Here is a 71713-nt window from a genome sequence, read left to right as displayed (position 1 = left end):
AGGTGTCCTGCTGTCCCGTAGGGATAGACGGAGGACTTCACGTGGGGCCCAAGTACACACTAGAGGCAGAGGTGTCTCCTGGGAATCAAGCCGGGCACCACTCAGAGCAGGCATTAGCTGCCCAGGTCCTGGAGAATCAGGCACAGACTTCATGGACGTCAGAAGCCAAAGGTGCGTTGGAAGGGTCAGCTGGGTAACTGGGCAGGGCTGCCTCTTTGCCAAATAGGTGAGTTGATCTGAGGTCAACAATAAGCCAGCTTCAGCCCAGTGTTTCTTTTGCACCTACTGAGTATCTGCGCACCCCCAGAGGAGCCTTCCTTCCTCCCTTTCAGAATATATGTGTCCCGTGTACTCTGAAAAGGAAGGCAACCCGAGCTGAGACGAAAGATGCTCCTCTTACTCAAAACACGACAGAACTGCTGGCTTAAAAATAGAAAAACAAATCAGCTCACAATCGTAAATTCATAGCCTAACTTGAGACTGAGAAGAGAAAACCCCAAATTGAAAGAAAGAAAAAACGAGAGGGAATCTCAAAAATGGTAAGTGAGAGTTAAAACTGAAAAGTGTTACAGGAGAATTGGAACCTGTTAGAAGCCTTAACAGCTGGGGCTAGGGATTGATGCCCACACAGAGAAAGAAATGTAGCCAGCAGTCTCATGTGGGTGGGCAGTTGGAACGGAGTGGCCTGAAATTATTCTGCAGCCCCAAGCATCACAACTGGTAAGAAAGTCACTGCCTACCTAATCCAAGAAAGCTGTCATGAAACTTCCTATTCACCTTGACCCATGGACAAAAATAGACGCACCCGCAGGTAATCAGAACATGATGAGGGATCCAAATTTAAGCCACCGGAATAGTTCAGGACCCCAAATAAATGAACATAAACATTAGTCCAGGATGCTTAAATCCATAAAGTCCCAGCAGATGCAAAAAAGAAACTGTCACCTAAAGGAAGTTACATAAGTTTTTCACGGAAAATATCTTCACTGCCAACTAGCTCATAGCCAAAATTATAAAGCCTATGTGAAAATGAATGATCAGGAAGACAAGGCAAGGGGAAAAACAAAGAATCCTAGGGATAAGAGAATAATATTTAAAAGAGTGTAAAATAAGTATTTTTAAATGTTTGCAGAAATAGAAGAGTAAAATAGAAATCACAGTGTAAGGAAAGGATAATATGAGAAAAATAAATCCTAGAAATGTAAGTCGATTACAAACAGAAAACCTATGACAGTCCAAATATGGAGATTTTGTATTCTTTTCAAGCTCACAAGAACCATTTCTATAATCGAAATATGTATTAGGACACAAGTGACCAAAATGTCAGTAAAACTAAACAAAAACTTTTTTTTAATTCAGATGTGGAGATTTTCATTTCAACATGTAAAGGACTTGGAAAAAATGGGTGGCTCAGTCCGTTGAGTGTCTAGCTCTTGATTTTGGCTCAGATCATGATCCCAGGTTTGTGGAATCAAGCCCCACATCCCGCTCTGCATGGAGCATGGAGACTGCTTAAGATTCTCTCTCTCCCTCTGCCCGTCTGGCCCACTCATGCATATTCTCTCTCTCTTTCTAAAACAAAAACAAACAAAAAAAAGAAATAAAATATATATATATATATATATATATATATATATATATATATATATATGAAGAACTTGGAAATTTTCACTCCTGTGTTCACAATAAGAAAAAGCTGAAAAGCTGAAATGAAAATCAACAACCTTTTGTATATCAGAGAACTGAGCTCGCAGAAGCAGAAGCCGAAACCACAGGTAGAGCCTGGTAGGAACCTTTAAAGTTGAATTGACTCATATCTGGAAATGAAGTGAGGGCTAGTTTGAGTGGTTAAAAACTTCTGGGGCCTAGCCTTAGGAGGGCTCCTTGACTTACAGGAGTAAGACTTAATCATCTACATAATCATGTAGAATTTTTCTCCTTTCCCAGCATCTTATTACAACATTAACCAAGTTCCTTATTAAGAGGTGATTAGAACCAGAAGAAATGCAAACCTCAGGCCTCTTTGAAAAAGCAGTGTCTGGGAAAACACAAGGATAACAAGAAAGACAAAACAAGGCACTAGAAGAAATTTCTGCCTCCGGCACCAGAACTACGGAAACAACAATACAGCTTAACTCCTAGCCAGATAAATACAAAACGTCACACCTCAGTTTCTTTTATCTGATAGATATATCATGTAGGGTTTCAATAACAAATGATAAAAGATGTTAAAAAGCAAAATATGAAGAAGGAGGAGGAGGAGGAGAAGAACAGGGGCGCCTGGGTGGCTCAGTGGGTTAAGCATCTGACTTCGGCTCAGGTCATGATCTCACGGTCCCTGGGTTTGAGCCTCATGTTGGGCTGTGTGCTGACAGCTCAGAGCCTGGAGCCTGCTTCGGATTCTATGTCTCCCTCTTTCTCTGCCGCTCATGCTCTCTCTCTCTCTCTCTCAAAAGTGAATAAACATTCAAACAAAATTAAGAAGAACAACAGCAAGGAGGAGGAGGGGAGGAGAAGGAAGGAAGGCAGGAAGGAAGGGGGAAGGGAAATAGGAAAAAAAATAATAAAATCATGGTATGAAGAGACAAGGCAAATATCAAAGCCAAACTCACACATGGTACAGATTTTGGAATTATCAGACCTGGAATTTAAAGTAACTATGATTAATATGCTACAGGTTATAATGTAAAAAGTGGACAAAACAGATTGGAAACCCTGAGAAATAATAAAAAAGGAAATGCTAGCAATCACAAACATTGCAAAGAATGTCTTCCAGGGATCCACCAGTAGACTGGGCGGGTCCGAGAAAACAGCGAGCTTGAAGATAACGTTAATAGAAACTTTTTTTTAAATGTTTTATTTATTTCTGAGAGAGAGAGAGACAGTGTGAGCAGAGGAGGGTCAGAGAGAGAGAGAGAGAGAGAGAGAATCTGAAACAGGCTCTAGGCTCTGAGCTAGCTGTCAGTACAGAGACCGACACGGGGCTTGAACCCACGAACTGTGAGATCATGACCTGGGCCGAAGTTGGACGCTTAACCGACTGAGCCACCCAGGTGCCTGATAGAAACTTCTTAAACTGAAAATTTTTAAACCTAAAAGCTATACTCCTAATGGCTGTGAAAGAAGGCCAAAGAGAAGTTATAAATATTTAGTGCCTAATAACAAAGAAAGCTTTACATAGTATAACATTTAGGTTACTCATGTATCACAATTTCTGGGAGATGGCTAAAGCAGCAATTAGGTGATAATTTGTATTGTTAAATTCATTTACTCACAAATAAAAAGATATAGAATAAAAGTGAGTTGAGTTTTCTAGTTAAGAAACTAAAAAAAGCAAAAGCAGAATGCATCTCAAAAAATCAAAAATAAGTGGTAATAAAGATGAGAGTTAAAATGGAATATAGGAATTATAGAGAATGATATGATTGACTCAATTCTTAATATCAGAGATAAAATAAAAGAAACAAATACGGAAATTCATTCATGATAATCATTAAAAGCCAAAAGTTTTTTTGGTCTAACAAAATATACAAACCCTTAGCATGATTTTAAAAATGAGAGAAAATGAATAATGTCAAGTACATTAAAAATAAAAAGATCCTATGTCGAGTTCTGTAATTACTAAAACGGTAAAAATATTAAAAATGCATAATACTGTGTGGCAAAATTTTAGGTTAATAAATTTGAAATTTCGATATAACCATTTTCTTGAGAAATATAAATTACCAAAATTGACTCGAGGAAATTAGAAATCCTGAACAAATCAATCTCATTCAGGAAACTGAATAGATAATTAAAACATGCACCTTCTTTGGGGAACATCACATTTTAAAATTTTCACAAGTGAGGGTTTCAAGAAACAGATAATTATTGTTTATTTTAAACACACACACACACACACACACACACACACACACACACACGCACACACAGCATTTGTGAGAACAAAGAGAACTACCTGAGTGATTTTTCTGAAGCTATTGTAATTTTACTACCCAAACAAGGGTAGTAAGAAAAATAAATAAATAAACACTTTACCAATTTCATTTGTAAACACAAATGCAAAAATCTACATAAAATACAACTGTTTCAACTCAGACGTTTACAGTAGAGTTTCTCATAAATTTTAAAAATAGTTTAACAACAGAAGATCCACCAACAGCATTTTAGACACACCTTTAATATCACATTAAAGACATTAAAAAGGAAGCCTGTATAAGTTGTAGAAAAATAAATAGGTAGAATTTAGCATCATATATGACGATAAAGACCCTTAACAAATTTTGAATAGGGGAAAACATTCTTAATTTTATAAAAGCAGCTACCAATAACTTATTGAATTACTACAATTAATTATAAAATTCTGAAAGTATTCCCAATGAACTCAGACATGAGACAAGGATGACCCAGATCTGCATCATTATTTAACATCGCCCTAAAGTCTTAGCCTATGCAATAATACAAGAAGAAGAAATTAATAGATAAAGATTCGAAAGACCTAGTCATAGCTATCCTTGTCTGTAACTGTTATGAATATCCCTATGAAGAGTTGACACCTTTTATCTGTAAAGGAGCAGATAATAAATACTTTGGACATTTTGGGCCGTATGATCTCTGTTGCAACTACTCAATTCTGCCATTAAAGCAAAAAAAAAAAAAAAAACAAAAAAAACCCTACAGAAAACACATAAATAATGTGACTGTGTACCCAAATTTGGGGTGGACCAGATTTGATTCATATGCTATAGTTTGCCAACCACTAACCCAAGTTTAAAAAATTAAGACAAATACTTAAAATTAATTTAAAAAATCATCAGGGTATATATTCTCAAGTCCATATCAAAGAGAAAAATCCAAAGGTAGCCAAAAATTTCTTTAAAAATCAGGGGAAAGTAGACACATTATCTACCAGCTACCAAGATGCACCATAAAAATAGATTGATCACAACAATGTATTATATGTTGAGAATATAATTTTAACTCTTAAATCAATAACAAAATAATATGCAAACATTTTAAATGGCACAACAGATAATGTTGCAAAGGATATGAACATATATTTTACAGAAGAGAAAATCTGAAAAATCAATAAACATACAAAAAAATGCTCAATCTCATTAGTAAACAAGATGATGTCAATGAAACCAATAAAATTACATTTTACATATAAAAAAGATAGAAACTGACAATAGAAATGTTGGGAAATACATAGAGAGGTAAACACACATCTATTGATACTGTGAGTATTAAAATAGTAGAACCATTTTGAAGAGGAATTTGTGAATATCTGGTAAAACTGAACATGTACATAATCTACATAATTATATACTTATCATGATGGATAGTTCTAAAAATCCATACTGTTAAATAAAGAAAGATGAGAACCAGGAGCACTTGAGTGGCTCAAGTTGGTTGAGTGTCTGGCTCCTAATTTTGGCTCAGGTCATGATCTCACAGTCATGGGGTCGAGGCTCTGTGCTTGAGATTCTCTCCCTCCCTCTCCTTCTGCCCCTGGTCTGCCTGCACACTCTCTCTCTCAAGAAAAAAAAAAGTGAGAACTAGAATTCCATATGATGGCCTTTATGAAGTCTTTAAAACCATACAATATAATACCATATATTAAATGTACATACTTATTTAGAAAACTTTTAGAAATATAAACGAAAATATTCCCAATGACTTCATACTAGTGGTTGTCTCTGGGTGGGGAGACTGGGATTAGATAAAGTTATACTGTCATAAAAAACAACTCCAAAATCTCAGCCTCAGTGGCTTAACCAATAGGATGTATTTATGTCTCACACTAAATGTTCATGATGCATTGGTGGTAGAGGCGGGGTGGCTTCTAAGTGTCATCCTTTCTCCAGGCCCTACTATGATGAACATTGCATTTTCAACAGGAGGGATAAAAGTTTTTGGAGAGTCTCACCTTGCAGTTGAGTGTCCAAACCCTGAATGGACTTATATCTGCCCACAAACCATTGGCCAGAACTAGTGACAAGACCCTGCAAAGGAGACAGGTAAGTGTAGCCCCCGAGCATCCAGAGAGAGAGAATAACCAGAAGTGACCTAACATTAGAAGTTTCTATTACCTATGGGAACATTTAATCATCAGTCATTAATATTAAAATTCCATTATTAATGTTCTATTATGAATCATTAATATCTTATTATTTAATAGAAAAAATGGAGCACAAATAACAAGATGTTATTCTAGGTGATGGGAACATGGATATTTGTCACTTTATCCTTTGTATACATATTCCCCAGCAAAGGATAAGCACTTCTCAATCATCACTCTTTAGTGTGGGTTTAAGTATCTATGCTTGGATCAGAACAAAAGACAGGATACAAAGGAAATGGATGCATGCTGAAATTAAACTTGAGCTATTGAAGATTCCCATTCACTTTCTACAACTAGTATTAGTTTCTGAGAGTATCAGAAAGTCTCTCTGTAATGACCGCTGTCTAAATCTATTCTCTCTTCAGTCATATTTATTTAACCAAGGAATTCATAATGTTCCAGATAAATCAACATCACAGTTCATCCGTTGTTATTTCTAACTTTCCTTTTTTCTTCCCCTACATCAGCCTTTCTCAGCCTTTCACAACTTTTCCTGGAAACCCTTCTTACAACGAGGTTGAGTTCCTGTCCCCAGATTCCTTAAAATGTTTCTCACATTCTAATTTCTAATGTATTTTCATGTCTGTTTCCCACCTGGGCAGTGAATTCACAAGAGTATCCTTTCTTGTGTCCCTCTCATCTACCAGAGTAGCCGGCATGGGGGAGATGCTAAATAAATTGTTAAATATGCTAAAAATCGTACATGCGTCCTGAACGTCAGTGATATTGGTAGGAGAAAAGTAAGGGCCAAGGAAAACCTGATCACCCGCAGGAAATCAGCATCGCATTACCATGCGTGCCATTTTGGTGATAAACAAAAGCAAAATAGGCTGCTGTATTTCTGCTGCTACATGAAATAATGATTTTTTTTTTTTTTTTGGCTTTTCACATCTGTCATTTTATTTGAAACTCTCAACACTTCTCTAGGGAAGGTAGGGCAGGCATTTATTATCCATGGTGAACAAATGAAAACATTGGAACAAGGTAAGTTTACTGACCTGCTGCAGATCTTAGAACAAATCAAGGAGATTTTTTCCTAGAACCCAAGATGAAGGACAGCAAGCTTTTCCCACCAGATCATGATGCCTGTTTAGAATGACTGTTTTCACTCTTGTCCCCAGAGCTGGCCTGGGACTTTCACTACCTAGGCTCATCCCTCTTAGGGACAAGACCCAGCACTGTCCAATAAAATAGTTTTAGAGTTTATAAGCAATCACGGGGGTACCTGGATAATGTATGTGCAGAAGATTAGTATCCTAAATATGCAAGAAGCTGAAAACTTTAGGGCTCACATCAGAAGGGGTGGTGGTGAAGATTTGTTCAGCGTCAGGGAGAGAAAAAAACACTAGCCTACAACCACTACACCATGTTTTATTTTTTTTTTTATTTTTTATTTTTTTACAAATAGTTTATTGTCAAATTAGTTTCCACATAACACCCAGTGCTCATCCCCACAAGTGCCCTCATCCATGCCCACCCCCCTCCCCCCACATCCGTCAGTCCTCAGTTTTTGTCAGCATTCAAGAGTCTCTCATGGTTTGCCTCTCTCCCTTTCCCCCACCATTTCCGCCCTTCTTCTCCCCCTTGTTCCCCCGTCAAATTCCTCCTAATCCTCCTATACGTGCAAACATATGATATTTGTCCTTCTCTGCCTGACTTATTTCGCTCAGCATAACACCCTCAAGGTCCATCCATGTTGCTACACATGGCCAGAGTTCATTCTTTCTCATTGCCATCACTACACCATGTTTTAAACCCCAGCTCTGCCATGTACTTACCATATGACCTTGGGAAATCACTTTCCCTTTCTGGGTCTCAGTTTTTCTATCTGTCAAATGAACAAATTGAATTAGATTATTTGTAAGGCCCCTTCTGCTCGGAGATTCTTTTAAGACGTTGAAATGCCTAAATGTGTGTCATAAAAAATAGTGTTCTTTTTATTTCTTAAAAAAACAAAAGCCCGTATTAAAAAGATTCATGAAAGCCTTGGGTATAGAGGAAATGTGGAAATCAGAAAACCAATTGCATTTATGGACAACAACATAAAAATCATCCTATTTTCAAAAATCTCCCACTTCCTCCCCATTAACAGATGGGAAGCAGTTTGATGGAGTTTATTGGATGAAGGGGCTGCTGTCTGAGCAGTCACGCCACATGAGTGACGCTAATGAGACAGGTGAAATATTCAAGAGCCCAAGACGGTCCCCAAGAAATCACTGAAGCTCTTCCAGGACTGTGCTGGGCATGCTTGTGGATTAGTCTTCAACTCTAAGAATAGACTCTGTAAATAGTATTTCTTTTAATGATGATGATTATTATTTATAGCTTGCCCCAGCCTCCCAGGCAAATGTCCCGGGAAGAACAAAAAGACGCTTAGTATAATTAAAACAAAGAAAATGTAGAGGTGTTGGCACATGAGGAGAGGAAGCGTTTCAACATCGGAAGCCGAGAACTATTTGTTGGATTTGGTTAATAATCACTAATGTGGATTTTATTTTAAGATCACACAGCTAGAAAAGCACATTGTAGAATTTTTGTTTTATTCTGCAAAAAATAAATAATAATAATAAGCACTCTTCTGTTAAAAAGATGTTACTTTTCCAGAGCTAACTTGAAAGTACAGATTTTCTCATCTCTAGATCTTGAGGGAATTAGTTTAACTCAGATCAACCAGGTGGATATTCAAATGGACATTAGATGTCAAGCACTGGGAACACAGATGTTAAATATATATATATGTATACATATGTATAAAATATGTACATATGTACACCGATGGGGTATACTTATATTTTACATGTTTATGCATATGTATATATGTATACACATGAGGTATATGAGATATATATACATATATGCATGTACATGTATATATACATATACTTTCTACATTTCAGGGGCCTAAGTGGTGCTCAGAAAGAAAACACCAGGAGATAAGGTGCGTATAAATCAGTGGGCTGGGCAGGCTGAAGATCAGGATAAAAGGGGATGTTCTTTCACCTGGAAAGAGAACTTGGAGACTGTCTATTTGATTACAGACACTGGGCATTCAAAGGAGAGGAAGGAGCAGCCATGGAGAGAAGAGTGATATAATATTCTGAGTTAAAGAGTTGAAGGAAATGCATCAGGAAGAATAAGCGAGGGGAAACTAGAAACAGCCGTGTGAGTTCTACAAAGATGTAAGACTATGTCCTGGGACTGCCGCCCACACATACATCTCCCAGGGAGAACGCTGGAGCTTCCGATGGACAGTGGATGGGGTGGACTGAATATGAAGGCAGAGGACCAATCAGAAAGCTGTGCTAGTAAATCAAAGAGCTGATGAGGGGTTGATCTGAGCAGTGGCTCAAGGGAAAATAAAAAAGATTATGAGTTCTAAACACCACATCAAGTATTTTTTTTTCAAGTGATTAAAGAGTCAAAAGGCAAACACAATAGGTTGAAAACCATCAATATGGCTATTTATGGGAATGTCACATATAGTACTTATGTGCATGTAAGCACGGAACATTCGTACATTACTAGCAGGGGTTTTAAAGAAGTTCAGAAAAGTAAACTATTCTATTTGGTGACAATTTTAATATCATCTTAGTACCCGGTTGTGTTTTCAGCTCCCCAAATTGGACACAATCTCTGATACCGAGAGAGAGAAAGAATCCAGGCTTATGTACAAATTAACCTGTCTGCTTGCTCATTGATAAACTTCTTGTAAAGCCAAGAAACTATTTGTAAGGAAAAGGAAGAAGATCTGGCTGTCCAGGGAGTTCAGTGCTTGGTTCTAAGTTGTGAACCATGACACTGTGTTTTATTTTCTTCGTTTGTGGCTAGGACTCAACTGGTGACTTGAATGAGTTACATCAAGCCTTAATTTCCCTGGCTATAAAATGGGTATAGTCAGAAGTGAACCCCACTTACCTGTTTGTGATGCTACATAAATGACTAGGCAATGCCTATAAAATGCTCTCAGTCTTCACTCAAAAGTCCCCATGTATGTGTCATTACTTTGTTGATGGTGATTTTGGAGTTGGTGTGAGCTTTGTGGGTGGGAGGCAGAGTCCCCTAGACAGTCTGACTCACCTCTGTCAAAGCTGCCAAAAATCAATGCAATCAGCGATTTCTGGATTTACCTGGCTAGCTGAATATTGAGAACAACCGACTATGAAAAACTATCAGAGGGGTTGGACGCAGAAGAGACTCGATGTCTTACATTGAAACCTTGCAAATCAGAGAAAGAAGGAGAGAGAGAATGGAAGCAGCAATACCTTAGTGGTGTGGGAACTAATAAAAGTCACTTTTTAAATTTGGTAGCTAAGTTCCTTCAAGCACTGTGTTGGGTACTAATTAATTATCTGCATATTTGTTATCGCATTCACATTTCTGTCTGGTGCACGGTGGAGTCGATAAATGTCAACCTTGTATGGTACATCCTATTAACCCTGCTTTATAGATGGGATTACCAAAGAAACAGGAAGTTGAGAAACCTGCCCAAAGTCATGCTGCTGTAAGTGGGGGAGAGGAGCCCAGATTTAAATCTTGACCTCACTGCAAAGCTCCCACAAAGTTTCCGTGACTTCCCTGCTTCTAGCCATCCACTTTCCTTCCTTCTCACCACACTGTACTTGACTGCTAGTGTCCCCTTGCAGTTCCTGAGCTTTGTATTCTTTCTCCATTGTTGGCCATCATTTGACTCTATTTTTCCAGATCCTAGGAATTTATTGGTTCCTCTTCTCTTTGGCAGGGCATGAGTGGAGGCTGCTGTTTATCATGTTTTTACCCATCTTGGAAGCCAATATGAATATTCTCCACATTTGTCACATGAGAGGCGTCTATTTCATACATAAGAGCTCCTTACTCTCAAAGGCGGCGCTCTTTTCAAATAACGGCAAAGAATCAAGTTAGGCATTCACAGGGGGGAAGAACAGGAGGCATTTTGCTGCTTTATTAATATAAATTTATAAACTGTTGGGGGAAGTTGCTAAAGAAAAGCAAGACTGGATCGGATGGTTCACTCGTTCAGGTGGCATTAATGGAGTGCCAGGTCTCATTGTATCAGTTGCTCTTCAAGGTGCTGGAAAGGTACAGACGGAGATAGAACTCAGATACTGGCTGCAAAGAGTTCACAGTCTAGACAGGAGGCACATATAGTCTATGCTCATTATTTGCAGATTCTGTGTTTGTGAATCTGCCCACTGACTGAAGTGTATTTGTAACCTCAAAATCAATACTCTGGGTGCCTTTCCAATGTGTCATTTTCCAATGTGCGCCAAGCAGTGAGAAACCCAAGTCATCAACACACGTGTTCCTAGCCGAGGTTGACTGAGGCGAAATTCTGTCTTCTTGTTTCAGCTCTCATACTGGGAATTAGCGCCCTTTCCATGGTCTACTAAGTGCCATGTTTTTCGTATTTTTGTGCTTTATGTTGGTGATTTCACTGTTTCAAATGGCCCCCAAGCATAGTGCCCAAGTGCTATCTGTGCTCTAAAGCATGCAAAGGCTGTGATATGTCTTACGAGAAAACACATGTTAGACAAGCTTCGTTCAAGCGTGAGTTACAGTTCTCTTGGCTGTGAGTTCAATGTTAATGAATCAAACCATATAAGGTGTACATTAAATAAGGTGTTTTAAACAGAAATACATGTAAGACACAGCCTGGTGAATGCTACGGTAAAGGTGTGAACGCCACACAATGCACACACACAAGAAGGAACAATGGACTCCACCCAGGAGAGTTGAAGGAGGCATTATAGAGGGGTTGCTTATGAGCTGGGGTTAAAAAAAAACCCTAAGTAGAAACTCAATGAATGGACCAGGACGGAAGGTCATTCAAGGCAGATTGGAACCATGTGCAAAGGAAGGGAGATCTGAAAGAGCCTGACATGCTCAGTGATTTAAAAAGTGATTAAAGTCAGATATTTTAAGTCACAAGCTCCAATTCATCCACATGCAGAATTTTCAGCCTTTACCAAGTTTCTCTACATAGTTTGGACTGTGATTTTTTTTTTTTTTTTTGTAACAAGGAAGTGTGCGGTATGTCAGCTGTGAAAATTGGCTCAATATTCATAATCAAATCTATTATGCTCCCTCTGAAGCTTGGGCCATGTTTCCGTAGAAACCCCTCGTTACATAAAGGAACCCTGGCCTGTAATTGGCAAGAACATCCACCACCTTTGGAAGCCATTATAGTAACGCCAGAGGGAACGCAAGTGTTATGTTATTCCTGCCGGAGAAAAGTAAGCTGGGAGGGCAAAAATAAAGATTCCTTCCTGTAGAGTCGCAAGCAGAGAGCACTGCAGGGCTTCAGGACATGGGATCATTTATCTTCCTCTTCACGTCCACATCTATGAATCAACCCAGTAACCAACTCATCTGCAGTGAACAGTGAACATTTACTGTATGCCCCGCATTATTCGAAGGACGAGGAGGCAACACACACACACACACACACACACACACACACACACGCTCTTTCCTTCACAGCTACACAGCAGTTTACATTAGCCTTCACATCCACATTCTGAGGTAGGTTTTATTACTTCCATTTTATAGAAGAGAAAACCACTCCAAAGGCTTAGGTAACTTAAGTTCACACAGCTAGTGAGTGAACTGGATCAGGATTTATGCTCAACTTTGATTTCAAACCAAGTGAGGTTTTATCTGTGTCTCGGAAAAGGTCTTTTTCCTCAAGAAACTTGTGCATGTGATGAATCAGAAGAGTAAGTGGCTCAGATTGGGAGTTTCAGAGGAATTCAGAAGAAAGAAGCGTGGGCACAAAAGTGCCACCACTGTCCCCCAGACATCATGAGCATCAGAACATGTGGTCTTTGATAACTGAAGATGGGAGAGGAAGTCATCCAAAGTGTACAGGGAAGCAAAGTTTTGGAAGCAGAAATCTTTTGGATGAATGAGGGGAGAAAGCAAAACAGAATTTGTCCGGGGGTTAGAGGGAATGTTCTACCAGCGCTAAAATGGATGGATCTTGGCAGATCATGAGGAGCCTTAAGTGGGATCAGTCCTCGTGACTCTGCCTCCAGAGAGGATGCCCATCTTTCATGACCCTGCCATTCATTCAGTAAATATTAGCAGGCGTCAAGTTTGTGCCAAGCATTGTTCTCAGCAGTGGGGATGTTTTAGAGAATGTGTTTTCAAATGTGAGAGCAGAGCCTGGTCTGCAGCCGGGGCGGCGGGGGGGGGGGGGGGAAGAGGGGGGAGCCGACACGCCCCCAGTGATGATGGTAGTTTTCACCGACCATTCTCACTGCTGCCTCTTCTTTCTCCACCCCAATCCCCAAGAGCTTCACCTGGCCTCAGCCTCTTTATCTGACACTCAAGTCAAGGTCATCCAGTTCCCTTGAGCTCCGAGGGTCAAAGGCAGCCTTCTTAGGCTCATGTTCTGGTTCTTCACCTTCAGCCCACTTTGTGTCATCCCTCAGGTACTGCAGCCATACTGAACTCCTTCCCACCAGGGCATCCCTTTAGTTCCTCTTATTGGAGTGCCCTTGGCCTCACCGCCAGCCTCCTGAAGACTAACTCATCCCTCAGGGTTCAGCTTAAAAGAATCTGCTTCCCAGGCGTCTGGCTGGCTCAGCCAGTTAAGCATCCGACTTTGGGTCAGGTCATGATCTCACAGTTTGTGAGTCCCAGCCCTGCATCATGCTCTGTGCTGACAGCTCAGAGCCCTGAGCCTAGTTCAGATTCTGCGTCTCCCTTTCTCTGCCCCTCCCCTGCTCATGCTCATGCTCATGCTCATGCTCTGTCTCTGAAATAAATAAACATTAAAAAAAAAAAAAAAAGAATCTGCTTCCAAATTCCCCCAATCGCAATGAATTCCTTCTTGTCCTGGACCCAGACAGCAAATACCTCTATTTTAGCCTACTTTCTATTCTGCCTTGTCATAAACCAGGGCTGGCAACCTGTCTGAGGACTCCTTAGGACCAGGGACATGCATCTTTATGCCATCATTTAGCACAGCGCCTGGCCCTTTGTCAAAGCTTGAGAAATCTCTTTTAAAAAATAAATACCCGAAGAGGATGCCCTTGAAATTAGAACAGTTCAGCTTAAAGTTAATTTAATTAAGACATTAAGGTTCATTTTTGCAAACTTATATTGTGAATGAAAACCATCTGAAATGTAATCTTAACCTACCTGCCCCTTCAATGACAGTTTAATTTCACTGTAATCTTTATTATAGTAACTTCTAAACCTGTTATTAGTATTACTAATGAAGTTGAAAGACCATTTCATCTGATTATTGTGTCTTAGGAAACATTTAATTATTAAATTCCACACTGATAATTAGAAACCCTATTATTTCATAATGGGCTAGGCAATACTATACAGGTATCCCTCAATTACTGAAACAGAAGCTGTCTTTTAAGTGTGTGGAAGTGAAATCTCATACATCAAATAGTCTCTTCTCACCAACCTGAGCTATATTATTAGAAACAGACAGGTGTAAAGTAAGGAGTATCCCCATGCCCCGAAATGGTAGCATTTTATGGCGTGAATGGCATCAGTGGCTGGTTTGCTCTTGTCCCTCCCAGAGCCTAGCAAGGTCTAAGATGGAGAGAATAAGCCAGAAGTTTTGGTGTGTGTATGTATGGGGGTGGAGTAGGAAGGCTTTTCTAATAGAGCTACCCAAAGATAAAATGGATTACCTTTGCAGGGATTGACAACAGAGGCTGGGCCAGGCAGGGTTTGGGGGGATGGGGGGGTGGAGGGGAGGGAGTGTGCTTGGCCACCAAAAGAAGAAGGGGAATGTGTTCATTCTAAGGGCCCTTCCATCTGGGATACTGTTTTATTCTAACTAGATTGTGCTCTCTTGGGCCTTATCCAAATTCTTACCAAATCCCAGGGCAGGAGCCATGCTAGGCAGCTCAAGGAAGGTTTCCAGAATCTGAAGGAGGCTGGGATGGCATCAAGTTCCTCATGGAGACAGTGGAACCCAGAAGGGAGATGGGGTTGACCAAAGTCTCCTGAACCTCCCCATACTCTGGATCGGGCACCTTAAGGTCCCAGCCTGCCCACCCCCGGAAACTGACATGGCTCCCAGCACATGGCCGGGTCCATTGTAGGGGTTTAGTAAATGTTTCACGAGGCTCTGGCTGACTGGGAGAGGAAGCAGGAGAAGCCTGCCCTCCCACCCCCAAGAGGAGCTCTGACTCACAACCTGTTTGGCACCGTGCACCTCTCTGGTTTCCTGATCTCTCTCTCTAACGCATAAAGCCTCCATGGCAGATGTTTTAAAACAATGATCACGACAATGACACTGTAATCCCCTACACTCCCCTTGCATCATAGAATTGTTCAAAGTGTTTTTGCAGCCTTACTCTTTAGGGTAGTTTGCGTTATTTGGACTGAGAATTTGCAAGACTTTTTTGGTGGCCCCACCAGATAACCGCAGCCCCGGGGGCTGGGAATCTGTTCGGGGTCTGAGCAAGGAAGGACACGGAGGAAGGCTGGGTTCAGAACTCAAAGTAATTTGAGAGTGTGGGTCGAGGTTAGGGCGGTCTGGCTGGGGGCGTTGGCACTAAAATGAGGGTGGGCGTGCGCATCTAACTAGGGATTGATGGCAGGGCCTTTTTTTTTTTTTTTTTTTTTTGGTTTTCTTGGAAGGAATAACGGCTATGGAGGAATTCCGTGTGTAGAAGCAAAAAGGGCTGGTCCAAGCTTCTTCTTGGGGGGCAAAGCCAAACGACCAAGGCCGAAAGAAGGGCAGGGGCTACCTTGCGTGGCGATGGGCAGCACCAGCCCCGGGCCTCGGAAGGGGTCGCCGCGCCGCCGTGGGGCGAGGCTGGGGCCGGCGGGGGTGGGGAGCCCCAGGGGCCGGGGCGGGGCCGGGCTGGGGGCGGGCCGGGGCGGGGCTCCGGGGCCGTCTCGCAGGCTGCGGCGGCCGCGGGAGAGGCGTCCACAGCGGCGGCGGCTGGGGCAGCGGCGGACGCGCGGCCGAGCAGGGCGGCGGCGAGCCCGGGTGAGCGCGGCGCGGACGCGGCGGGGAGCGCGGGTGGGGGGCGGCAGGGAAGGGGGCTCGGGAGGCGCCGCCGGGCGACCCATGCCACCCTTCCCTGGTCCCTGATGCCTCTGCAGCCTTCAGGGGCGGGAGGGAGGGACGGGCGGAGAGCCGAGAACCCAGTCCTTCAGCCCTTCCCCTGCGATCGCCGTCCAGATGTCCGTCTGTGCGCCCGTTGCCCGGCTTGCTCTCCAGGACTGCCTCCTGATTGTGTTCGGGATCACCCCCCTCACCCCTCCACCAATCAGTCTCCCGCCCCCAGCCAGGTGTCTTCAGCTCCAGAGCCATTCTTCCAGGGGACCCCATCTTCTGCTTCCCCCTTCCCACCACCAGAGGCCCGGGCTCCGCACCTCTCTCTACAGCCCGAGAGGCGAGAATGACCCCCTTCCCCAGTGCCTGCATACCCGGACCTTTCTGCGGCCACCTGCCCCAGGTGTTCTGAGTCAGCCAGCACACTGCTGTGCCTGGGACCCAGGCTTCCGCTCCAGATCACCTTCCTTCTCCCCCGAATCCCAGACTGGCAAAAGGGACTTTACAGATCCTGAGCTTTGAGAGCAATTTGACCCACTTCCCGAAAGGCTGGTCCCAGGCCAGCCATGCTATTTGGTGGAGACACCTGTCTTGCCTGCCAGCTGAGGGACCCGGAAGCCTCTGTCATCATGGGCCCAGTGGGCTCCCGGGTCCTTCTCCAAGCTGGTCTTGACTTGCTGACTGGTGTCCCCAGAGACCAGAGCCAAGACCTTTGTCATTTAAGACCTTCAGAGGTATTTGCCGACCCCACCCCCAGATCCTCCGAGTTCCCTTCAGCCACTGTGTTGGGTGTGCAGGGTCTGGCACTGCCAAGGCCACTGGTTTGAGCTCGGTCTCCTCACCCATGTCCTGGTTTCCCTGCTTGCTACCCAGGGACTCCAGGGCAGAGCAATGGGGCAGGTGTTTCAGGCCCTGGTAGCCCCACAGCTCTGTGGCCGGCCTGCCTTACTCTGTTGGAAACTTTTCAGATCTTTCCCCATCACCATCCCTCTGGGTAGGGCCTGGGCCATCTGCATATCATTGAGTCCCCAGGGCACAGCGATCTGGGCTGGGACTGAGAAGGGCTGGGACACTGTACTGCACGAAGGCCAGCCGGAGGAGGAGGGCAGCTAGCCAGGTCAGGCCGGGCATCTGGGCCCCGGGGGCTCTGGCTTTAGGGTGGGTCTTGGGCTTTCCCTGAGCTCTGAATGGGGTCCCAGGCTGGCTCTGCTGTGAAGAGAGGAGGCAGAACAGGGGCTGTTTTTCCTGCGTGCTTCTGACTGTCTTGTGTTGCTATGGTGACAGTTTTGCCTCTCTTCCTCCTTCTGACTCTTCTGGGAGCTGGTTTTTATTGGTCTGTTGTCCTGTCTTTTATGGCTCTAATTTCTCCTTTCTACTTGTTCTGAAATAAACAGTCATAAACATGGGCACTGGGCCCAGGCTGGGGGCTGGCAGAACGTCACCTCCTTCTGGCCCTGGGCTCCGGTGAGAGGAGAGAGGTGGGGACCCATTTGTCCACACTCCCTCCTGGCTGCCTCTCCGGGGAGCGGGCAGCAGCGCCCAGCTCTCAGGCACACAGTGGGTGGCATACTGCCTCGGTGCTAACACTGCGCCGCAGGGGCTGCCCCCACTTTGCAGATGAGGAAACTAAGCTCCAGTGAGCTACTGCCCTCAGGTCACGCTGGTTTTAGCACATAGTCAGCATGCAGTTTTTTTTCATTGAATGCAACAGGGCTGGAGCCGGTGTCCTAAAGCCCACTTGCCTGACTTCCCACTCTGTGGGCTCTCTGGGCCCGCTCTGCACCACCCCCCTGCCCCGGGGGACAGCAGAGCTCTCCAAACCCCATGCTCTGGAGGTGCTGCTGACTCCCACGTTGGCGAGCTGCCAGGGAGCTCCCTGTCAGGTCCTTTGTGCACCCTTGACCCCAACTGTTGGAGACCCAAGTTGAGAGGGGAGAGAAGCCACTTGTGACTTCCTGTTTTTGACTCAGCACCAAGAATCATTCGGTTTACTTTTGCTCTCAGATCCTAGATGCAACTGGGTAAGTCAGGGGCATCGAGAGCCAAGTCAATCCCACACTCCCCACCCAGCCAGCTCTGGATGGAGTTCATAGTTCTCCAGGGCCATAGGGTCACTGACTGTCAGCTGTCAGTGACACTCTCCAGAGAAACTGCCCTGTCTCTTCCTCCCTTCCCTTTTATTTTCCCTTCCTTTCTCACTCCCTTCTCCACTTTCTCCTTTCACTTTGCCTGTCCTCCAGGCCTGTTAATAATACTTGGAAGAAGCATTATGGTAACAGGAGAAGACTAGGGAATCAGCAGCCTCATTGTCGAATGTTGGCTCTGGAGAAGCCAGTTCGCTCCTGTGGGCCTCAGTTTCAGTCTTTAAAATGGGGTTTACGGCCTCTACCCCAATGACCACGTTTGCCTGCTCCTGAAGGGTGGCACAGAGTAGCCTATAGGGGGTGCTTTGAACAGTCGAAAGCCTGAAGCACCTGTAATGTCTGTATCCCACTGGGAAATCTCAGTGTTGGACACTCCAAACTACTGCCCAGAGATTAGAACTGATCTCGGAATAATTAAGCTGTGAAATCTCAGGGTTGGAGGCATTCCCTAAAGCCATCTTGTCCGCTCTTGATGTTGCATTCACTTCATTCATATACTTGACATGCACTAAGCATCTACTCGGTACCAAATACAGTTTTGGGAACTGGGGATTTTAAAAAATATGTACATTATTCCTTTTTTCATTCTTTTCAAAGAATGTAGTCAGACATGGAAAGAAATCTTTAGGATACAGTCAGAGAGGTGGTGTGACAAAGTCATGGCGATGCAGGGCCCAGAGATGACAGTTTGACTAGGTCACCATGAAGGTTGAATCGGGCATCCTGTGCTGGGTTCCTATTTCATCCTGGTTGAAACTCTTTCTCAGAGGCTGCATCAGTGGCCTCACAGGGCAGCGTGGTGATTGGAAGGAAGTGGATTTTGGAGTCAGCTGTGAATCCAAACTCCGTGGCTGTAGAATCCTGGACTAGCTAACCACACCGAATCTCAGTTCTTGTATCTGTAAAATGGTAACACTACTACTTGCCTTTTGAGATGTAAACGATGTTAATGTCTTTATGAGGTCTGGCATGGTGCCCACCTCACAGTAGACTTGCCGGTATTTAGTCTTATTGATTAGGAAAGAGTTCTCAGTTACTAGGCCTCTGAGTCCTCTTAGCAGAGGTGGGGAGCTCTTTGGACTAATTCGGGCCTTCGGAGATCCATTCATTATCTGGGAAGGTTACAAATTGCCCACACTCAGGTTCCTCAGCTGCTGGTTAATCTTTGAGTTCTCTCTCACCAGATAAACGATCCTCTACCGCACGGGACTCTATGCAAATCCCCGACACTTTTGTTTTCTCAAAAGGGAATCTATTAGAAATGGCAAATAACACTCTGGGTTTAAAGAACATGCTACTCTCTGTGACAGTACTTTAATTTGACAAAGCCCGACGGGTTTATTTTTACTTTGTTGCCTTTGATTTTGGTGTCAAATCCAAAACTTCATTGCCAAGACCAGTGTCGGAGAGTTTATCGCCTGTATTTTTTAGGAATTTTATCGATTCAGGTCTGTCTTTGAAGTTTTTCATCCATTTTGAGCTTCTTTGTGTCTATGGTGTAAGAAAGGGGTCCAGTTTCATTCCTTTGAATGTGGCCATCCAGTTTTCCCAGCACCTTGTGTTGACAAGACCATCTTTTCCCCGTTGTGTATCCCCGTTCCTCCTTTGTCTGAGGATACTTACAAGTGAATGCTTCACTTCATACTTTTTTATTCTGGGCGTGTGTAGCGTCCTTATTTTTTTATTTTTTTCAAGTTACCACATATACATTTTCTCAAATCCTCACCAGGATTCTGTGACATCAGTATTATCGGTCCCTTTTCACAGTTAAGGAAACTGGGAAGGCAAGGTAACCGCACTGCATCAGCTAGTAAGTGACGGGGCCGGAATTTAAACCTGGGTCCTGCTCACTCGGTGTTTCTGTGTTGGTATACAGTCTTGTCATTTCCTTGGCTGCTGTGTCAGTGACCTAAAATAGTTGTGTTTGGAGACCAAGAGCAGACTTTAACAGGGATGGACCTGGTCAGTAACTTAGACTCATAGTAAATATTTAGAGACTTTATTAGAGTTTTCTCAGAGTAGCATTAACAGAGCTCTCCGCACTTGGCCGAGCCTTCATTCTGGGAGGTGTTGAATGGTAGAGGAGTCTGACATGTCCGAATTAAGAGAAGATGTTTGCCGGTGCTAGAAGTAGTGTCCTCTGCACAAGAATGGATTACGGGTTTGTCATTGAAATAAACTGAACTGATTTTATAACTGAACATACGAATGGAAAACATGACAGGTGCATCCCAAGGATATAAGGACAGAAACAACAAGGTCAGAAAATGTGAGTGGATGGCTGTTAAATGTGAGGGCGATTTGGATTTAGGCTGTCATTAGAACCCATATCTAGGAATAGGAAAGTGTTGAAAAGCAATTGCGGAATTGCTCACCGCTAGCCTTTCAGTAATTCAGAAGCCTGATTTCCCTGGTTTAAGGACCCGTTGCCCCAGTGAATCAGGTGCTGAAAAGGGGTTCAGCTGGTTCACCAGCAATGTGCTTACCTGGTCCAGCTTAGCGCTGCAGACCGATGAGTTCTTATTTGCAGTTATCTCAGGGCCTGAGTCTGGTGTCTGCTTATTTAATGACTTCACTTTCTAATAAAAATTCTGTGTGGTGTAGATAATTAGATCTTTAAAATGAAACTGGGGAAATGGTGTGCCCCCAAAGAATTTAATTGCAGTTTGATGATGGATCGAGCATAAAAATAAGATCATTCATTCACTTATTTAACAAACATGTGCAGAGCAGGTTCTTGCCCTGTGACGGTATAGGCAGCTCGTAGTGATTAGTATGGCATCATCCCTGCCCACAGCCAGCTCTCACTCCATGGATAAGCGGAGCAGGAGACCCATTTTTAAATGCAGCTCGGCATACGTCATATAGAGTGCAGAGCGCAGGAGAAGGAGAGAAATGTAATTGCTTTGGCTCTTACTGCAACGCAATCCATTTCCGTCCACAAGTTACTGTTTGTGGAGCACCTGAAATTCACCCGGCGTGTTGCAAGTTGAGGCGGCTTGGGATAGGAGAGCACAAGGCCTGGACAGCTGATGACCCGGGCGTGGCTCTCAGCTCTGCTCCTCACTGCTGTGGTCAGTCTCTCTCGGTGAAACGGGAAGGTTGGAGTTGATGACTTACTGGGACCCTGCCGTGTCTAGCCTAATGATCCTAATAAGCCCCTGGGCTCCTTTTCATGAGTGACGGGCAAAGAAGCAAAGCTGGCAGCCTTCGTCAGCAGGGCTGCCGAGGCAGGGCTATTGTGCTTTCAAATCATCCTCTCAAGGAGCGAGAAAGCAGAGAAAGGGAACCACGTTCTAACTGAGCATCAGGTAAATGAGTCAAGGCCAGTGACGACAAGGAGAGACAAAAGGGGTACAGGAGCTCAGCAGAGGCGGGGAGCAGAGTCACCAGCTCACACCCATGTGCCAGGGTCTCTGCTGACATGGGTATGGGGGGCTTGGCTTCACAGATGCCTTGGTTACCGCAGTTGTTTTAAGTTAATGTCCTTTAAAAAAAATAATTTGGCTTGATGATTCCCAGGCTTTAGAATAAATGAAAATGCACAATCATTTTAGGATGGTGAGGAACAATGGGAAACACACAACTTCCTCAGTGCTCCATCAAGTTCTGTCTTTCCCATTGACCAAACATAGGCCCTTGCAGGGACAGCCACAGGACTGGGTCCCAGCAGCCCAGAAGAGGGTGGCAGCCTGCTGTGGCTGGGGGACGAGCTAACAGGGAGTCAGAGATGACCCGGGGTCTTCCACCCGCTGGAAGTGGGCACCATGCTGCCCGCTCCCACACAGCCTAAATTCTCATCTGTCCGAGTCTTGTGGTCCCTCTGGTAAAACGTGGGCACCTTCTGAACCATGTAGGGTATTGTCAGCAGGAATCTGACAATGATTAACGAGCATTTAATATCACTTTTAGTCATCCTTTGATGAGCTTCTGAAACAGCCCCGTTCTGGACAGGGAAATTGAAATGGAGAGGTGCTAAAGAGCTTGCAGGATGCTACTTCATTCAGGAAGGTTGCGGGCTGGTGTCTAAACCTACATCTGCGTGCCTGTAAACCTGGTCTGTCTACCACCCACATGAGAAATGAGAGCTGTGCACATGTGAGGAGTGTGGAATTAATAACCATGTGTCTTGCGGAAAATCCTCATCTCAGAGAGCTAAATGTGCCTCCCTCCATACCTTGAAATTGAAAAAAGAAAGGAAGGAAGGAAGGAAGGAAGGAAGGAAGGAAGGAAGGAAGGAAAGAAGGAAGGAAAGAAAATATGGCTGTGTTTTCAGTGCTTCCCTGTGACCGGCATCTTGGCATTGGCCTGACGTCCTTGGAGGGTGTCCTTTGCTTAGCCCGCTTCATCAGAGAATGCCATCCAGCAGTAATGAGCTGAGCCTCTGAGGTGTGCAGCATATGGCCTTGCTGAGCTGTGGAGCCCACCCAATTGAGGCAGGTTGTGTATAACTTATTTTTTCAAATCTCTCCCTAAGACAGCTGGAGGTCACGGGAGCACAAGAAAACCATCTCAGCTTACAGATTGATAGACTTGCATGTTGTCAAAACAAGAATGACACCTTTGGTCTACTTCCTCTATTTTATAAACACTGAGGTCAAGAGAAAGACATAGATAGATAGATAGATAGATAGATAGATAGATAGGGAGCCCATATCAGAGGCTTTTCCAAGGCTGGGACCAGAATTCCGCCTTGCAAAAGCTCCAATCAGACTACAGCTGTCTGAGTTGTCTGGAAGTGAAATGTACACATAGAAGTTCTGTGTGAATATCCCCAAGGCTATAGCGCAGAGTGTGGACCTGGAAACGAACAAACCTGGGTGGAAATCCTGGCTCTTCCTCTAGGCAAATTCCTTAGGCTTGGTAAATTTTGTAATTTACAAACTGATGTGATGATACTTGTGTCTCAGGAATACTGGAAAGAAGAAACTAATTAGCCATATGTCAGGCTCTCTTTTCTGTCTGATCTTTGAAGAAGACTTGAAAAATTTTCGCTACTTCCTTTAGCTTCCTTTCTCTGACGGACACATCCCTGAATTGCCCCAGATCTGCTCCTCAGCTTATATTTCTAGCTGTGAGCCTTCATTCTATACTTGAATTGAGCCTGGCTGTATTGTTTGCTGGAGCGTAATGAGTGTTGCACTTAATCTATTATCGGTCTCCCCACCCTTAGTCTTTTTCTTATCTTGTAAGTGTGCCTATGTGTGTTTTCTTTCTGAAGTGTTGAGGTTTCAACTCTGGGCCCTTGGGCACCTTCAGATATAATGAATAAGGTTGTAAGCTGCTTTCTGACTTTCCCTTATTTGCAAGTCCAGAATCCAAAATGCTCTGTAAAGTTAAAGTGTTGTTTTTCATAACTCATTTGAAGTCAAAAGCTGTCCTGATCATACATGAGACTCTTCATAGGTTTCATTTGTACCACTCTAGGTGAGTAAGTTTTTCATCAGAAAGATGAGTGCTCTCAACCCTGTCAGGGTATACACAACATAGTACGTGCACTATATTATTGTTCTGAAATCTGAAAGGCTCTGAATTTACAAGTACGTCTGAGGCAAGAATGTCCAAGAAGGGTTTGGGGACCTCTTCTTCAAAAGCCCAAAAGAACACATAGCTTCCCTGAGGGGAGAGACAGAGACAGACAGAGAAAATGAGGGAGGGAGGGGGACAGGCAAAGGAGAGACGGAGAGAGAGAATCCCAAGCAGGCTCCACACTGTAAGTGCAGAGCCTGATGTGGGGCTTGATCTCATGAACGGTGAGATCATGCCCAGCGCCAAAATCAAGTGGGAAACTTAACCGACTGAGCCACCCAAGTGTCCCTCAAGTGTCCTACCTTTGATACCAGATGGTATGGTGACATGGTTCATCAGTGCTCATCAAAAGCCTTAATGCCTATTTTGTCTGTGATATATATTATATACTGTATTCCTACAAGAGAGTAAGCTAGAGAAAATAAAATATTAAGAAAAGTCATAAGGAAGAGAAAATAGATTTACAGTTCTGCACTGCATTTATGGAAAAAATCTGCATGTAAGTGGACTGGCATGCTTCAAACCTGTGTTTTTCAAGGGTCAACTGTAATAGGAAGTAAATGGCCATCTTGCCCAAACACAAAACAACAACAGCAGCCACAAAAACAAAAATTTTAAAGAGTAGGTTCCAAAGTTTCAATGGGACAAAGTCAATTTTTTAAAAAATTCCATAGAACTAAAAATAAGCTGGGAATTTTTGGTCTAGTGCAGCCTCTAGTCAAGTTTCATCATTGGCCGTTGGAGGAAGGTAGAAGGGAGTTTTTAAATCTTACTCATCATTTTAGCCGTATGAGGGGGAACCGGGGCCTGACCAGTGAGCATGGGGAAGTGAAATCGCTAACAAGAGCGTGAGAAGGTCTTGCTTCTTATCTTGGGTCTGCTTTTGACTTGTTGAGTCAGCTTGGGCATGTTGCTTCCCTTCTCTGGGCACTAGGAACTCTGTTTCTAAGTAAATTAAGTCTTTCTTCCTCTCTCTCTGAGTGGCTAGGGTAGAGTTGGGGGCCCCGGCCAGAGGGAAAAGCGCTGAGTGGCTTGCTGGCTGTGTTCTTGAAGCTTCCATCCTCCATAGGGCCTCTGTGGAGGGTGGAGGGGGATGAAGAGTCTTCCCCACACTGTGCATTGGTTTCCTTGAGCTGTTCCTTTACTTCTCTCAACTCTGATCCTCCGATGTCTTGGGGGAGGGGGGCGGTTGCTGGTTTGTGTGGGATCCACCTGCACTGATGCCCAGTGAGGGCTCCCTGAATGCTTGAGCAAGCGTTGTGGGTGACCCATGCACGGCTGGAGGTGGCCATCCCAGCAGTTGCTCTCATGACTAGGGTGGTAGTGAAGGCCATGGCGAGGCATTGTTGAAGAGGGGTCAGGAAAGAGAGTGAAAATTCCCTGTTGTGGAGCATGGGACCGGGAAGGTCTACCCAAGGAACTAAAATAGTGTGTACCTTTGTGGGCTAAGTATGGATCATAGAACATGGAGGTAAAGGGCTGTGGAGCCAACCTCATTCTCTCTCTCTCCTCTGTTTCTTTGCCCTTTAAGTTCACACCTACTGTATCACACTTCTGGCTTTTGCCAGGTTGAAAGTCCACCATGTCCTCCTGGGTCTCACAATGTGTGGGAAGTTGGTAGCTCTGCCCCTCTCTGAGCATGCACCCCAATCATCCAGGACATTCTCACTTGCCAGTAGCTCATGATAGGAACCAGGGGCCTGACTGTGGACAGGGGGTTTCCACGATGGAGAAGCGACCTTGAATTTTAGGATCCTGAGGCCCTTCAGTTTGCACAGACCGTGGGAGCCACTGGGGAGCGATGGAGATGGCTGACACCGGGGCGCACTGGTACGGAAGTTCCCCCAGGGTACTTCCTGGCTGGCTGGTCCTTGTAAATTAGAGAGGCCTGGGCTCGCGCGCGCGCTTGTGTGTGTGCATTTGTGAGTAGGATTGTGTACAAACCGTGTGTACGTACATGCGGATGTATGTGTGGTGTGGTGTGGTGTGTGAGCCTGTGAAGGCATATGCGTGTGCATACATGAGTTAGGGAGTTCTCGCAGCTTCCGGGAGGTGATGCGAAGGCCTGAGCCCTGTCAGGTGCTCTCTGGACAAGGCTCTCCTTAACTTGAGCCCTGGTTTCTGTGTATTTCACTAAGGAACTAACAGCTGAGGGGCTCCCGCAGGGCTAGGGGACCTTTTGTATTTCAGGGACCGGTGATCACCACAGGGGTAGGCAATTCTGAGGCTCCCTTGCAGGAAACAACCAAATTATGTTGTTGTTTTTTTTAGGGAGAAATGTCTAACCCCTTTGCTTTGAAAACACAGAACCCTAGACATTTGAAAAACACTCAAGTCATTTGATCATACTACTTTAAAAATTTTAAAAAAAATGAAAGAGAAACCTAATATAGGTTTGAAAAAAAAAAAGGACTAGGAAAACATTGTTTTATTTAATAGCCAGTTGGGGGACATAGGAAAAGATTATGAAAGAGAAAGGGAAGAGAAGGAAAAAGAGAAACCCCAGAGAGAAACTGTGACGGCTCCTCTGGCCAGAAAACATGGGTCAATGGTCCACTTGTTGAAGGAAAGCAGAGTCAGGAGCCTGGAGGTGAGGACAGAGAAGGAACAGGATTAGGGAGCCAGGGATCCTGGCTCAGTTTTGCTTCCCAAGCCTCCAATGAAGCAGGAAGACCTGGTATGATGCCTACGGAGCACCGCCTGGGGAGTCCCTGGGGAATAGAGGTCCCCTGGCTCCCAGTCCCTCTCTAGAGAGTGGGTTTCACTGGATGAAGTGTAAACCAGTTGCTGGATCTGGGTCCAGGAGGGAAGCCTGGCCCTGGATTCCCGGGCTCAGGGCTGTTTCTGGGAGACGGAGAGGGTGGTACAGACACGTGGCCTATGAGTGAAGTGCTATATGCATATCTTCTCTTTTTTCCTCTTTTTAAACCACTGTGTCAAGACCCCATCCCCCCTTTCCCTTTTACACTGTTCACTCGGTAACCTGCTAGTAAGGTTGTGGCTTGTATAAATTTGTCCGTTCAGCCTCAACCTCAGGAAATACTTTGCGTAGCTCATATAAACAAAAATAGCTACGGTATGTTTGATATTTCATGGTATATGCACATGAATTATTTTCTTTGCCTAGTGATTTATGGGTTACCTGGGACCAACATGGCCCCTCATTGTTCAAAATACACTCAAATTTTCATTTATATTAGTAGAAAGAATTATGCTTTTCAGCATGTATTTAGCACCTATTAATTCTATTTTGTTCATCTATTTGTATACATTTTTCACTTTATAGACAACCTTGCAAGGTAGGTATATTTATTTCTCTTTCTCTGTTTTTAAGTTTATGTGTTTATTTTGAGAGAAGGTGGGGTCAGAGAGAGAGAGAGAGAGAGAGACAGAAATTAATCCTAGACAAAGCAGGCTCTGCGCTCTCTCCATGGGGCTTGAACTCATGAACCTCAGAGATCATGACATGAACCCAAATCAAGAGTTGGATGCTTAACAAATGGAGCCGACCAGGTGCCCCTATTCCTCTAATAAAGATGATGAAATCAGGACAGTTTTTCTTTTTAATTTTTCCGTTAACATTTATTCATTTTTGAGAAACAGAGACAGAGCACAAGTGGGGGAGGGGCAGAGAGAGAGGGAGACCTAGGATCCGAAGCAGAATCCAGGCTCTCAGCTGTCAGCACAGAGCCCGACGCAGGGCTCAAATTCATAAACTGTAAACCATGAGATCATGACCTGAGCCGAAGTTGGACGCTTAACCAACTGAGCCACTAAAAACTCGCTGTAAGGCATAGGATTGAAAATGGGGCACCAGGATTTTGGCTCAGATCTGCCTGGCTCTCAAACTCTTACCCTTTCCCATATCACATAGCTCACACTGCTTCCAAGCCATAATCTTATTTTTTAAAGAAAATACAATCTTTTTTTCCCTGCCATGACTCTACTTAAGCCCCAGAAAATACACTCGGGTGGAGTTCTTTGCTTTTTTCCAGAAAAGTGTCCCATGGCTCTCCCTACTTTAAGGTAAACTTCATGCAAATTCTGTATTTTCATACAGCAAGCTTTTACTATGCACTTTCAAAGTGGCAGACAGTGTTCTAGAAACTTTGACATGTCACTTACTGGGAGAAGATGTGGGCTTCATTTTTTGGCAAACTAAGACTCAGAGAGATGCAATTATTTGCACAAAGGCAAATAGCTTATGAAAAGTGATTTGCTTTGTGAATTAACAATTTAGAATATAGCTCTACAGCGTGCTGAGGACTTTGCTTTTGGCCTTAGACCAAAGTACCCCTTGTTGAACCACAAGATCAAGTTCAGCTGACCCACCCAGCTCGCACCGTCATTGTGCCTGGCTTCCTCAGCCTCTGTCTGCTGCGGTTGGGGCTTGATTTGGTGGTTGTGGAAAAAGGCATGGTTCCTCTTGTCTTTTCCCGTCTTGCATTAGCCTGTCCCCATCCTTAGTTCGTTAGACTGAACTGTTTTAGTTTCATTGTTCATCATAGACGTGCACCAATATTATGCATTAGCTTCATATCACAGAGGAAAAAGTGGTAATATGATTTACCCAAGATCATGCATAGGCGAGGCATTCTCTTTTCTAAAGGCTTTTTACCCAAGATCATGCATGGGCGAGGCATTCTCTTTTCTAAAGGCTTTTTATTTACCCAAAAAGTCCTTTGAGATTCCGTACCCTCTCCTGGATACATCCCCCACTTCCTAAGCCCATCCGTCCATCATCCATCCATCCATCATCCATCCATCCATCCATCTGTCCATCCGTCCATCCATCATCCATCCATCCATCATCCATCCATCCATCCATCCATCCATCCACTTATTCAATGAACATTTATTGAGCACTCACAGTGAGTTGGTGACTTCTCCTGTATGTCACTTTCTGGAGATTCACAGTGAAGCAGTCAAAATTTGCCCCCATGAAACTTAGTTCTACTGGGGCAAAATGGGCCATAAACATGTAAAGAAGTAAACGGGTTATGTTAGATGTCCTATGTTCCATGAAGAGCGATGAAACAGAGATGGAATACAGGGTGAGGAGAGAGGGGGCCAGTTTCGGGGAAGAATTGCTGCTTGGAGTTGGGTGGTCAGGGAAGTCCTCATGAAAGGTGAGAGGAGGGAAGATCTGCAGGAAGTGAGAGAATGAACCACATAGCTTGCTGGAGGGGGTCCAGGAAGAGAGCGAGAGGGGTAGATGCGCCCAGCCAGCTGAAGGAGCAGCAAGGAGACCCGGGTCTGTGGTGGAGTGGACAGGTGGCCAGGGGCCGGCAGAGACATCAGGGAGCGCGCCTGGGGCTGGCCTGTGATTTCACTCCTCTCCCGGTGTTCCCTCTGAGAGCCTTCGCGGTATTTTTATGGTCACCTTTTCCCCTGATCTGTCCCCACAGTGGCCTGTGCACCCTGGAGGAAAGGCCGCTTATCCGTGGTTTTCACATCCTGAGCCCTCAGCGCAGGCCTAGGGGAGAGGAAGAGAGCCCTGTTTATAACACTGCTCCTTTTCTTCTTTTTCTTTTTAAGGCCAAGTGTTCTCATTAAAGATTATTTGTGATTCTTTTGATTTAAAAAAATTGGTTATTTTGAAGGAATGCTGCTTCGAAACCCCAATTAGGCAGTTCCTTTTTGGACAGCCATCAAACGGATGGGCTTGCTAGGGAGACAGTAAGGTGCCAGGAAAAAGCTGGAAGTGAAAGTTGCAGAGAGGAGGGTGTTAACTGGAGTCAGGAGGAAGGGGGCCTCACCGGAGATCCCCAGGGATTAGCAGGATGACCCACTTCCCTGCCGGGGACTGCTGTTTACACAAAGTGACCACAGGCTAGAACAAGAGCCTCGAGAAACCCTCAGAGCGTGTCAGGAGACCCGCCAGGACTTTCCACTCACCACCGCTTCGCTGTCTTAGAGGATCGCGGGGGTGGGGAGGGGGGGCCCGGGGACCTGGCAAGCCTCATCTCTGGAGACCTTTCTGGAGAGAAAAGAGCATTTTCCCTGGTAGGGAGTTTCCCCTCACAGAGCGGAACACTGGTCTCTGAGAGGCTTGGGCTGCACCTGAGGTGTGGAAAGAATGTGTGAAGTGCACATGGGCTAAGAGGAGAGGGCCGGGCAAAGCATGGGGCCCCTGGTGACAGGCCAGCAGCGGGGCCGCCCGTGGCTGGCTGCTCCCGCCTTCATCTGCTCCCAGTTGCAATCCTGCATCTTCGGGCAAAGGGGACTTAAAGCAACTTGGCCCAACTCCTAGCACTTAGTAAAAGCGGCTCAGTAGGGGTCAGAGCCAGGGGATCTGGGGCTGTGGGATTGAAGCCAGATACCCTAAACTCTGTGGGAAGTCATTAGGGGATGTCAACAAGGCAGTGATGAAATTATATTTTCAACCAGATGTGTGTATGTGTCCGTATGTGTGTGTGGTCAGTGTGTGTGTGTGACGTAGCTGGAGAGCACTTGTTAGTGAGAGTTGGGAAGGACAGTGATTCCTTCGTAGCTGGTCTGTCAGGTGGCGGGTTTGCTTAAGAATGAAAAAGTTAGGAAAAAGAATCCTTGGTCTTGCAATTGTTTGACAACATTTGGGACTTTTTTTGTTTTGTTCTGTTTTGTTTTTGTTTCGTTTTGTTTTTATTTCTTTGAGAACCGACTGTGTGCAGACACTGTGCGAGGTGCTTGTGTAGACAGATCAGCCTGGCCCTCACGGAGCCTGCATTCTACGGGGACTTCGAGAAGAGCTTTACTGCAGGGCGTTTGAGATGAGATCACTTGAATGTCCCATTTACAGATGTTTAAAAGTGGGGAATGGGACGCCTGGGTGGCCCAGTTGGTTGAGTATCTGACTTTGGCTCAGGCCATAATCTCATGATTTGTGGGTTTGAGCCCCACATCGGGTTTGCCTCTGTCATTGTGGAGCCTGCTTTGGATCCTCTGTCCCCCCCCCCCCCCCACCTCTCTTTCCCTCCCTTGGTTGCTCTCTCTCTTTCAAAAATAAACATTTAAAAAGAAGCTTAAAAAATAAAAGTGGGGGAACAAAGATTCACAGTACCTGACACTGAAAGAATGGGGAGTTAGCTCTGTACCCACCAATGACCTGATTAAAGCAAGTCATAACCATGCCAAACTCTCATCTCCTCCCCGTCGGTGGAGTTGACTTGTCCTGACGATCTTCCCTCCTGCGGTTATAATGAACATAACGAACTTTGAAAACAAGTTAAAAGCTCTCCACAAATTTCAGCGTGTTAATTACATGTCTGGTAAGTGACCTCCGTTAGCCATGTGGTCCCTGGTCAGAGGTTTGGATGAAATCTATAGTTTGTTCACAAGTCAATGGTTACAAGCTTTTCTTCCCCTGGTAGGTTTCTGACTGCCCACGTGGGCTTCTTCCCAGAGTTCAGAACGGCTTTTTCTGACATTATATTACTGTGTGGCTTCTGCAATTCAACGCAAAACTTTTTTAAAAACATACACACAGGGGCACCTGGGTGGCTCAGTCGGTTAAACGTCCGACTTCGGCTCAGGTCATAATCTCGAGTCTGTGGGTTCGAGCCCCACATCGGGCTCTGTGCTGACAGCTCAGAGCCTGGAGCCTGCTTCAGATCCTGTGTCTCCTTCTTTCTCTGACCCTTCCCTGCTCATGCTCTGCCTCTCTCTGTCTCTCAAAATAAGTAAACATTAAAAAATTTAAAAAAAAAAATACACACATATATGTGTACCTAAATGCTATGGGGCTGATTGCGTTTTTGGTGCATATTACGTTAAAAAAAGAAAAAGGCCAGGAGGTTGCTCAGGATATGAAAAGCCTTGGGTGCTGTACGAAAATAGCATCTGTGGGCAGAGCGTGGGGAGGGACGTGTCAGAAGTCAGCCTCGCTTGGGTCAAGAGTAGGAAACCAACAGTGTGAATGAAAAGCGGCATGCAGAGTACCAACCCTCTCAGACTCCCAAATATAGCTGTTGGAAACCGAGCTTTCTGGTGAAGAGATCAGCTGTTAAAGACTGCCTTCCATATATGTCAGTAAGCTGGGACGGAGCACATAAAGCCAACCTGAAGTGTATCTAAGTCAATAATTAAGGTGACTCACTCACTCCCGTTGAAAGGAGCTTTTTTAAAAAGTGAAAATAACGGGGAGCGAAGAGAATAAAGCAAAGACAAAGAACAATAGGTTTGGATTGAAAACAATAGGAACCAGAAAATCGAGTTAGTCACTCCGAACAGGATCCTGTGAGCCTCTGTCCTGAATTACTACCTCCCTGACCAGGTTTTAAGGTCAGGGTTTCTTTACAGTCTTATTTCCTGATGAAATGACACATTGTTCCCAGGGCCGGCTTCAGGCATGTGATGGGCATCATGGGGATACGTGACATGTAGCTGCTGGGAGGCTTCTCTGGAGGCCTTGGAAGCATTGCCATGGCCAGAGAAGAGCAACTACTGTCCCCAAAAAGTTTCAGTAAAACCCCAAGGCGCCCCTCAGACAGGGAGCAGAGGAGCGAGGCCAGCCCCCTGCGCGGTTCCAGCAGATGAAAGCTGTGTCCCTTGGTTTTGCATTTCCTGCCCTGCGCATCTCTTGTTCTTCGGCTGCATTATTCTGGCTCCCAGGAAATGGCCCGGAGGCCAGGGAAACCTGCGTGGTTTGTTAGTGTTTTAATCAACGTGTAGTTTGCAAAAGAGATCTTCCCCCTAATGTGTCAGTCTTGTTTTTAATCACATTCGGCCGTATAATAATGCCTATGATTTTGTTTCCATTGTTTTCCTCTCTTTGCCGTCTGATTCTCTGCCGTCACTTAGCCATGCTTAGGTCTCGGGGACATCATCCATAAAATGGACGTAATTCCTTTGTGCTGTCCTCAACCTAATGCCGGTGGATATGAAATGATCTTATATGCGATAATGTGGTGTATCAGCCAGCTTTGCGGCAGTAAGAAATAGCCCGAAGAATCCAGTGGTCGGTAGCAACAAGCATCTCTCTTGTGCCACTTATCAGGGGCTGCAGGTTGGCTTCCACGTTTCTTAATCGGCCACCTGGACCGACAGGGCAGGTGCTTCTGGGAGTGTGCCATGGTCGTAACGGGAAAGAGAGTGAGCAAAGTGGCAGAAGCTTGACATGCTTCTTGAAGCTTCTGCTTTATTTTGCTGACATTCCCTGTGCTAAACAGGGCAAATGGCCAAGTCCTCGATCAGTTGTGCCCCACGTTGTGCCCCCCTCCCGTGGGAGGGGACTAGTACATGCACTTCACATTGCAACCAGAAAGGCAATATAATCTTTTTACAATTGAGAAGATAAAGCAGCCTACCCTATGCCTCGTAAACCTATTAAACAAGATTGGAGTGTTAGGTTCTTAGTAAAATAATATTGAGCTTCTATTTCATGCTGATATTTTAGTGAACTGAAATATTATGACCTAGCCAACATTCAGTTGCACAAGGAGATAGCAGCTCCCGGGGTGGAAGAAATTTTGTATCGTTCCCCCCGGGCGTTCCTGTTAAGGGTAAAACCTCACACTTTGCCTAGAAAATAACAGGCAACCAGTACATACCAGGTGCTCTGGATAACTGCATGAGGTCACAGCTGCTCTAATTCTCTGGGAACTCAAAAGCCAAATATAATTAAAGTTTCCACAGTCTGTTGAAGAAGAGAAAATTTGGCAAAGCACGGATTGTAAGTGTGCACTAGATTCACAGGTTTCTCAGTGTATTTCTTAAATTCAAGCACGATCATATCTCTGAAGCCTTTTTATTCCTTTATGTCGGAATTCATGCCATTACATCGAAAAGCTCTCATGCAAACATAACTCAACATCCCCCAAATTGTTGATGAGCTACTGTCCTTGTCAGAGACGGTAATAATAGTGCTGTTGACCATTGTTGTGTCTTTGGAGCTTTCTAAATCACATGTGATTCTTTCAGGCTTCTGTTGTTGTCCATACCCTGTCCTGTTGGTAGTCTCTTAAATTTAGAGAAAAAAATCCAAGACACCAAGATGTGAGGGCAGAGCAAAAGGTCGTGCAGAGGGTGTGCTTTAGTCACCAGCTGTGTGAGCTTGAACTAGTTACTCAATCTCTCTGTGTCTCATTGTTCACGTCTACAAAGCATGGATAATAATAGCATCTTCCTCCTGGGGTGCTGTGAGGAGCTAATGGGGTTATATATGTGAAGGGTTGGGAGCCATACTTGGCAATAGGAGGTGCTCAGGACATTCATGATCCATTTTAACGAGTGGCTCTGTCCAGCCTCAGCCCCAAAGGGCGAGCAAAATGCAGAAATGAGGTGTTAGATGAAGGCTGGGAGGCGGGACCCCGTGGAGGGAGGGACTGAGATGGGCGGTGGGGAAGGGAGGGTCCTGCCGCAGCTGCGGCCATGCCCCTGTCTTGAACAATTTCATGATGTGGTGCAGAGTCGGGAAAACTCCTCAAGTTCAGGGTCTTCATCACTATTGCACCTGAGCCTGGGCGGTCGGGGGACCCTCCAGCTTTCCTGTTTGGGCAGGACTTCTAATCAGTTCCAGCAGTGGGGCTCATATTGCTGTGCAGGTGACTCAGGCCGAGAGCTTTCCAAAGCAATGCCCATTTGAGGCAAAGGGACGTCCACAGGGACTTTGCTCATTTTGTCTCAGGTGTAGGTCAAGCAGTGTCTGCTTGTCTGTGGAAGGGGTGGCACCTCTAGGTGTGACATGCAGCTCGAGAAATGTGCTCGGAGCCGCTGTCAGGTGAGAAGGCTCCACATGAAATGCAAGCAGGCGCCCCTCGTCCCAGATGCTGGTCCACACGGTGGGAGGCGCGTCCCACGTGCATGAGATCCTCTGGGGGTGTTTGCAAACCAGCATCTTTCCCCCAAGACCTTGAGTAGACAGTGTTCTAAGAGGCCAGTGTGAACCGTATTACAAAAGTGGAAACAATTGCAGTATCATTCTGCTTTTTATTCTGTAATTGAGATCTACCTTTTCTCTAACACCTTTAAATTAAAGAATTTCATCCTGAGCGTCCAGAAATTTCAGAATCCGTTTCAACATCTAACCCTTTTGTCACCAGGGTGAGTGGGTATTAGCGAAAGAGAGCAACTCATTTAGAATGCTGTGTTTTAGGGGCGCCTGCGTGGCTCAGTCGGTTGGCCGTCCGACGTCGGCTCAGGTCATGATCTCACACTTGTGGATTCGAGCCCCGCGTCGGGCTCAGTGCTGACAGCTCAGAGCCTGGAGCCTGCTTCTGATTGTGTCTCCCTCTCTCTCTGCCCTTTCCTAACTTGCACTCTGTCTCTCTCAAGAATAAATAAACATAATAAAAACAATTTTAGAATGCTGTGTTTTAGGAATAACAGGGGAAACAGAGGCCTTATTTACAATTTAATCATTTCCCCTTCTGTTAGCATTAGTGGCGTAGGACACTCTGTGTGCAGCTCTGATGTGTGTCGTTCAGGGGTGCACAGGCACTGATTTTCAGGTTGGTTCCCACCTACATTGTCTCCCTTACTCTTCACAACAGCTGTGGACGTTATACCTTATTATTTATGCCCATTTTCTGGAAGAGGGAACTAACATGTAGGGGCTTATGTGAGCACCTGGCTCTGGTTATAATAGCTGATGAATGGAGGTCCTCCCACCCCCGCCCCGACTTGTACCCGGAAGCTGATCTAGAGCGTGTGCTATCTGCACTGCACAGGGTAGCAGTCAACTGCGTGAGGATCACATCAAGCTTTCTGAGGGCACTTTGGCCCTGGCTGCTTGGGCCAAAGTGAGTGAGGGTTTGTGTTTATAAACACTTTTACAGTGTGGCTCAAAGTGTGTGTGTGAGGACAGTTTTAGCAGTTAGGGAGGTGGTCACCTGTACTGGGGGCCAGCTCTGCAATGATGCGGTGGTTTGGGAGGGAGAAGAGCTCAGGGTAATCAAGCCTGGGCTCCCTGGTGGGTGACCTCTTCCCATGAGCACCCTGTCCTCAGCTTCTACCCAAGACTGAATGTTCTTTGTACTTCTGCTCTTGGGCTTGGCATCAGGACCGTGTTGACCGAGCCGGGTTCATTCATTCATTTATTCCCTAATTCGGTCAACAGATATTTATTGAGCACCTGTTATATCCCTGCCACTGAACACAGTGAAACCCCAGGTTTTACCTTTTACGAACACACACAACCCCCCCACGCCGACACACATGCACCGTGGTAGGCCGTGGGGAGCACCGTGGGAAGAAATGGAGCTGGGTAGTCGGTGGGCGGGGTAGTGGAGGCAGGAGAAGTGTGAAGGAGGTGCCCGTCTGTGTGCGTGGTTCGGAGAAGGTGGTGTGATGAGCCGGCTCCTGAAAGAAGTAGGAGATGAGGGGCGCTTGGGTGGCTCAGTCGGTTAAGCGTCCGACTTCGGCTTAGGTCATGATCTCACGGTTCGTGGGTTCGAGCCCCGCGTCGGGCTCTGTGCTGACAGCCAGCTCAGATCACGGAGCGTGCTTCAGATTCTGTATCCCCCTCTCTCTCTGACCCTCCCCTGCTCACGCTGTCTCTCTCCCTCTCTCAGAAATAATAAAACATTAAAAAAAATAAAAAAAAAAAAAGAAGTGGGAGATGAGCCTTGTCGGTATCTGCACAGAGAGGTGGACTGGACAGGGCAGGAGGAAAAGAAAGCGAGATGGTATTTTGCCGATTCAGAGATGGGAGGAGAAAGCCGGATGTGGGGGGAGTAGGTGAGGCTGGAGCGCTCATGGGGGGAGGCAGGAGAGGTGCAAGTCGGGCAGGACCCGCAGGGCCTTCTCGAATGGGTTTGTAACAGGGAGAACGGAAACCAACATTTGCTGAGCACCCATTATGCACTTAGCTCTGAGCTGGGTCTAATTTTATTTAAAAGATTATTTTAATAACTCTGTAAGAGTAGCTGGAGCAGCTGAGAAGGCTGAGATGCTGGTCCACAATCAGGTAGCTCATAAGTGACAAAACCAGCATTTAGACAAGGTCTTTTGGGTTTCAGAACACACCCCAGGCCTACTTCAAATTTAGTGTTTAGATTTTTTTAAATGTTTTCTTTATTTTTGAGAGAGAATGAGCAAGAGAAGGGCAGAGAGGGAAGGGGACAGAGGATCCAAAACGGGCTCTGCGCCATCAGCGGTAAGCCGGATGCGGGGCTCAAACTCACAAACCGTGAGATCATGACCTTAGCCGAAGTCTGGCGCTCAACCCACTGAGCCACCCAGGCGCTCCTGGCTGGCTTTAGTAATTAAACTTGACCCTTGAACAGCGTGGGAGTTAGAAGCTCCCACCCCCTGAAGAATTTGTGTCCCTGTATATAACTTTTGACTCCCCAGAAACTTAACTATAAATAGCTTATCATTGACTGGAAGCCTTACCAATGGTACAAACAGTCAACACATATTTTGTATGTTCTGCTTTACGTATTGTGTTCTTATAACAAAGTAAGCTAGAGAAAAGAAAATGTTATTGAGAAAATCATAAGGAAGAGAACATATATTTATACAGTACTGTGCTCAAAAAAAATCCACAGATACATGGATTTGCATAGTTCATCATCACAGACCCATCATCCAGGGTTGACTACGTTTAAGCGTTTCTGCTTCCTATCAACTATGATGATACAGGAAAGTGCAATTTCTACTCTCTAATTTGCATTAGCACAAGTTGATGGCTATAATGCATCTTTCAGAAGGGAGATTATATCAGTGGTGGTTTCATAGCTTAATCAAATTAACACATCCCCTGTTACCTGGTATGGCTTAGTGTGTTTCCAGAGAAACATGACCGATAGGAGATACACGTCCATACCCAAGGAGTCCAAGATCTGCACTTGGCAAGTTGGAAACCCAGCAGAGCTGATGGTGTGGTTCTAGGCCATGTCCAAAGAAAGACCCAAGAACCAGGAGAGCTAATGGAGCTTCTGGAAGGCAGGAGACCAATGTGCTAGCTCAAAGACCGTCAGAGAGTACAAGTTCTATCTTACTTTGCCCCGTGTTCTGTTTAGGCCTTTAAGGGGTTGGATGAGGCCCAGCCACAGTTGCCTTACTCGGCCTTTCTCAGCCTACTGATTCATATGTTAATCTCATGCAGAGATATCCCCAAAGACACACTCAGAATAATGTTTAGCCAGGTCTTTGGGTGTGTCGAGTCCCAGCAAGTTGACACATGGTCCTGACCATCACAGAGACAATGTTGATAAATATAAATACAAATAAAAGAAGTTGAAAGCTGTGATGAGGAAGCTTCAATAGTAGATGCGCCATCTTTGGTCTTGAAGGGAGGCCTGAGCTCACTTGCCTGGGATCATGCTCCCCTGGTGTGGCCAGCTTCTCTCGATCCCTAAGACTGCTCTTAGCCAATTCTAATGTCCTTCTTTCTCAGGATGACACTCAAGCTCCACTTGATAGGTTGATTGGACAGTCAAGAGCCTCTGAGATCATCTGGAATAGGGGTTTTCTAAAAAGGTATATGTCATGGTAACATGGAAAATGGTACCATTTGTACAGCACGCAGAAGATAATGGATGAAGCTGCTTCTGGCCACAGGAGAGTGGCCTGGGGTGGGGGCCTCTGGCCACCTGGAGCCCACCACCTGCCTCCCACAAATGGGGGTGTACATTAGCCCATCGTTACCACATGGTTGAGAAAAGTCTGATCTAGACCAAGCCGTCTATTTTACAGATGGGGATACTGATGCCCAGAGAGGGGAAAAGCCAGAGCCTACTGGTTTCTCCTTGGGACCTCCCCACATGCCGTTGCTTGCCCTGCATGGCTCCAGACTTCTGAACTATTTCTAAGCATTTGTCATAAATTGTCAGAGACAAAGGACTTGTGTGTGTGTGCAAATGTATATATACACATGGCATCTTCCTAACTAGGTTATAAATTCTAGCGACAAGGTCTTTGTCATGTTCTCTTTCTTTTCCTATCCCCTCCTAATTAGCAAGCATAATGGCTTGGACTGTCCTATGTATTAGAGTGTAAATGAATAATCATCCATAACCTTTAAGATAAACTGTGGCCTACGCCTACAACAAGTGTCCCTTCTTCCAGAGAGTTCCTTGATGTCTCTGGCTGTAAATAATATCTGTTTTGTGTTTGACCTTCCAGAGCATTCTTTTTGTGACATCTTAGAGCGCTTACTACTTTCTACCTTAGATTGGAGTCATAGGTGAACATATCCCATCTTCCTTTCCAATCATGCAGTGACTTTGAGAGGAGAGCTACATGTGGGTCATGTTAACAGAGTGGCATTTACTTAAGAGGCATTCGATTCAGAGTCGGCATATTTTGAGGAGGGCCTATTGCATATGAGATACCCCAAAAGTCTGTTATCACAGGGGCTCATTTCGACTTTGGTGGCCCTGTGAGGTGCACGTGCCATGTTGGCTTCATTTTACGAGACAAATGTCTGGCCCCAAGTTCCACACCCTTTGTACCAGCCCAAGATATGTCCTTTGGACCTTAGCTGTTTGTTGAATAAATATACAAGCCAAAAAGATGTGAGCTAATTAACTTGGAGTTTAACAAATGCCGGACATAAGTTATGTGTGATTTTTGTTACTGGTCACGAAGGTGCCCTCGTACTGGAGAAAAACAAAAAGGACCCTAGTTCTCATGGATGTGTTCTGGTTATTTCCCCTTGTCCCCTGGAGTGTCTGCAAGTTCTATTGAAATGTGACTTTCAGATGCAGGAATGCCTTGCCCGCCTGATTTCTACCACAATGAAAACTGGAATTTATACCTTTTCGTTTTGATGTTAATCAGTTCCCTTGATAAGTCATGCATTTATGAGAGAAACCCAATCGGCTGCTGGTCTCTGGGAGGCCTGGTGGCTGCAGCTCCGTGTGTGTGTGTGTGTGTGTGCACGCGCACGCGCGTGTGTGCAGGGCAGTGAACATCCTGCTTTAGGCTTCTGCTCTACTTTCTTATTTCTCATAGAAATAATCACCCCCTTACATGGTAAAGACCCCCCAAAGGTAGAAGAGACCATGTACAGTGATGTGGGGATTCATCTCATGTGTAATTATCTAAGTGTGGCCACCAAGGAACTTGCTTCTCCAGCCCAGTTAATTCCTGACTCTAATCAGACCCCCAAGCCCCTAATCATGCTTCTGAGTTTGGTAATGGCAAGTCTCTTTGCAAACATCTGTGAAGAAAACATGCTTGGAGGAAGCTTGTCAGAGAGACCAGTGGTTAAGCCACAGCCCCCGCTTGACGTACGTCTCTTGAATAGCATGGTCAGCTGCAGCTCACTGGGGGACGGGGCAGGCAGTGCCCATAGAAGAAATGGTCATCCAAGGCTAAAATCAGCAAGGTCAGCCTTCAAATCTTCACCACAGCCTGAGAAGATGTCCTTTCTCTAGATGCAAACACTGAGACCTCTGTGACTCAGCCAGTCCACTGAAGGGGCTGGTCCTCGCTCAGAGCCTTTCTGGTTCCCATCATCACCTCTCTCTGGGGCAGGTGCATGGGCAGCCAAGTCTGTGTCCCACCTCACCCCATACCTGCTCTCTACCTTTAGTCGGATCACAGCAGCAGAGCAGAGAGTGCTGAGGTGCTGGCACGCAGAGCCAACAAGAGGGACTGTACGTCAGGGCCCTTCACCACTTCTCATCCTGAAGGTAGGTGAACTTGACTTTTAGGCATCACATCCATCAAATTGGAAGCTGGCCACTGTGCTAGGCACTGGGGGCAAGTGAGAGCTAATGCATTATCTGCCTGGAGGCCAAGTCTGGTGGAGAGTTGCTTCTCAGAATATAGTCTTATATCGTGGAACTGGTCCTGGCAGGAAACATTCAGGAGGCATTTATTCATGTCTTCATTAATCGAAGAAGTTCTTTGAAAACACTATTCCTGGTGGGCACTGAGGGAATCACAGGAAGCAAGACTGACGTGGGCCTGGTCCTGAAAACATACTCACAGGACATCGAATTGTGAGCGAATACAGACAGAGCCAGGGATACTATCATTGTTGTATCTTGGAGGAAAAATGTGAAAAATGTGTAGTGTGAATAAAATTGCAGAGGGGGTGTTTATTCACAATTATTTACCAACTTTGTTTTGTTTCATTTCAGTTTGACTATATATATATATTTAAGTTTATTTATTTATTTGGGGAGAGGGAGAGAGAGAGGGAGCAGAGTGAGAGGAAAAGAGAAGGAATCCCAAGCAGGCTTTGCACCATTGACATAGAGCCGGATATGGGGCTCGAACTCATAAACTGTGAGATCATGACCTGAGCTGAAATCAACAGTCAGAAACCTAACCAACGGAATGACCCAGGTGCCCTAACTGTATTTATTTTTTACAAAAAAACATAATTATCCATTGAAATCCCTTGGACCTTTCCTTGGCTAGTCTGGACTATTCAGGTCTGCTCCTTCTGTGGTTTTGTAGAATTCAGGCAGGCTTTGGGGACTCTGTTGAATCTTAAAACATTAGAGAAGGTTGTATCTGTAGGCCCTTACTGCTTGCATTTTCCCTGCCCACAGATGCTTTTCTCTGTGGCTAAATGTTATTTATTTTTTAAGCTAAAGTTCAGAGATCATTGGCTAAAGTCATTCATTCAAGCATTGGACAAATATTTATTGAATGGCTACTTTGTGCCAGGCATAGTTCTAAACTCCAGGGATATACTACATCCGTGAGGGAAAAGGTAGATAATAAAGCGATAATCGTAATAAATCAGGGAAAGGTAATCAAGTGATATTTATTACCTTCTAGTATATTAGAAGGTCAAAAAAGCAATGGAAAAAAAATGGAGCAGAATAAAGGGAAAAACATTTTGATGTGTGCCAGATATATTTTAAAGGTAAGGCCAGAAGGATTTTCAGAAGGATTGCATGTGGGGTGTGAAATAAGAGAGGAGGCTAGGATGACTCAATATTTTGTCCTCAGAGACTGGACTGATGGAATTGTCATTAGCTCAGATGAAAAAGACTGTGGGAGGGGGCGACATGGGGAGAGGAGACTGGGAGTTCAGTCTGAGGCCACGATAAGTTTGAGGTAGGCACTCAAGTGTAGATTTTGAATAGGCTGTAGTTATTGCAAGTAAGGGAGAGGTCAAACTGCAAATATGATTTGAGATTTATCAAAATATAGCTGACACTTAAAGCCATGACATTGGAGAAGGTCACCAAAGGGGTGAGTCCTGATAGAGAAGAGAGAGACTTGAATGTCCCAAGGAATGCCAACATAAAGAGTTTTGGAAGAAAGACAAGGAAGGAGCCAAAGAGACTAAGAAGGAGCGACATGAACAAGGAGAAGTAAAAGACAGTGATCTAGAGGTCAAGGAAATAAGACTCTCTGGAACTGATGATGACTCAATTGTGTCGCAGCTGATGATGGGCTGGTAAAGATGAAGGCTGAGAACTGGCCATTGGATTTAGCATTCTGGAGGTCCTGGGCGTGGTCCACTATGACCCCACCCACCCAACGTGCGTGGTATGTACTCCTTTAACGATGCTATACCTGGCAGCCATGTGATCTGTTCGGATAGAAGTGCCCCCACAAAATAGCTTACGCCTGCAATCTGGAGCTGCCCTCACTAATTTACTTAAGGTCAGGTTAGAGAGCGCCAGTTATGTATCAGGACTTATCCAGATAGAATGAATGTGTTAAAGTCAACCGGGCACTCCCCTGCCTTAGATGTCTTACAGTCTAGGAGGAGTCTGGGGAGGAAAACGAGGTGTCTGGACCCTGTTATAGCAAAAGGGAGTGATTGAGGTATGATAAAATTATGGAGGTTCAGAGGACAGAGACATTTTCCCTGGGGGGGAGGTCAAGGTTGAGTCCATGGCTGAAGTGGCCTCTGACTGTGGTCTCGGAGGATGAACAGGATTTGGAAATAAGGTAAAGTGAAGAGAAAAACGATACCGGACAGAGGGAACTAGAGGAGCAAGGGTGTGCAGTGAGGCAGCTGGAGGCGGGGGGCGGGGGGCACCGAACTGCAGGGTAGGGTGTGGGAAGGAGAGAGAGACGTGGGAGATGAGGGCTAGAATTCCGGCCAGGGCCTGATGAAGAGAGTCTTAGAAATTAGAGGCTGGGCTTTATTTCTCTGTCAATGGGGAAATCATTAAGGGCTTTTGAGCCATGGAATGACGCAAGAATCGCTGTGCTGCTCCAGGAAGAGTCAACTGGCTGCGTGTGCAGAACCGTCCAGGAGAAAGATAAGAAAGACCTAAATTAGGGCAGCGGCGGCGGTGGGAGGTGGGGGAGGGGCCACGTGAGCCTCGCAGTGGAAGAATCCTCAGAAACCCGGCACTGAAGAGGGGCTGGTGCCTGGCGTGTAGCTGGGGCTCCGGGCCGTCCCTAAAAACCACATGAGCCTTTTGGGGAGCGTGGGTGCCTCAGCTAGCTAAGCCTCTGACTCTTGATTTCAGCTCAGGTCATGATCTCACGGTCTGTGAGTTCAAGTCCCACGGAGACAACCTGTAGCCTGCCTGGGATTCTCTCTCCCTCTCTCTCTCTCTGCCCCGCACCTGCTCTCTACCTCTTTCTCTCTCAAAATAAATAAATAAATAAACTTACAAAGAAGAAAACGCATGCGCCTCCTGAAGCGCAGTGGCCTAGGCAGTCCCTGGCCACTCGTATTTGTCACCTCCACCGCCATCCTCGTCTGAACGCGAGTGCTTGAGCTTCACCTCATTAATGACCTGAAGCTTGGAACGCTGTGATTAACACAGGCTCTGCGTTTAAGCAACAAAGGAGCTCCGCATTCCAGTGCTCTGCGCTTGCACTCTGCCCACTGCAAGGGGGTAATTTTGGAGAGGAGACCTGATCAGGTGCTGGCAGCGCCCCTCCAGGCCCCCTCCAGCCTTCAGTCTCTGACCTTCTGTTGCATCTGGTCTGATCAGTACTGCACACAGCATTTTGCGCGTTGTTGGGCAAAGCAGTTCTCAGAGCTCAGAGACGGCAATACACGGTGTCGCCCTGACCAGCAGTGTCATAGGTAATGCCAAGTGACCCAGATGGGGTCCAGGCAGCCTGCCTGCTCGTTTTCCCTAGCACACCGAGCCCCAGGAGCGTGGCCTTTGTACCTCAGGACAGAAACTCTCCCGCGGTTCTGCACATCAACTCAAGTGCGCTCGAATGGAGCAGGTAAAGGCACCCAGAGGGGTCATCACTGAGTTCGGGGAGGTTGCAGCCCCAGGCTGTGGGGGAAGGGGCTGGCCCACAGCCAGCCCCAGCATCCCAATTCATGTGGCAGCGTAGGGGGAAGAGCCTTTGTGGCAAGGCTGGCTTCCTCCTGAATCTGCCCATAAAAGGACAAAAGTGCTGCTATCTGGTCGGCATTGGGTAGGATTGCGGATGATAAATTTTTTTAAAGTGTGGATTTTCCCCCCTTTCTGCAAGGGTTGGGGAGAGAGAGAGAGAAAGCGAGCTTTCACACAGTTCCCAGCCTGTATGTGCTAACAGATGGATTCAGACTCATCTTTTATCTAGTGTTACAGAAGATAAAACTGAAACTGGATGATATGCTGCTGCTTCAATTTACAAGAGGAAAAAAAAATTTTTTTAAGCTTTAAAGGGAAGCCCTTATGGTAGAAAAGAATGGTCCAAAATGTTGTCTGGCTTTACTCAAAAGGCAAAGTACAGCAGAACCATTTAAAAGTGATTTTCTCCCTCCCCTTCCCTGACTTCTCTAAAATATATGATCTCTGTGTCAGAAGTAGGCCAAGCTTTAAGGCTGTCATGAATTATATATCAAGAGACATCATTACCCAGGAGTCTTGAACAAATACCCCATGGTTCAAATTTTACAGACATTTTTCTCCCCCTCAGTGGTAGCAATTTGTGTCTCTGCCTTCTTCCTGAGAGGGAAAAAGAAAGTGTTTTACGAAATGTGTGAGGAGATGTTATGCTAATAAAGGTAATTGTGCAATGATTGAAAACTGCTCTGTGTCCCCTTAGAAGGAAGCTTCTGTCCCCCCCACACATGGGTCCTGCACTCCCAGTACTTAAGCGGGCAGCCTGCTCTGGCTTTGTCTTGCCTGATTTCAGCAGGAGTCAGACATCCACAGAGCCAGGGCTGACTGACCGAGGAAACACTGAACTGAACATTTCTGCATCTGCTCTTTATGCCAAAGACCTTCCTAATGTCTGCGCATCCGACGTGATATACCCATTTGTGTATCTTCTAAGATTCAAGAAGGGCTTTATGAAAATAACTCTTTTATCTGAAATTGAGGACATTAACTGGCTAAATAGGAAAGGCGGGTGCTTGGTGTTTGGTTTTTAGCCTCCTTACAGCTCACAAAGGGAGGAGAACGTTAGCCTGGAATGCAGTCACTGAGGACATGATGCACCCCCTGGCACCGGACTGGGTAGAGTGTCCAGATAAGAACTGCTATGGCTGCAGAAATGCTCTTCTCTGCCCTGGAGCCCATAATCTCCCTCCCAAGTCATTCTTCTGGGGTGAATATTTTACCGTGCTGAGCTCTCCTTTATACAGCCTGAAAGAAGCCAGGTATAATTCTTTATACAGGCTTCTCATCTTTTTTAATCTTTAATAATCCTTTTATTAACTATCTCCCTTTGTTCCTACTATGCTTTGGGATGTGGTGGGCATACCATGTTTTTAGCATCTCAGAGGTGAAATAATTGAAAGCTAGAGTGGAGATGTAATTGACTAGAGTCTCTGCCACTGGAGCCATGAAATATACATGTATCTCAACAAACCCGATGGTTATCACTCTGCTGCTGCCAAGTAATAAAAGGTGAACCCTCTGATCAGCTCCCATTTGGAGGATGGATTCCTTTATGAGGCTTCGCTGGCCCTCTGTCTTCTGGCTTAGCTTCTGCCTCAAGTTTCCCACCAGGCTTCCTTTCTGCCACACCGCGCCATGTTCTTACATGCCAGCCATACCCACCACATGGTGCTCCTTACCTCACGAGCTTTGTCACCTCTGTCCACATGTATGGCCTCATCATGAATGCGTGCCCCAGCACCCTCCCTTCGCACTGCCCTTCTCATGCTCCTCGTTTCCACGACGAAGACCCACGTGGATCCAGATTCTGTTCAGGCCCTTCTATGAAGACTTAATCCCCGATTCCCACCGTGTGGGTTGGGCATCCATTACTCCCATATCAGCCCACGTTTCCCATTGTAGCAACTGCCATACCGTATTTAAATTTTTCTTTAATTTTTTAATATTTATTTATTTTTGAGAGAGAGACAGCCAGACACAGAGCGCAAGCAGGGGAGGAGAAGAAAGAGAAGGGGATACAGAATCCGAAGCAGGTTCCAGGTTCCGAGCCGTCAGCACAGATCCTGACGCGGGGCTTGAACTCACGAACTATGAGATCATGACCTGAGCCAGTCAGATGCTTAACCAACTGAGCCACCCAGGCGCCCCTAAAAAATTTTTAATGTTTATTTATTTTTAAGAGAGAGAGAGAGAGAAAGAGAGAGAAAACCAATGGGGAAGGGCCAGAGAAAGAGGGAGACAGAGAATCCCAAGCAGACTCTGAACTGTCAGAGCAAAGCCCAATGCTGGGCTCAAACTCACAAACCATGAGAGATCATGATCTGAGCCGAAATCAAGAGTTGGACACTTAACCGACTGCGCCACCGAGGCGCTCCCGCCACGCTGCAGTCTTAATTGCTGTTTCATGTGTTTCTCTTTTCTGGTGGCTCAGGAGCCACTGGCAAACGTGATTGAGGCACCACACTTCGTTCTCAGAATCTTCACCCCCAGAGGAAAGGCTGCAGGGTGGCCTTGGCGGGATTCTTCCTCCCTATTACAGCCCCCGTGGATGCAGCCTAACAGGGAGTCAGCCCACCAGGCAGGGTTTAGTGATTGTGTACCATTCAGGTGTGTGGCTGCTTTCAGACCCCAGGATGAGGTCACCACTGCTGCCTCATTTATGTCCCTGATTGACCCAGGCCTTTGCTACTATGCCCAGCTAACACATTTTAGAAGGTTGGCCTCCAGGATCTGTGGTGTCAGACGTAGCACTGAGTGAACAAAGTCAAGGGGGAGAAGCAGGCCGTTAGGACAGAAGGAACACAGGATTCAGACAGACCTGCGTGAGAAGCCCATTTGTGCCACTCACGGGTGATCTGTGTGAGCTCAGGAAATTGACCTAAATGCTCTGAGCCTCTGTATCTGTCTCAGAAAAATGGGGAGAGATGTTGTTTGAGGCTACTTTTGATTAACAAGAGATTGTTTTGTAAAGTACTTGGACCCCAAAGGATATTCAGAAATATTGAGCATTTGTAGTATGAAAAGTCCAGTTTCCAATCCAATAAAATCTGATTATTTAAAATATAGGAAAATGAAGGGTGTCTGGGTGGCTCAGCGGTTGAGGATTTGACTCTTGATTTCAGCTCAGGTCCTAATCCCAGGGTCGTGGGATCAAGCCCTTCCTTGGGTTCTGTGCTAAGCATGGAGCCTGCTTAAGATTATCTCTCTGCCTCTCTCTCTGTCTCTGTCTCTCTCTCCAGCTCTGTCCCCTTCCTCCCTTGCAGGGATGTTCTTTCTCTCTTTCTCAAAAAAAAAAAAAAAAAATACATATATCAAAATGATTCTACCATTACTAAAGAAGTAAGTCATCATATTTTTGCTTTAGATATTAGAACTAAATTAAAAAAGGAGAGAACTTGTTCAAGGCATGAGCATCAGAATTAAAAAAAAATCACTAGCTGTTTGGCCTTCGGTACATTTCCTTATTCCTTTCAGCCTGGGTTCCCTTATCTCCATTACGGGCATAATGAGACCCATGTTGCCAGGGTGTGGATGTGAGAAATGAATGAGAGACGAGGAGGGGAAAAGGCCACGCTCCGCCAAGGGCAGAGCTGGTTGTCAGTAAACGGTTTTGAAATTCCTTTCCCTGTTCTACTCCCATCCTATGAATTCTGCCTGGGTTGTAACCAGCTTGGTCCTGAGCTCCAAGCAGCCTTGGAGTTTAGCACAGAGACCTGAACAAAAGCATTTTGTGGGCCCTCAAAAAACTGCATTTGACTGAGAATCAGTAAGAAACTCAACAGCAGGCCTGGGGCAGCCCGCCTCCTGCCCTGGGCCACCAGCCTCTCGTGAAGGGGGCCAGGGGTGGGGGGAGGGGGGAGGGAGGGGCAGACAGTTGCCCAGGTGGCTTCCCACTCTGGCATTCTGGGAGTCTAATTGATAGCTGAGTGAGTTGTCATTCATAGACCAGGAAGGGCCAAATTACCCTCATTATTCTGCTCGCAGCTCTGGTGGCTGAGAAGCCACTGGGTCCTGCCATGTCTAGAATTATCTCTGAACCCTTGGGCTCTTAATTAAAGGGCTCTGTGAGTCAGATGGTTTATGGTCAGATTCAGATCTTCAGGGAGACACGGAGGGAGGTCCTCTGTGCTGTCATCTACTCCTTGAGAAATCAGCAGCCTCACCCAGTGCGGGGACAGGGAGTTGGGAGTCTTGGGGCGGAGGGGGACTTCCAAGAAATGCTGTGGCTAATGGTTACCCCCCAGCCCCGCTGACTCCAGGCCACAGCTCTGGGGCAGCTGATATCATGCACGTCATCGCTTTTTTCCCTGCGAGTGTCTGAGCTGCGCCCGCCTGCTCTGATTCGGTTTCGGCTCCCCATGGTTGCCGCAACGCCTGGGTTATTTCTTACCCAACACTGTTTCCGCTTCGGGCGGCTTGTGCTAAATGCATTTTCAATCCCATGTGGTACGAGGGATAAAAGGATCGTCTTAAAAAAAGTGGTTTCTGAATGTGTCGAAAGCAAAGCTGCCTGCTGTGTGTTTTTAACAATCGCCTCCCCAGAGGAGGGTTGAAAACCTCACCTTTCACGATGTTTCAACTCCTATTAGAAAGTGACTTAAATAAAGTTGCTCTTCTGACCACTGGTGCTCTGATCGCCAGACTGGCGATTATTTGTCTAACTTGAGTCTCCAGGGCTGGCGCTTGACACCATTTCCCTGCCAGAGGAGATGAAATTGTGCTATGCTAGTCACTTTCCTCCTCCTGGTGCCACCTTGGGAGGGGTGTGTGAGAGAGCACTGGAGGGGGGTGGGTGGCGGTTTCTGGAGAGAGCACACCGTGGCTTCAGACCCATTTGCTTTTCCTACAAACCACTAATGGGCGTGTACTTTGTGTCCAGTAGGTCCTGATCCTGTCTTCTCTCCTTGTCACCTGCGTCTCCGTGTTGTGCACCCATCTGCCCTCTAGGCTTCCTGCGAACTGACCCAAGTCCGCTTCATTTTCCTCCTGGATGATGTGTTTACGGAACTTGAATGGGCCACTGTGTTTGCATATCTTTAGTTTAGGGTTTTTCCCACCTGGGCGCCCCTGACATTTGGGGCAAAAGAAGCCTTTGTTGCGAGAGGCTCTCCGGTGCCCTGGAGCTTCCCTCGCCTCTACCCTGGATGCCAGGAGCACCCCACACACTCCAGCTGTGACAGCCAAAAATGCCTTTGGACATCGCCAAATATGTCCTCAGACTTCCCATTTACCAAAACACCCTATGTCCATTGTCTTAGTTTACGTAGAGACGCGTAAGGATTTTTGCTCCCTTTATAGCTAAAGGAATTGAGAGTCAAGAAGGGAGGAAACTTGCCTATACAGCAGTAAGTCAGGGAAAGAGCTAAAGTTACCATTTAAAGCTCCTGTCTTCCCAACCCGGTGTCTTTCTTATGGATCCATTTAGTGGCGCTCCCGTAAGTGCTGAGTAACTGATTCTCTGGGAAAAACAAAAACAGATCATACCTGATGAGGAGAGGTTGACACTTTTATGGTGTAAGCACTCCCACCCGTGGCTGGTTCCTTCTCAAAAGACGTCACTGAAGTTGGGAGGAGACACGTATAATTGGTTCTGGTCGGTGCCAGGATCCCACCGAGCCGAGTCGTACTTCTGTTTAGGTAGCCTTCTCCTCTTCTGGACCCTGTTCTTCCGTTCCTGTCCCTCTTCTCCCATAAACAGATATACTGGAAAGTGCCACAGGGAAGCATTCACCTGATGGGGGCTTTGATCACCTCTTTGGATAAATACACAACAGTTAGAGTGGAACTTTCTCCCTCTTCAGTTAAACCAATATTTTGTTTCATAGTCTTTTCACCCGAGGTGTTGCAGAAGTGGGACAGCTCTGATCTTAGAGCAGAAACCTTAGGGGGGTCACCACTAGGAACAGACTCAGCTCCTGAACAGGAACCAAGTGCTGTTGGTCAACATCGCATGTAATGAGTGATCACAAGCTGGTGATGCCTGCAGAGCTATTGGATGTACCATTCTGGAAGATAAGGAGTATAGGATCTTGGCTAGCGTTTTAGTCCAGATATGAACTTTGACGTCTCAGGCTCAGTTTCCACACCTGTGAAAGGAGGGCCAGCTTACGTCTGAGCCTCAGGTGGGTGTACTTACCCACTCGCTTACTTGAAGGATTGGCTGGTTGTCATAAGAGTATGAGCTCATCAGGCCTAAGGACTTAGCTGGTCTTGGCTTTTTCATGGTTCAGTGCCATATGCTTCTTCTCCCTGGTCCGGCCTTAGACCTGAACTTGAGCTGGGACGTTGGGAAGAAGCTTTAGCTGGTTATCCAAAGAGCTGGGTTCTTGTCCCAACTTTGGCACCACCTCATCACATAACCTTGGGAAGTAGTTTCATTGTGACATGAATGTGGGTAGCCCCACGGGAGGGGTGTGAGCATGATGTGGCATTTGGATTTTATCCGGAAGGCGGTGGGAAGTGCTTGAAGAGAAGACACATCATCAAGTGTGTGCTTTAGAAATTTCTTTCTGCAGAGCACAGGACCAGAGTCCAGGCAGGATGAAACCAGTTAGGAGGCGGGACAAGAGTCCAGTCAGAACACGATGAGGCATACCATGGGCGCTGGCTGAGTGGCACAGACAGAAAATTCTGTGAGAGTTCAGAGGTGAGAGAGGACAGAAGAGTGTCAGAGAAGACTTCATGGAGGAGGTGAGGCCACTGCTGACTTAGAAGGATAGAGATGTCTGGAGGTATAAGTCTAAGCTGCAGAATTGGGAAAAAAAAAACCCACAAAACTGCAGTAAATCACATTGGGCTTAAGCTGAGAATTTACATAAAGGATGGTTATGCAAATGGACCTTTGATGGAGAGACTTGAACTCTAGGATTAGGAAAGTGGATCCTGTTGGAAGATGGTGGTCCTCAAAGGGAATGCACATTTTCTTGTAGTCAGTTTCTGTGCGGCTCTTAGCCTAGGCACTTTCCTGTCTGCAGCTGCCACTTGCATTTTCCCTTGGCCAGGTGTAGGGTGCGTGGGGCCCTGAAGCGGGTACATGCACTCACCCCTGCAGCCCCGTGCTGTTGAGGAAGGCACAGTCCTTCTGAGTCTTGAGGGCGAATACAGCACTGAATGCTGATGTGTGGCTTCTGATTTGCCTCACAGCAGGGGGCCCAGGAAGGGAGCAGCTGTGCTATTGTCTGAGTATGTCCCCAGTATTTGTCTGCCTAGGCCAGGGGGACCATTGTCCCTCGCGATAAGCCGTCTCCCAGCTGCCGCAGGTACGATCTCAATCATTCCTCCCCGTGTTGACTCTTGACTCTCTCCCCTTACTAAGAATGATAGAAATGCCCCATTTTCTTACATGCCAGTTTCGTGACAGTGTGTCTGTCCCTGTCCACAAGGTGAAGGATGGCCAGCTGCACAGCGTCCCAGTTAAATGAGCTTTGGGTTTCCTGCGACGTGTTAGAAAAATGGATTTGGCTGGGAAATGGTACGAGCTAGACAGCATCACCTCCGAGGCTCACATTAGTCAACAGGCTCAGAAGGGAAAACGACTCACCCTGCATTGAAACATTAGGAGGTGGTAGAGTGAGGACCGAAACCAAACCCCCTCTGGACTTCGGTGTATCCCTGTTGGATTTGGACTCCCGTTTTACGGCATTTTAGCAGAGGTCTGCCTTGTAAGAAAACTATTTTCTCAAATGGCAGTGTATGTCCTAGGGTAGGTTTTTTTTACGGAAACGCTCCATTGATGGGCTGTTCTAGACATCAGGAGTCCCACGTTGTCCAAACACCTCTTCATTAGTCAGAAGGCAGTGAGTGGCTTGCCCGGTGTCTTAGAGATTCAGGGTCAAAGTAGAGACTGCAGCCCAGATAACCAGCTTCTCAACCCATGGTGCTTTGCCTCCCTCCAGCCTCACGGCAAAGATGCTCTCTCTGGAAAACACCCAGCATAAGCCACCCAAAAGTGCCTTTTGTTGTTATGGGCCAGGGGCTGGTGGGGAGTTCACAGGTGGTTTGCGACACTTGGAGGGCATTGGCCATATGAAATTCTTGTGCCTTTGGGAGCATGAGCGCCGCAGATGTTTGGGCAGTATGCCGGAGCATGCCACCGTCATCAGGCATTTGGAGAGCAAACGACTTCAGCCAGATGGGCTTTTCGATTGTGCTCAGTGCAGCCTGGCCATGGCGCCATTTCTTAGTTTCGTCCTCCTGGGCAGCCCTGGCCTTGAACTTGCATAGCAATCATTTACTCTCTCAGTCCAGGTCAGTTTTGTCCACTTACCCAGGAGCAGTTGTGTTTGCTGAAGTTGACATTGGGGCCAGGTACTGCGCTGGTCACTTTTAATGTTGGATGACCCTAACAGCCCTGCAGCGGACAGACAGCGAGGCCAAGATGCAAAGAAGTTACAGCTCACAGCTGTTGGACTCGAGGCCCCAGGCTCTTTCCATAGCCCCATCTTCCTACCAACACAAAAATAGTTGATGTACTGACTCCCTACCGGCATCCTAGGAAGCATCAATGCCGGGAAAGCCTATCACAGCCTGATGGCAGCCTCTTTTCCTCCTGTCTCTGCTACCTCTTTACTTCTTTCCCAGTCCATGGAGCCATTCACTACCTTCAGGGAAGCCAAAATTTACAGATTCAGCCATCAGCACTTGTCATTTGTGCAGGACCCTGGGCTGGTTGCAATAGGTGTCACTACCCTGTAAAGGTAAGGAAGACACGCCCCTTCTCGTTAGGGACTTCCTGTCTCGTGGCAGAGAGAAAACATGACGTACGTAGCTTCGATACTTGAAAAGAGAAAGCTCATTGGATCTTCAAAGTGGCCCAGAGAAGCTGCTGGTGTATGTTGCTGAAAGATCTGCATTTAACAGACTTTCTACCTGAAGCTCAGACTAAGTAAAGGTCACACAGCCCGGCCAAGGTCAGGTTGGGAGCAGACCCGGTTTTCCTTGCTCCCCTCCGTAGCCTTCCTGCTGCATCAAAGCATCTTCCCAGCTCGTGTCACTGGTGATGGTCAGGGACAGCCTCTGCAGTCTGCACTGTTTGTCTCTGTCTCACTGTTGCCTGTCCAATGGAGACCTTCTCTCCAAGGCAGCTGTCATCTGCTGACGCCTCAAACCTGTTAAGTTGTGCCCCTTTTCTTCCAGAAAGGTGACATTCCTATAGTTGCAGCCCGGGAAGGGAGGAGAGAAGATAAAAACGCCCCTGTGTCTGGGACACTGAGGGGTGTCAGGGGGAGGAGGCTGGTTGCATTCAGTTGTTTTTTTTTTTTTAAGTTTATTTATTTTGAGGGGGGTGGAGAGGCAGAGAGAGAGGGGGAGAGAGAATCCCAAGCAGGCTGCAAACTGTCTGCTCAAAGCCCGACATGGGACTCGATCCCATGAACCCAGAGATCATGATCTGAGCCAAGATCACGAGTGGGACGCTTAACCTACTGAGCCACCCGGGCACGCCTGGTCTCATTCAGTTTCGAAAGTGTCTCCAGCCCCCTCCCCCCCCACCACCACCACGGAGGAGGACCTCTAGCTGGTGTGGCCAACCCTGTGAAATACCCTCGCAAAGAGCAGCGATCGCGGTGGCAGGTGTGTTCAGACAGTGAGATGCAAACTTCTGGAAAAACTGGGCAGAGTTCTCTGGCGGGTTCTGGCCAGTGAAGGTGGAATCCTCCTGCCGGCCAGCTGGAGGAATGATATTATCTCTGTTTGGGTGTGACAGAGAGGACAGACAGGAAGCCATGGCCCTGGGAAATGGAACAGATGTGAGCTGGGGAGTAGAGACCTGGCCTCTTGTCCTGGTTCTGCTACGGGCTGCCTCTGGTGGCCGTCCTCGCACGCCATGTCGCATCTGCCAGCTGTGAATGTTAGAGGTTGAACTTGGCTTCGTAGGCGTGCTCCAACCCCCACCCACCCTCTCCCTTGGCCTCTCTCGGAGTTGCTCTCCCTCTTGCACATCCTCTCCGTAGGTGCGTGATGAAGTTAAGGGCAGCCCCCACCATCTGTAGGATTGATACAATGGCCGAGTGACGCGCCGCACGGTGCCTTGCACACAGTCAGTGCACAGTGCAAAAGAGTGACGTGCCAATCCCACCACCATCACCCATCACCCACTCGTTGGCCTCTGATGGTCGGTCTGGGTTTGCCTGAGCCCCGGCACTGTGGGCAGCCACCATCTGGCCTCTGGGCTGCTCTCCGGTTGGGTTCCCAGCATAAGAGGCTATGTGCCAAGATAGAAGAACCCAGAAATCAGTCTGGAGAACTGCGTCTAAATCCTGGCTTTTCTGCCTACCAGCTGGGTGGCTTTAGACAAGCCCATCTCCTTCTCTAGAACTTGGGCCCCCCCCCCAAATCGCATGAATAATCATATTAAGACTAGTAATGATAATACAGATAGCAGTAGTGGGTTTATCGGCGGCCCCCCAAAAGTCCATGCCCTCACCCCTACAACCTGTAAATGTGACCTAATTTAGAAAGAAGGGTCTCACCTGTTTATCAGATATCATCACTCGCAGAAGCTCATACTAACGCAGATGACAGGCCGTGGTCTCTGTGTTACTGCAGGATGAAGCCAGAGCCTCCACCAGCCTCCTTGGGTGTCGGAAAGCCTCCTCAGGCCAGCAGGCTTCTCCAGAGCCATCCGGAATCTCTGAGGGCTCTGCTGTTCCTTGATTAAATGAATGCCGGAAATGGTCTCTTCAGAGAACCAGCTAACGCCCATTGCCTTTCATTAACATTTTCACTTTACCTGTGTTGATTTATGAGTCGGATTCAAGACTGATTTCCTGGTTTCAAAAGACGGCAGATTCTTTTTCCTCTTGGCCTGCTTCTTAAGCAGGCAGATTCTTAGGGAAGGAGTAAAACGGAAGCAGGCTTCGAGTGCCGCGTCCTACCCCCCACCCCGCCTCCCAGATCCCAGCTCTGCACCCCCACGCTGGGTCTGTGCCTGGTGCCCCTGAGGAAGTGGGTCTTGTGCCTGTTGGTGCACTTGATTTCTCCTGTGGGGCTGGACAGCTGCTCACACGTGGGTCGCCTGTCCAGCTGCCGTAGGCTGCCACGATGAGCCACTGGCTGGTGATCAGACCAGCTGCACATTCGGGTTCTGGGTGTGAGGACACAAGGAACCCAAGAGTCATTTAAAAATATATTGCTAAAGCCAGTTCCGCCTTTTTTCTTGAATCATAGCATGACTGCTTCCTAATCAAGTTACATCAGCCTGTTTTTCATGTCAGGTCTATGAGCCCAACAGATTTAGAAGACCTTTTGCTGAGGAAAAGAGAGTGAACAGTCACAGAGGGGCATATGTATGGGTTGGAAAGCAGGGGGTCATCCAGGAAAGTCCGACACAACTAAGTGTAAAATTAACCAGCCCCATGGGGCTGTGGATTATATTAGGGTTGACCATATGTCTTGTGTGCCTGGGACAACTCCGCTTTATGCCTGTCGTCCCACGGGCGTTATTAATATGCCCGCTTTCACTCTTAGAAGTTTCTAGGTTTGGCTGATAAATCACATGGTCATCCTAATTGTGTGTCACTTTGTGCGTGCACTTAGTATAGATGTGGTGTGCGTAATGTATTTAAAGAAAAACCTATACCTGTGTGCTTCAACTGCTCAGAAGTTGGTGGTAGGGTAGCATTATTCTATGGCTGTGGCTAAGCCGTCCCACAGCACGTGCTGCTGAGAGGTGAGATATGGGCCAAAATGTCAGATAGATAACAGCTTAGATCCTTCCTCATAGCTTACTAGTTTTTTGACCTTGAGGAAATTACTTAGCTTGTCTCGACTGTAAATGGGGAATAATCATACAGACCTCAGCAGATGGTGCTGTTATGAAATAACCCATGTCAAGCCTCTAGCTTATTTCTTGTCGAGTGTTAAGCTGCCAACAAATGGCACTGCCATTATTAATTATTATTATTATTATTATTACAATTATTATTATTATTATTATTTCATGGCTAGTATTATTTTGGGTTAGTCTCTCCATCGGTGACATGGTGAAGGATGGTCCTGTCCTGCTCTGCTCCCCGGGTCGTTGTGGGGCTGAAAGCAGGCAGTATCCTCAGAACCTAGTGTCGCGGGGAGCATGTGCGCTGTTTGAGGTGAGGAGTTTTGGCAGAGTCGCACTTGCCCACCTGCCCGGTGGACCCATTCCCTCCGGGATGATATAGAAAAATAGGTTCCCAAGACACCGTCATCCCTTCTACCTGCCCTGATGACTCTCCCGTCGCTGGCCCTCCTCAGCCCAGCCTACTTCCTTCTCCCATGAGCAGTACTGTGTAAACACCAAGGCCAGACTGGTGCCGGCAGATGGCGGGCTGCCACTCAAGAACGAGAAGGGTGAAGATGCCTGGCTGGGCCCACCTCTCAATGTTCCCTGCCTGGGGAGTTTCTTCCCGTCTTCTGCCTTTTGAATGAAAATGTTGGGGCGCCTGGGTGGCTCCAGTTGGTTAAGTGTCCGACTTTGGCTCAGGTCATCATCTCACGGTTTGTGGGTTCGAGCCCCGCATCGGGCTGTGTACTGACAGCTCAGAGCCTGGAGCCTTCCTCGGACTCTGTGTCTCCCTCTCTCTCTGACCCTCCCCTGCTCACACTGTCTCTCTCTCTCAGAAATAAATAAAAATTTTTAAAAAATTGTAAAAAAAAAGGAAATGTCATCTGTTCCCAGTGTCCTTGCTTTATTCCCTGTCTCTTTCCACTAATTTGCCTTTCTCTAAGCCTCCCCCTTTCTTTCCTTATCTTCCCCCTTTTTCTTTTAATGTGACCGCCCTATTAGGGAGGAGTACGTCGTGGTTGAGAGCGGGGAACTCCATCCAGACTGCCTGAATTGAAATCTTGGCTCTGCCTACCACTCAAAAGTTGAGTCCCCTGGACGACCACTTCAGTGTCCTTATCTATAAAAAGGGGCAAGAATAATGCTTACCTAGCGTGGTTGCTAGGAGGTTCCAGGAGTTACCAGAGGTGCCGTGCTTAACAATGCCTGACACACGGTAGGTACTTGCTGAATGGGAGCTGTTTTCATTGTCCAAAAACCTGCCCATTCATATGTCTTCACGTTGGCTTGTGCTGTTGGCAGGAAGGAGACCGCTGCAAGGTCTTCTGACTCCGAGTCAAGGCTGGGACTCTGATGGACCATGCTCCCACCAGGGGCCTTAGAGCCCTTCCCTGCTCAGCCTGGGTGGTGGGAACAGGTCTCCTCCATGCTTGGCCTTCTCACTGTCCGTCTGCCTTCTCTTTGGTTTGTCCCTTCCCTGTCCTTCCACTTCCAGAGACATTCTAAAGTTGGAAGACATGCAGCTCTTCTAAGCTACCGGCCCCTCCACTGAATGGGGCAGGGACACGTGATCTAGTGACAGTGTCCCAGGTCACTGGACTAGAGGACAAGAGATGCCTGTTGTAGTCCTGGTTCTGCTGTATGACCCGGAATAAGTCGTTCCATGTGTCCGGATTGCAGTGTCTTCCATTTCAAAATGGCGGTCATTACCCCTCTGCTTTGTCCCTCTCTGCAAATCACCAAACATGGGATTTTGAAAAGTGCTCTCCTGGCTGCCATGTGTTACAGAAGCAAGGATCCCTGGTGGTCTCGGAGGGAGCAGAGGGTTTGTGGCATTAGCTGTGGCCACAGTCCTTGCTACTGACAGGAGAAGCAAATCAGTGTTGGTGTTTGCTGTGTGAGGTTGTGTGAGGTTGTGCTCATGGGGACCCGAGATGGGAGTTGCCAGTGTCCTTCCCTGCTCGACCTCTGTTCTCTCTTCTGGCCCATGGGTGACTCAGTCAGGAAACTACCAGCCATCACTTCAAAAAGCTTGGACTCCTCTCAAGGATGTGCTTACTTTGCGTTGTCCTGTGTTTGTTTGGATGGTGGCGGGAATAATTTACGGAATCAAGGACAGATCCTCGGAGCGAGCCCCTCCTCCCTGGCAGGGCCTCTGCGGCCAAATCAATAAAATGGAAGGAGGTGGGGCGTGCTGAGGGCTGGATTAGGATCACAAGTTACCCAAATGCTGGTCCATGGACCAGAGCCAGATTGGTGACATCAAAACTCTCCAGAAGCCTTGGCCGCTTCTCCAGGACAGAATTGTACTTTTCGTTAGCTTCTCCAGATGCGTAATCAGTTTGGGAACTGCTGGAGTGGGTGGGATTGGGCTTGCGTGTCAGGGAGCTCCACGTCCCCTGCCCCCTCCTGGTCCCCATCAGAAGGCTGCAAAGTGTTAATCGCATTAGCATTGAGGCATGATTAGGTTATGATTAGGGTTATTTATTTGTGTGCTTGTTCAACATAACCAGGTGACTGTATCCTTAAAGATGCACGTTGGAAGTTGGGGACTTTTGTGAGCGTCTGCAACTGAGTAGTGGGATCAACATGGGTAGGAGAACATTCTGGAAGTATCTGAGAATGATAGTCTGGGGGAGGCCCAGTGTTATACTGGCCTGACCCTCTTAAGTTTTAGGGTGGAAGAAAGTGGGATTGGTGCTGGGCCCCGGTGGGAGAACCCAGTCTCTGTCCTATACACTGAAAAGGGATTGTAATTCTGAGGGTGTTTGACAAAGAAAGCGGTTGGGGGTGGGATGGCTCCCCTGAGACTGAATTAGTTCAACATCTTCCCTGTTGTTTCCAAGTCCTTTTGTGGCACATTTGGCCACTCCGCCAAGAGGCAAGAGATGTGGTCTTACCCCAGGATCCTTCTTCGGAAGTTCACATTCTTCATCGTCCACACCCAGGTGCGCGGAAACCAGCCCCTGTGTCGGGGCACCCTTTTCCTCAGGCTCTGCTCTGTGGTGGGAACTTACGAGCACAACCCCCAGTCCAGAGGAAGCCAACCTCTTTCCTCCTCTACCTCCGTGACCTGGCTTCCCAAACTTCAGGGCCATCCCACGAATGGCGGCTCAGAAATCACTTTCTCATCAGGCCAAGGACTTTTCAAAGTTGCTGTGTTTTCCCTATCATTTCCTTCCTTCCTCCTCCCCCCTTCACTTCCTGTTTTTTCTTCCTCTTTCTCCGCCCCCTCGCCCGGCTCTCCAGCCATGTCCCTTGTTGTTTGAGAACAGGAACAAAGCGCCAAGCGTAGATAATCATGATTTCCTGATGGGCCTGCTCAGTGCCAGGGCCCAGGGACACAGGAGCCTCTGCTCAGAGCATGGCAGGAAGCTGGGCCGTAGAGCCCCCTGGCTGAAAGAGGTCTAACAAGAACAATCTTTCATGTCCTTACGACAATTCATAGTTTCCAAAGAACTTTCTCCTGCATTCGAGCTAAAACACTGGAAAAATAAGACAAATCCTAGGGATTTTGGCCTAATAACTAAAGTCTACATGAAGCAGACAACACATAGATGTGGGAGTTAGATATGCATTTATTTCCGGTTCTACACCTTCTTCCCATTATGACTCTATGGATCATTCTAGTTCTCTGAATCTCGGTTCTCTCCATTTTGGAAAAATGGAGTTCAGGGTAGCTGGTGGGGAATTTTTGTTGACAAATCAAGGAAATGTATCTGTAAGATTCATTCAGTATGCCTGGCAGATATTATTTACTTAATAAACGTGAGATCCCTTCTTGGGTTTTGGTTTTCTGCAAAGAGGAGGGGCGGTTCGAATCCCTAGTAGCCAGAAAAATCACAGAATAAACGATACCCATGGGAGGGAGGGACTATATTTGTTACTGGGTTTTCCCGAAACATGGAGAGAGAGAAAGACAGACAGAGAGACCTAGTGGCTGGGCACAGATCACTGAAAAACAAAGCCCACCCACTACTGAGCCCCTGGGGCCTGCCAATTCCATAACGGTATTTTTCTAATGGGAAACAGAACAATCCCAACCGCATGCCTGAGGTAGACTGTTTCACTAATTTATCTCCCAGGGGCAGAACTACAAAAACAGCAATCTGGAAAAAAGTCCCACCTCCCTTATAGAATATCTGTTTAAAAAACAAAACAAAACAAAACAAAACCAAAAAACCCCTTCCCATTCAGGGTCAATGACCACTTGTTTGAGGAGTCAGCCAGACCATGAGGCTGCTTTTTAAAAAACATTCCGAAGGCCAGAGAGTCAGAGACATGTTCTAATCTGAATCCCCCAAGTTGCTGAATCTTGAACGAGGCTGCTTTCTTCTGCGCCTCATTTTCCCCAGCTACAAAACGAAAGCATTAGACGAGGTGAGTGCATCGATTTCTTCCAGCCCTGGGAATCTGTGATTCTGGCATTCTCTCTGTTCTCCTTAAAAAATGTATTATTTCTAGAGGAGAACAGGAAACGGCCTCTTAAAGTAACATGACTTGCATTCCCTTTCAGCAGATTATCACTCACGTAAGGACCGAGAAGCCACAGGACTCTGGGGGCACAGCCCTGACTCCACAGCCAGACTTGCCTCGGCCAACTTGTTCGGCGGGTTTGTTGCATCAGCCTGGACTGGTGAACCTCAATCACAAGAGATAGTGCCAGGTAAGAACGCTGACTTCGGTTACGGCAGATGACACGGTGGTGGCCTTCCTCTTCAGTGGAAAGAATGTGCGGTGTGTGTGCTTGTAGAACACTGGGAAGTGTTAAGGGTGGTCGTTTCACCAGATTCGTCATCTCTGATTAGAAGGCAGTGCGTCCTGGCACCAAATACACATAAAAGGAAACAAACAAACAAACCAAGGTTGCAGTTTTGAAGTGGTTAAAGGGAGGGTGTCTGGGAGGCTCAGTCGGTGGAAGGTCCGACTCTCGTTGTCGGCTCCGGTCATGATCTCACGGTTTGTGGGATTGAGCCCCACTTTGGGCTCTGTGCTGACAGCATGGATCCTGCTTGGGATTCCCTCGCTCCCTTCTTCTCTGCTTCTCCCCTGCTTGTGAGCTCTCTCTGTCTCTCAAAATAAATAAATAAACTTAAAATCAATGAATGAATGAATGAATGAATAAAGTGGTTAAAGGTCCCTGCGTTCTAACGCTGTTCTGAGCGGCGGGCTGTTGCTGTCCAGAGCTGGGAGTGTTGAGTCATGAAGTCGAGTAGCTTAGATCCACACACGGGGAGAGCATGTTAGAGCTGTCCCTCCCGGTGACTTTTCCTTGCAGAATTCACTTCAGATGAAGCACAATCTGGGTTCCTTTCGTGCCCGTCCTGGCCGTGCAGACTCCGGCGGGCAGGGAAGTCCTTACGCAGCAAACCCAGGGTGGAATTCGGGTCTCGCGCCAGAGGCCTGGGTCGCCTGGCACTTGCTAGAACACGTTGTGAGGCATTTTCAGTTGGCGAGGTTCTCATCCAGGAGCGCTGCCATGCACCGGCTGCAGCCAGCCGGGCACCTGGGCTCTTTGTGGTTACTGCGTTCCTCCTCTGTCACCTCCTCCTGATCCGTTACGGGTCACTTTTCTTCTGATCTGCAAGGACGGCGCCACATCGGCCTGAATTTCGTCATTGAACTTGGGCTTAACATGAACCGACACCCCTCCCAGGTGACGAAGGATCCGCTGAGGGCTCAGCACCCTGGGTTCTGGTATTGGAACACATCTCCAGAGCTGGCCCAGGGCACCCAGAAGGACAGGACCGGGAGTCACGAGGAGATGCCAGTATGCTGAGAAGGCCATGCACCTGTTCATCTTTCTCCAGTTGCTGCTGTTATCTTCTGCTGCCCTGTGTCCTTAAGCTCCTCTTCTTCATCTGGATGTCTTGAGCTCCCTTAAAACTAGAAGTAGAAACATTTCATACTGCTGAGTTCAGCACAGAAGGCAAGACCTGGTGATTTCTAAGATGCTTCCCAGTTTCATCCTGGGCTTGTTCCTTATGCCAGCTTCTCACTCTTTGGGGGAATAGGATCCTCTTGTGCTCCCTTCCCTTTCCTTCCTCGTAATGGTTTCTTTCCCAGAGTGGCCGCCAGGCTCCAGCATAATTCAGAGGAAGGAGAAGAGCTTTTGAAATGTGTTCACATAGTGTGTTACCAAGTCTTGCCTTCAGGGTAGAGAGGGGGTGAATTCATTCAGCAAACGTTTGAGTGTGGATTCTGTGTCAGTGCTAGTGTAGACACTAGGTGCAGATGATGACTAGGTGTAGACCCGGCCCTCGAGGGGTTTATGGTTTTACTGGGAGACCTGCTAGTGACCAGACAACACATCTGATGGGTGGCTGTGAGGGAGCCCAAGGAGAGGCTCCTGCTCCAGACAGAGGGACAGGATGGGACAGCATTTTGGGCATGTCGCCTCCACTCAGCCCTAGAGGTGAGGAGCGGTGAGTAGCAAGGAGCGTAGGCAGTGTCAGGGAGAGGTGTTGGGAGTATCAAGGCAGAGGAAAGACATAAGCAAGGGATGCCCGGTGCCCGGCACCATGCTTGTGAGTCACTGGAGTGTGAGGTGAGGCGAGTCTGAGAGGCCCGTTCAGAGGGGGAAGATGGACGGCTAACCAGGAGCCTTGAATGCCCAGCCAAGGGTGTTGAGTGCATTTGAGGTAAGCCTAGCACCGGGGACAGTTCTTTAAGCAAAGATTGATGGCCTGATGAGATTGGAGTTAGATGAAACAAAGGGTCTAATTTTATTGACCCTAAATTTATTCTGATTTATCAAAAAATGCTTCGTTTTTTTAAGTGCTTATTTTATACCTGCTCCAGGTAACATGAAAAGATCATAGTTTCCTCAGATGTGAAATAGGTTCATGCAGATGGACTGAAGGAAATGGTCTTCTGGAGCTGAGGAATACACAGCCCTTTCTGCTACCCGGTACCCTAGTGAATGCTCAACACTGACAGTTTCCTCTGTGGTCTTGGCACTCAGATTGCTGGGAAGTGGTGAGAATGCGAGCCTTGCTTCTGATTGGAGAAAGTAGCTGGCAAAAAAAGCCCATGCTTTTCTAGTAGAAATGATAGAATTTAGGTCTTGAAACATTTTTTTTTCTAGTCAGAAAACAAATGGGTAATATCTATCTCTTAATCCTCTCCTAGCTGAATAGGACGATAAGAATGTTCTCTTTAGAAAGTACACATTCATTGGCCAGACAATACCTGGGTCCCTACTATGTGGCAGACACAGTACTAGGCCTGGAAACCCTCAAGACAAATTAAGCATACTTATCCCTCCAAGGAGGTCATGTTTGTGACAATGACAGAGGAGCCAGCAGTCACAGACGCAGATAGTGGGTAGGGGCCCCTTGCGTGCACAAAGTATAGAAACAGAACATGTTCTCTGCCCTGGGAAGTCAGGAAAGGCTTCCAAAAGGGGCCAAATGATCTGGGTTTTGAAGGGTGAGTAGGAGTCAGGAGCTGGGCCAGAGACACCCCTGGACAGAATGGCACTCTATAAATAAGGGCCAGTGTTCAAACATCTGTGGTGGTGGTGGTGGTGGAGAGGAAGTAGCCAGAGTGAGCATCGTGCCCAGATCATGCCTCGACTCTGCTTTTTAGAATCCATTAGTAGCCGCCTCTTCCTCAGCCTCCCACCTTGTTCCCAACAGTGACTAAAAATAATCAGATTGACTAAGTTGAGCTGGTCTCTTCTCTGACCCCATGGAGGTGTTAGTGAGTGGAATCGGATGAGAGGGACCAAGAAAAGAAGTGGAAAGAGGGGGAGGAGGAATCCATCCTCATCATCCAGAAACTCTCCTATAATCGTATAGCTCGCACCGTGGCTCTTGGGTAGCGGAATCCAACTGGACAGACAACTAGGTCTGTGGCTTCCCAGTGAAAACTGCAAGTGATGTTCCATGTTCCTCTCCCTTCCTCTTAGAAAAATATGCCTCTCTCTCTCTCTCTCTCTCTCTCTTTCTGCATATGTGTGTGTGTGTGTGTGTGTGTGTGTCTGTATGTGCCAGATGCAGGTATCTGTGTGTGTGTGTACATGGAGGTGTGCACACAGACACACATCTGTAGCACATAGGATCTATTCTAGCGGAACAGTCTGGTGCCAGTGCCCTCCAGCCACACATGCCAGCTGCAGGATGAACAGATGCATTAGAATTGGCCTTGCTGACCTGCACACTTCCCCGGGGGTGTTGAGGTCTGTGTGCTCCCTGGTACTGGAGGCGGGGGGGTCACAAGCACACTAGGATGCTGTTACAGAAGACAAAACTGAAGCTCAGAGGCACGAAGCAGCTTGCCCAAGGCCCACAGCTACCAGGTGGGCAGGAGTCAGACTCCCTTGTGACCGGCTCCCCTCCTGCTCTGCCTGCTGTGCTCTCCTTCCGATCAACCAGTGAGGAGCAGTTAAGAATCACCCCTGCACGTGGCCTTGACCCAGAGCTCTGAAATGCAGAACTGGACCAAGTAGTGACATCCTATCTTGGAGTCCTCTCCAGATCTTCTGATGCCAGCAAACTCTGTTTCGCTCCACGGGTGTCTCTTAACATGCTTCCAGGCATGGGGAGCTCATTACTTTATAAAACAATTGGTTCTGCTTTGGGCCCTGGGGACCCTTCCCTCCTTGCAGAGCTCTCTCTGAACCTGACCTTATCCCTTCTGTAGTAGGCTTACTTCCGATTGTTATTGTGATTGTTTGTGAGTAATCTCTGCACCCAACGTGGGTCTCAAACCCATGACCCTGAGATCAAGAGTAGCATGTTCTACTACTGCCTGGGCCAGCCAGGCACCCCCTCACTCCTAGTAAGATTAACCATCTCCACAGCAAGCAGCTGAAGGAATGAGTGTGCTGTTCTGATTGGAGTCTCCGGGAGACACGGGCAGCCCCAAAACGTACCCTCCTCCCCACTTCTCCCCTTGGAGAACCTGGAGGATCAGCCTGGCATCCTGGACTCTTGGTCCTGGGAGATCTCTGTGTTCTCCCTGACAGACTCCCACCTGGCACCTGGGTTCTTCTCTTCTCCCTCTAAGGAAAGTCCTCACCACGAGCTTTTTGTCACCCTCTTTGCTGCAGAACCCTGGTAGAGGGTGAGTAAGGTTCCCCTTGGGTGCCTTTAACAGACATAAGGTGAAGTTTGGAAAGAAGGAGAAGAGATGAGAAAGAAGAGGAAGGAAGGAAAGGAGGGAAGGACAGGATGGCTGTGGTGTGGGGATTAACTTGAGTTCTGGCCCAAGCTGCGGCACTGACTCACCATTTGACCTTGGACACCCCCTTCCCTTCTCTGTCGTCACTATGTGGGAGTTGGGCTTCACTGTCCAGGGCTTTCCCTTTCCGAACTTGACTCCCGAGAGAGAGCCATGGCCGCTGAATCCGCGTGCCGTCCAGCTGGGCCCTGAGGTGCGATTCACATTTGCGTCACCAGCGCCAGGAAGCGCAAGGGAAAGAAGGGGAGGAACTGGGCTCTTCTTTTCGTCACGGCCGGCGGGGCCTCCATCGCCCTGGAGCACAGAACAGCTGGTCTGGTTCCCCAAGTCAGAGGGCTCCGCCTGCACCCCGCACCCACGCCGATGCTGTGAGCCCCGGTGCCCTTGCTCCGCTCCTTCGTTCCAGTTTTCCAACTTCTTGAAGCTCTGTCTGTGCTCCTCCTCTGGGCTGGAGGACAGGAAAGTCAGCCTGAGGTGCTTGGCTCAGCCCCAACGGCGAGCTGGCCTTTCTCTGGGACTTGGGTGCTGCCGGCCCAGCGGCCCCTGCGTGAGGGGACTTCATCTGACCAGCAAAGCGGAGCGAAGCCCAGGCAGCAAATGGGCAGAGGCATCCCGGGGAGAGAATTGTTACTGAGGAAATCAGGCACAGAACGTGTCTCCTCCAAAGACCTCACTTCCCAGCAGGCTCTTCTCCTGGTTGTGCCCAGAGACAAGGGAACGTGCAATGTCACGTATGTCCTTCAGCTGCCATTATGTGGGAGAAAAGGCGCCTGGCAATGTGATGACACGCAAAGGCGTGTGTCCCTAGTTTTAGGGAATGACACGTGACAGTGTGCATCAGAGTGGACTTCAGGTGACGTTTGGTTCAGTGGCGGTCGTCATGAAAAACTGTGTCACGTGATGGTTAGGAGAACAGACTGGACCCAGACTGCCCGGGTCAGAATCCTCTCCCCGTCGCTAGCTGCTGAGCTCAGACCGTTGGCACACCCCTCATGCAACAGTTTCCTCGTCTGTCCAGTGAGAGTCCATCGCACCTTCCTCATAAATAAGGTTGCTTTGCTCTTTAAATGAACTAGCGCATGTACCTGCTCCCGGCGGTGCATGGCACATAGTAGGGACTCAATTAGTATAAGCTCTTGTTATTTTGATCTAAAGCCTCAGTTTTATGTTTTATTTAAAAGTAAGTTTTCGGGGGGCACCTGGGGGCTCAGTCAGTTAAGCATCCAACTCTTGGTTTTGGCTCAGGTCATGATCTCATGGTCTGTGAGCTTAGGCCGCGTCGGGCTCTGTGCTGACAGTGCAGAGCCTGCCTGGGATTCCCTCTCTCTCTCTCCCCCTCTCTCTGCCCCTCACCCCGCAAACAAATTTTAAAAATTATTGAATAAGGTAAGTTTTCGGGATGCTCTGTGGGTTCAAGCATTTGAAAGCTATTTGTTAAGCATGTTCGGTGGGTTTCCAAGCGGAAGTCAGCAGTGGTGATAAGCAGACCAAGGTCAGATGTGACCCCCACCTGTGCTGTTAGAATGACCAAGGCATTTTAGGAGACCGGAAGTGGGGCGGGGGTGGGGGGATCACTGACCCAGGAGGCCACTCAGAGGAAGGGGGCGGCTCAGAGTGGCAGTGGTGACCAGGACCCTGGGGGCAGAGAAGGAGGCAGAGATCCGCAGGGACGGTGGGGGGTGGGGGAGGGAGAGAGAGATTGCGTGACCGTGGTCATCGGGGTTGGCGTGGGCAAGCCTGCGGGTGGAGATCCGTCCACCGTGTCCAGCTCCGTGTCGGGGGAGGGAGGGGCCCCACCGCACAGGCGGGACGGGAGCAGACCCCGCTGCCCCAACGCGGAGAGAGCACAGGCCCCTCTGTGTGCCGAAGAGCCCTGGCCGGGCCTCCTCTCCGTGAAGGGCCCCACAAAGGCTCCCTTGTTCTCCCCTGACATCAGACCTCGCCCTCAGGACTTCTCTGTTCCTCTGGGGCAAGATCTCACACAGTGATAATAGCGTGGAAGGGAAGGGAGGGAGCAAGTGAAGGCTGGCTCAGGCGTCGCCATGCCAACCCTCGCCCCACGGGGGCAGGAAGATGGCGCCCCTGCCACGTGCACACACGCACCTTCCTGGTCCCGCCCGGAGGGTGCTGAGCTGCCGAGCACCTGGTCCGGGCCCAGCAGGAGCGGCTGATAGCGGTTCTGAGAGATGCCGGCTGCTTGGTCAGTAATGCACAAAATATTAAGAGGGTCATATTGCTGCACACAACGGGCTGATTGTTTTCTGTTGTTTTTTTCTTAAGTAAGCAAGTGTTGCATTTAAACACCTGGGCTTTCTATTTTCACAAAGATTTGTATTGGGAGTTTGCCTTCAAAATTTCATAAAAGCTTACTGATTAGAGGGATCTGTGTGATTATCTGGTCTAGCTTCTGTCTGATCTTTTTTCCAGGTGAGTAAACTGAGGCTGGATGAGCGGGGAGTATGAGGCAATTTGAACAACGGGAAGAGTAAGAGCTTCATAGCCAATCTAGTCCTGGGCTCCAGGATCAGGATACTGTGTGTCAAGCACTTAGCGCAAGACCTGGATCCATGGCTGGGGGCGGGGCCTCAGGAAATCCTGTCCCTGATTATTTTCTGAACTTGCATGTGTGCCAAGTGGGATCAATAAACGAAACACTCATAAAACAAAAAGCGTTAAATCAGTACAGGGGAGACTCCTGATTTCCTTCGTCCTAAAAAAACCTGCTTTCTTCCGAGATACAGGATGAAAAGGGAACTTCAGGGGCACCTGGGTGGCTCAGTCGGTTGGGTGTCCGACTTCAGCTCAGGTCATGATCTTGCGGTTCGTGGGTTCGAGCCCCTCATCGGGCTCTGTGCTAACAGCTCGCCCAGAGCCTGGAGCCTGTCTTCGGATTCCGTGTCTCCCTCTCTCTCTAGCCCTTCCCTGCTCATGCTGTCTCTATCTCTCTCTCAAAAATAAATAAAACATTAAAAAGAAAATTAAAAAGAAAAGGGAACTTCAAATCCTTAGTCTAGCACTGAGGCTTCTCAAGTGTACGGCCGAGGCCACAGGCCCGTCCGTGAAGGTGAGCTGCTATCTCGTCCGTGTCTCCAGTGTGCTTCCCGCACTCCGCTGGGCACCACGTGCCCGGAGGGGAGGCTGTTTTGTGTTGTGGGCTTCTCTGCGGGGCCAATGGCAGCGCAGCATCAGACCTCGTGTTTGAATGAAAATTTGCGACCTTCAAGTGGGATTAAGCTGCAGCCTAAACAGCACTTGATCCATCTGTGAGGCTGGGAGCTCCACAGCAGATGGAGAGCTTTCAAATTCAGTCATTTGTGGCCACGGACACCAGCCTGGGAACCCCAGCTGCAGGGTCAAGTTTAAATTGGGATAGCGTATGGTTGAGTCATCAAGCGCAGGGCTGGGCTTTAAAATAAATGTGGAGATAAACTCGGTGAGTTTGTTTGTTTGGTTTAATTGTGGTCTTGGTGGATCAATCCAAACAGGGAAGTCCCACCGTGACTCTGCTGCCTTCTCTGTGTATTGTGAGTTTCCTGCAGTAGCATCCTCTCTCTGAAAGCGGCGCCATATGTCTGGACGCCCGTCTGTGTAGAAACAGCCTGTCTGTCTATAAGCACGGGGGCGGGGGCACAATCACTTAATGCAGAATCTCCCGCTACCATAATGTACACTTCCAGAGTGTTTTCAGTTGTGCCAAAGTGAACTACAGAGACTTATTTTGATAAGCTTGGGATAGAATTTCAGCCTTTCCCCCCCCTCTTCTATTTTTTCTTTTACGTTGCACTCCAACTGGGGTCAAGGTGATTCAGCCGCAAGCCCTGTTTCCCTTGGAAAACGTGACTTTAGAAATTAGCGAAAGCAGCTGGAGAGGATGATTACTTAGCCAAATGGTTGAATCTATTCATCTTTCCTCCCCGCCCCACTTGCCTTGGCCCATTGCTGGCTGACTAGTTAAGACCAGTGCCTTTGAAATGACCTTGAACAGGAATTAAGTGAGTTACTGAGTTAAGCGTCGGGTACTACTGCTGTGAATTTAAACATCTTACTACTAAGAGGAATAACATGTAGAAAATACCCAGGTCACTGGAATTGATTCCTCCGCTTCGTCCTTTTGACAAACTTCTGCTTTTGGGCTAAGGCCCTACCCTGACCTGGTCTGGCAATTTTAATGTGAGACGATAATGCCCCTTAGTGGAGAACATGCTTAACTGCAAGCTCTTGCATTTGCCCAAAGAAAAACTGTTTAAGCCAAGGACCTCACTTCCATAATTCTTTTTTTTTTTTAATTTTTTTTTTCTGTTTTATTTATTTCTAGGAGAGAGAGAGAGAGAGAGACAGCATGAGCAGGGGAGGGTCAGAGGGAGAGGGAGTCACAGACTGAAACAGGCTCCAGGCTCTGAGCTGGCAGTCAGCACAGAGCCCGACGCGGGGCTCGAACCCACGAACCGCGAGATCATGACCTAAGCGAAAGTTGGACGCTTAACCGACTAAGCCACTGGGGTGCCCCTCACTTCCATAATTCTTAAAACTAACCTAGTTTTGAGGGTCATCTGGAGAATCACATGAGATCATTTGTGGGCAGCACTTAAAATAGCATCGAGCACAGGGCTGACAGTCGCTGTGATCGTGGTTGTCTCACAAGGAGGATTTGGGGAAGCAGGGGGTGAGTGAAGTCATCTTCCAGGCCCCAGGGTGTTAGGTCCGCGCCCTCCGTGTCAGCGGTGATGTGTCAGCTCGCCCTCACCTGGGACAGGACTCCCTCACAGCTGCCCCGCCAGCCTGGTGGCAGCGGAGCCCACATCTGCAAGTGCACCCGAGTTTCCAGTTTCCGCACAGGAATTTCGATTCGAAGAGACATCCGCAAATGCGAACCCACAGCCCGGAGATGTGTTATTTTGTCTTGTCCGTCCCTGACCTTGGGCTTCTCCCAGCTCAGCCTTCAAATCTGATTGGCAGAGCCAAAGGCAGGGACAGTCACAGGCTTCTCTTTGTGCGAATGAGTCGCCGGCCATGTCCTCCAAGCGGGTGAGGCGGGCTGTTCTCAGAGCCCACTTGCTGCCTGTCTTCAGTCCGTTTGTGCATCGCTGAGGCCATAGTTTGCTTTCAAATGAGTTTCCTTTCTTTTAATTGTCAAGTATAGCATGAGATCCCTGTCTGCCTCTTCATACGCCAGAAACTAGCTATAGCTTCATTAAACCAGGTGGAAGGGGGAAAAATATTCCTCCTTCCCTCCCTTCCTCCCTTCCTCCCTTCCCTCCTTCCTTCATCCCTCCCTGTCACACTTTTTCCTTCCTCTGCCTGCTCATCCTTCCTTCCCTCTTTCTCTTCCTAAGTAAATGGCTGGGGCTCAGACAGGAGATCCTTGGATACAGATTTCGGCATCCATACGGTGACTTCTGAACTCACTTGTTTTCCTTTTATTTAGTAAACGGGTATTCCCTGAGCGGCCTGCTGTGGATTCAAGCACAGAGTCCTAGGTCCTGTCCTGGAGGTGCTCACCTTCTAGGGAGAGAGGCAGACAGGTAAGCAGGAGTGACCGGAACGTGGAAGGGTGGCATGTGAGGGCTCCTGGGGCTCCGGCGAGAGGTGGAGGGCAGGGGACGCTGCCCCACCCCCCGCCCCAGGACTGGGACAGGCCTCCCGGCACGCCGCAGGCCAGCCAAGGGTATCCGTCTACCTGGCAGAGAACTTCCTTTAAAGCATGTGCAAACGCACATAAGAAAATCAGTCCCACCACCCCTTCATCGTAGCCAGAAGACTTGGATCTGCCAGGGGGTCTGCAGCTGAGCCTGTGACGCCTGTCACTCCCGAGGCCCCTCGTCCACACCCACCCACCCCGAGTGCGTGATCTGGCCCCACCTTCCATCCAGCTCCCGAGCCTCGCCAGGTGCCTGACGTCCACTGGCGCTTTCTCCCTCCAGACTTCACAGCCTCCTTCTGCCTGAAACCTTTCCAGCTTATTCCAGCCCAGATGAGTCACCTCCTCTCTGCACCTCTTTGCCGGAACTCTTTCCCTTCACCCCAATCGCAGTCCTCACTAGAACCTTGCATCCTTTACAGAGGGCTTTGAACATGGCTTCTTGCCCTCAACAGATTGTGCTCTCAGACCGCTGCAGGGACCGCATCTTACTGAGAACTAGTCTCTAAAAAGAGCACATGTTCATGTATTTATTTCTTACACCAGTCACCAACTTTCTGTACTCTGTTAAGGGGTGTGCAAGGTATTGAGGATGGAGAAATAATTAAGGCCTGCCTTTAAGGAGCTCAACAGACCTGTATAAGTATTTTAATTTTGGAAGAAATATAGACAGGACTTACCAGGTGTTTGTATATAGACAGATAGATTTTCTGTGTATAGATAGATTGATAGAATATCTATCTATATCTGTATCTCTATCTCTATGTACTAGGGTCATTGGAAGGAAGATGACAATTTAACTTGGGAGCAGGTGTCAGGGTGGGGTGAGGAGGAGGTACTGGATTTCGTTGGCGGTGGGGGGATCAGCTAAATTATATTGAATTCAAATTGATAGATAGCCCAGCAGAGCCAGTAGAATTTTGCCAACTAAACAAAATCTTTGGCGATAGCAGTACTTTCTAGAAGTTTTGAAAAAAGCTTATCTTATTCCAGCGAAACGCCACCATTTCCTGGGCGAGCTAACTAGACTCCCAGAGCCTGGGGATCTATGTTAACGTCATTATTTTGTCATCTCGTGGAATTTTTTTTTTTTTCAAATTTGAAACGTGAAAGCCAAAGATAGAGCTGTGGTGTTTGCAAATTATTGC

The 71713-nt window shown here is 47.3% G+C and overlaps 1 long non-coding RNA gene across 1 annotated transcript; it reads left to right on the top strand.

Moving 5' to 3' along the window:
- Positions 1 to 16041: 16041 nt before the first annotated feature.
- Positions 16042 to 70445, top strand: LOC120224737. The gene is made up of 3 exons (XR_005526652.1): positions 16042 to 16091; positions 60258 to 60407; positions 70353 to 70445. It is a non-coding gene; the product is annotated as an uncharacterized LOC120224737 (long non-coding RNA).
- Positions 70446 to 71713: the final 1268 nt, after the last annotated feature.

This window comes from Hyaena hyaena, unplaced genomic scaffold (genome assembly GCF_003009895.1).
Source record: "Hyaena hyaena isolate Hyena2069 unplaced genomic scaffold, ASM300989v1 scaffold_1240, whole genome shotgun sequence".
NCBI classification, from domain to species: domain Eukaryota; kingdom Metazoa; phylum Chordata; class Mammalia; order Carnivora; family Hyaenidae; genus Hyaena; species Hyaena hyaena.
The sequence above is the reverse complement of the archived record's forward strand: the minus strand, read 5'-3'. Positions and strand labels throughout refer to the sequence as shown.